This window comes from Nycticebus coucang, chromosome 2 (genome assembly GCF_027406575.1).
Source record: "Nycticebus coucang isolate mNycCou1 chromosome 2, mNycCou1.pri, whole genome shotgun sequence".
NCBI classification, from domain to species: Eukaryota; Metazoa; Chordata; class Mammalia; order Primates; family Lorisidae; genus Nycticebus; species Nycticebus coucang.
Window position 1 is genome coordinate 126978502 of NC_069781.1, and position 72089 is coordinate 127050590.

Genomic DNA, 72089 nt, shown 5'->3' on the forward strand with positions numbered 1-72089 from the left:
GATTATAATGACCTGGTACATGGTGATTCTTCACCATTTACAAAATACTTTCATGTATATACGTATGTGTGTATATTTTCACTGGAAGCTCATAGTAAACCCATAAGATGGGGAAATAGAAAGTTAAGATTCTTTGGTGACAAGTCTCAAATGTTCCAAAATAAACATTTTCTCATGAGCTTAGTTCAAATCGAAATATGCACCCTGGATAATGGCCCCATGAAGGCTTCTCTTCTACGGGGACTTCTCAGAAGATTCTCTTGTCCCAGAAGGAAGAGAGCCTGAGAGGGGAGGTCAGATATTGACTATCATGTTTTATCCTCCAATCAATCTCGTAGAAAAAATAAATACTCCAGAATCTCCCCAGTAAGAAAGGGCCACATCCATTTTCTATTCTTTTTTTTTTTTTTTTAATTTCAGGTTAATGTGAGGATACAACCAACCAGGTCACGATATTTGAATTTGTTAAAGTACCTCTTGTAGGTGTGTCCCACACCCAAAAGATGTGCCATATACCTCTACATTGTGCCCATTAAGTGGGAGCATCCCAAACCTCCCCTGTCCCCCTCTTTTATTCCCTCTCGCCCCATCTCAAATTGAAATCAGTTTTTTTCCTATGTGGGCATGAATTAGATCATCTACTGGCTTCATATTAGTATTAAGTAGATTGGATATTTGCTTTTCCATTCTTGTAATACTTTGTTGAGAAGAACATGATTCAACTCCATCCAAATTAATACAAAAGATGTAAAATATCCACCTTTTTTTTTAAGGCTGAACAGTATTCTATGGTATACATATACCACAGTTGATTAATCCATCCATTCATGGGTTGATGGGCACTTAGGTTGTTTCCACATCTTGGCCATTATAAACTGAGCTGTGATAAACTGTCTAGTACAAATGTCCTTTTGATGAAAGGATTTTTTTTTTTCTTTTCTGCTGGGTAGACACCACCTAATTGTGGGATTGCATGATCAAATGGGAGGTCTAATTTAAGTTTTTTGAGGAGTCTCTATACTTCTTTTCATAGAGGCTGCATTAGTTTACAGTTCCACCAACAGCGTAAAAGGGTTCCCTTCTCTCCACATCTGCACCAGCATCTGCAACTTTGGGACTTTGTGATGTGGGCGAATCTTACTGGGGTTAGCTGATATCTCAGGGTGGTTTTGATATGCATTTCTCTGATAATTATGGATGATGAGCATTTTTTCATGTTTGTTAACCATTCATCTGTCTTCCTCAGAGAAGGTTCTGTTCATGTCTCTTGCCCAGTGATAAATGGGATTGTTTGCTCTTTTTTGTTGATTAATTTGAGTTCTCTATAGTTAAGCTTCTAGACCCAGCATCTGGGAGCCCGAGAACTTCCCTGTAGACTGAATTCTACATGACCCTGGTTTCCGTCACTTGTCTGACCTTCAGTATCGCATGAGCCTCCCTGAATCTGACTCACGTCACACCTGATTGCAACCACTGAACTCTGAGACATTGTCCCCTGAGTAATGCCTGACCTCTGGACTCGGTTTGTCCCTTTGGTCTCCAGATAAATACTGATCTGAAGTTCACTTTGGCCCTACCTTCCCATAGGTCCTCCCAATTTTGTCATCAGGCCAGAAGGAGTGCAGAATAATGGGTTCTGGGGGTATGAAATGTTCTAATGCAGTGTTTCTTGATGTTTTTAATCTCATAGCCTACTTGAACCTATAGTTAAACTTCCTCAACACACTTAAATTATGTTGATCAAAAAAGGTAAAAAGAAAAGAAAAGAAAAAGAAAGAAAAGAATATACCTAACTATGCTTTTAACTTCTTTCAAAAATAATTTAATTAATGATCTTTTTTTCATCTTTTTTTGAGATAGACTCTCACTCTGTCCCCCTGGGTAGAGTGCTCTGGTGTCATCACAGCTCACAATAACCGCAAACTCTTGGGTTTAACTAATCCTCTTGCCTCATCCTCCTGAATAGCTGGGACTACAGGCCCCCACCACAACGCCTGACTAGTTTTCTGTTTTTCATTGAGACAGGGTCTAGCTCTTGCTCAAGTTGGTCTTGAACGCCCTAGCTTGGCCTCCCAGAGTGTTAGGATTACAGGCATGAGCCACTGCACCCAGCCTTAATTAATGATCTTTAAAATTTTTCAAGACACACCTGAGATCCTCTCATGACACCTCAGTGAGCCGCGGTATACTGGTTGAAAATCACAGTTCTAATGGATTGTTAACCTCTCCAGTTCCAATCCAAATTTCAAGCTCTATAAATCCAACATAGAAGAATACAACTTTGTCCCAGAATCTCCTCCTAGGAGTTAATCAGGAGGCAAAAAGCTTAACAAAAAGATATTTCTAACTGTCCCTGTGTTATCAATAAAAATAATTAATTTTCTGCTTTTATTTTGAGAATAATCTTTAAAAGCATTCACATTCAATTAAATGTTGTTCTTCCTAAAATTAAAAAAAATGCCACTTATTATTATTGCCAGGTTATTCTTCTCTGCTGGTGACAAGAAAAAAAAAATAGAAAAGGTATTGAAAACATGAACACAGATGCATTTAGCATGAAGCTAAGGAAGGCTGACCTTCAGCACTGCTGGGCACATGTTTCTCTCAATGTCCTTGGAGGGACCCGGGCAATTTTGTCCCACTACCTTTTTTTCTTCATATTTTAAAAAGCCCTCAAAATCATATGCTCTTTAGGCACCACAAAACCTGGACCCACCTCAGTAAGTAAATTATGGATTCATGCCAAGTAAAGGTCAACTGTTGTTCCAGCAACCTATGTGGACCAAAGCTTTGGAGTAGTTTAAACTGTAAAAAGTGTTAGAGAATGGTCTTGCACATCACAAGGAGAAATAGGCATGCTAAAAGTCAAAACATCTTCGGCATACCAGTCGGTATACTATTAATGCCATGAGTAGCGATCTCATGTTAGCGGACGGTCACCCATCACGTTAAATCAGTGTTGTTAATTTGTATGCTGAGTTTGTCTTTTGGTTTGAATTCCATCTGTCAATTTGTTTTGGATTAGCAGTGGTATGAGAGCCATAAACCCGAGCAGGGCATGCCTACTTTCAAGTTTGTATGTGCTTAAGGAATATTAGAGTATGAAATCATTTAAATTTAGAAAAAGGAGAAGAATGAAGGAAGGGAGGGCAGTAAAAGGGAGAGGAAAGGAGGGAAAGAAGGAAAGGAGAAAGGGAAAGAGGAAGGGAGGAGGAGAGGAAGGAAGGGTGGTGCAGTCAAGACCCCAAGACAACTGACCAGCCTATGAATCTTTCCAATCTGGCCTAATCTTTTGTTTCGATGCTACAGAATGAGATTCTTTCTTAGCAAGAGTACTTTTTATTCAACATCTATTTCTGACCCCACTGTATGTACAGCACCCTGCTTGAGAGATTTGGTTTATTATTTGCTAGTACTACCAAGAGAGGTGGAGGATAAGAACATAATTTCTCCAGGTAAAACATACACTGCTTATCTAAATAAAAACAAGATCCTTCACATAACGTCAAAAATGTTTAGAGCATTTCAGGCAATATGTGGAAGCTGGTAAGGTGCTCAAGATTATGCTTTTTGTTAAGACTAAAATAACGTCTGGATTTTTTTTGCCACAACAGTGCCAGAAAATGTTTCATCCCCATTTTCCAACTGCCACGCTCCTGAACCAACTCCCTCCACAGATTAACTTCAGAGCTACTCTGGGGAAACCAACCAATTTTTGATATTGGGCTAACAAAACATAATTAGGAAGGCAAATTTCTGAGGGGGGAAATCATGTGGACTATTCCCAAGCCAGGTTCTGTGATTTTGCAATATCCATTGTTTGAGTTTTCCACTGCATCTCACTCCTTCACGTGTAATCATGAGGCGCCTATAATTAAATAATCCCAGGTAACTGACAGCAAGATCATCCCCCCGAGAATTGTTTCCTGGGCCTCATGAGAAGTTCAGGTTTTTATATCCACCTCTATTTTGGATGCTTCGTATTCATTCTCTTCTTTACCAGCTTCAAACCTGAGCATATCTAAGAACTCTCCCTTCCTCTGATCTGGGAGAAGAGATTTTGCCTTATATCTACGGCTACATCTGATCTCAACAGCTGAGTTTTGCTTCCTTGACCATTTTGGCCCTGTCTCTCAAAGAATAGGCCCAGAAACGAAAGGACATTTGGCTATAATTGACTCATAGAATATTAGAGAGCAACAGAACCCAAGAGATGATCTTGTCAAACTAGTCCTGAAGAGGCTTGTTAAGAATGAAAGTGTTCTGGGCGGCGCCCGTGGCTCAGTGAGTAGGGCACCGGCCCCATATGCCGAGGGTGGCGGGTTCAAACCCAGCCCCGGCCAAACTGCAACAACAACAAAAAAAATAGCCGGGCGTTGTGGCGGGCTCCTGTAGTCCCAGCTACTCGGGAGGCTGAGGCAAGAGAATCGTGTAAGCCCAAGAGTTAGAGGTTGCTGTGAGCTGTGTGACGCCATACCGAGGGCGGTACAGTGAGACTCTGTCTCTACAAAAAAAAATAAATAAATAAAATAACAACAAAAAAAAAAGAATGAAAGTGTTCTTTAGTCTACTTTAAGAAAAACCATGATTGGTCCTTCATCCCAGAATACTTATTTCTAAATTTGACTTTCCTAACAATTATTGAATCCCTTCTTCATATAAGGCATTACACTAACAAATATATCGTTCAAGGGATGTTTTTTATTCATATGGTGGGTTTTTTCAGAAGGAATATTATTTAATCTTCCAAAAGATACAATCCTGGATTCCCACCTATTTCAACAAGAGGAGAAACATGAAAGGAATTGAAACTCTGTGCTAAAATGGCCTGGGATTTTAAACTCCACTGTACGAAGAACTCTAGGTTTAGATCAGGTCAAAGTATCTACCGTCCTACAAATCACCAGTTTTCACTGGCTGCTATCTACCTGATTTACCTAAGGTTTAAATTCAAAGATGCAAAATTGAGCAGGTTTTATATTTTACACAAAATAGAAGATAAATGACCAACTATCAAGCAGGTTCTGTGCCATTCGACTCTCCCTGGCTGTTTCTATCTCACATGTGTCCGTCTCACTGATCTCTGCCCTGCACCCACAATCCCATTGCAGGACAGAACATAAGTATCCCTGGGATCTTAATAAATTGTAGAACAGAAAGGGGATTTTTTTAAAAAGGAGAAAATACCAATGTGAATTAAAATGCAAATGAGAGTCCCTTATGATTCCTTTCTTAAAGGTACTAATTCACTTAAAATGTAAACTTAGATGTGATCATATGTATGCATACATATATGTGTATGTGTGTGATGTCATTCTTCAAGAAGTTCAAAGAGCTTTCATACATATATGTAAAATTCATATATATATGCACATGTATATGTATGTGTATATATATGCATTTAAAACATTAAATGGCAAGCCAGCAGGGAACAGTATAGGAGTTTGAGTGTAGAAGCTAATAAGCTCATAAAAGCAGAGTCAGAAAAAGAACTAGATCAAATCTATTTCATCCACTTAGAGGCTGTGTAATTTGTTGGGCCAAACCCTCTCATCTTTTGCTTCTCAGAGCACAGTTGTCAACAATAAATGACTTAATAGAAATAAAGCACTGTGTTTGGTACACAGTAGGTACTTAATAAATGGCAGATAGTTTATTATTGCTATTACTATATGGGGGTAAGCGGTTCAGTAACTTAGCACCACCCCAGCTGTCTGCACCATATTGAAGCAGTGGTTTTGGATGGGCAACAGGTGCTCAGTCACTGGGTATGGATCTGTAAGATACTATGCAACTATTTTAAAAATTTTTTCCTAAAGTCTCTGTAAGACCTGTTTTATCACCTGCCCAGCCCAAACTCTTCCTCTACTCCCTCCCATACCCATACTATTCACCATTTAACTGCCTTCTTTTAGCTTCCTGGAGAGACAGCCACAGAGCTAAATATAGCTGTCTTTCCCAACAAGCAACCCTTTAAAGGAGCTAAATTGCCTTGTTTTTTTACTCCCTACCAAAACTTGATCTCAGGCTTTATAAAAGAGAAAAAATAAAGGCCTTCTACAATACAATGTTTAGCAATTGACATGTTGTCCTGAACTCGAGAGGTTTTGTGTATGGGCCCTCCATCCTTGTTTCAGTTACAACCCCTGCAGGGAAATGTGAGTCCTGTACACGAGTTCTTCATTTATTTCTGAGCCAAGATAATTCTAGGATTACCACTTAGAAAATTGGGAGAATAGACTTCTGCACAGTAACCGGCAGACAGTATTGAGAAAAGGGGACATGTAGACTACCTTTTTGGTGACAAGGTTAGGACTATGTATTGTGGTTAAATCCCATTAGCAAGAACATTACACTCATTAAGTGAATACTAGAATGTGAACTGAGAAGCCTGCCGGCCACACCCCATCCCCACCCCCATTTCCTCTGTACCTCTAATGGCATTGCCCCTTCAGTTTGGGGGATTCCTTGCCCAGATCGGCCTCTCTGGAGAAAATCACAGAGTTCTTCCCTGCCAATCGGCTCCGAAGCCTGAACGTGCCACAAAGGACACATACCATTCTCCAAAAATCTCCCAGCGTGCACAGTCCATACGCTGTCTGCCTCTTATTTCTCCGAGTGACCTTTAGGATTCAGAAAGTATTCCTTTGTGTTAAAGCAACCACGAACTATTCTACAATCATCATTCAGAATTTAAAGATTCTATTAATCTGATGTTCTTAATTGTTATTGAGAAGAGGAAACAGGAGTGCCTTTGTTTCCTGAATGACCACAGGCTTCTATAAAGTGGCCCTCAGTGTAGGAGTTTGCATCTCAAGTTGCAGGCAGCTCTGTGTGGAGTGGAACTTTAGTGTAACTAATTCCCAGACATTCAAAAGGGCAGAGAAAGAGCAGAAAGCTGGGCAAACCTGAGGCAAGTCGCCCCAGTCCTAATCCTGACCCTCAGTTCGTCCTAAAGAGAAGTTTAAAACAATGATTAATAAATTGAACGTGCATATCAAGACTAAAGGTGCTAAGTGGGCTAGCAAATAAGGAAATACACACACAGAGAGAAAACATGTAATCAAAAGAGGAAAAAAATCTTGCAAGGACAAGAAAGAAATAAGAATCAATGTAATTCAATAATAGTATTCTGTGTGCCTACTGTGTACATAGCATTGAGAGTCCAGCCACAGAAAAAGAAGATGTAGTTTCTGTTTCCCAAGCATTTACCTTCTACTGGGAAAGAATAAATCAAGTATAGGAATATCTATAGTACAGGCTGAATTAAAAAAAAATAATAATAAAAACATCCTAAGAGGGAAAACACTCATTCAGCTTGGCTGAGAAAGAGCTGCATGGAACCAACACCAGCTCCATGGACAAGGTGGCATTAGAAATGGACCTTAAAAATCTGTAAAAATTCAGCTTAAAAAAGATGATTGAACAAGCACTCTGGTTAAAAAGAAATGAAATGAGCTGGGCGGTGCCTGTGGCTCAGTCGGTACAGCGCCGGCCCCATATAGGGAGGGTGGCGGGTTCAAACCCGGCCCCGCTGAACTGCAACCAAAAAATAGCCGGGCGTTGTGGCGGGCGCCTGTAGTCCCAGCTACTCAGGAGGCTGAGGCAAGAGAATCGCTTAGGCCCAGGAGTTGGAGGTTGCTGTGAGCTGTGTGAGGCCACGGCACTCTACCTAGGGCCATAAAGTGAGACTCTGTCTCTACAAAAAAAAAAAAAAGAAAGAAAGAAAAGAAATGAAATGAGCTAAGACATGGGGGTAGATATAAAAAAAGTTTAAAGAAAAATGAACAATATCTTGATCGTGGGATTTTAGGAGTTTAGGAGAAGAGAAAAGAGAAAGGTTGTGGGTGTCTTTAAAATGAGTAGTTTACAGGGGATGCAGGAGAAACCCAGTTACACAAAGTTTCTGAGCACAGAAATAATGTGATTGAAGATGACCATTATGAAGAATAATACACTCGTTGGCAAAGTTGTGCAGGAATATTTTTGAAGCAGAGACCTCGGTTTTAAAAAGGAGGTCCCTCAGTCACACCTTCATTTGACAGACTGAATTGAATATTTACCATGTGCCAATCCCTGAGCCAATTTATTCTAGCTGGTAGACAGAGCTTATAGCATATGGACTATACGTAAAAGAAAAGAAGCGCAGCACCTACAGGATCTGGCAACTTACGGATATACAAACTAAACAAGCAGAGAAATAAAGTAAGGTGGACTCCGAGCTTGGGGGCCAAGACCAATGGCAGAATGAAGTAGGAGTTGTTATATACAAGAATAGAAAAGTCTGGAAGGAGAAGGCTGGGCAGGTCCACAGGTGGAGACACAGCTGGAGTTAGCGCAGGTGTCGATACACCTTTCACACACACTCTGTTCTGGCTGCCCGGGATGTGGCCAGCAGCTGGAAGAGACTAAGGGGAGATGGCAGAGGGAGGGGAGAAAGGAAAACTAGACCTTGGAGAATGCCCGTCTCAAAAAAGATCCTCAGGGAGCTAGACATGAAGCCAGCTTGGAAGAAGACGTTGATGTTTCTTCCATGTGTTCTAGAAGACAGAAAGGGTTGAAGAGGGAGAAATTTTCATTATTAAACTATCTTTGATGAACATTTCAAAATCCAGAAAAAAAAAAAAATCATCCAGCCAAGTTGGAAATGTTAGAAATCTATCCAGGAGGTTCCACTTCAGCCCATACGGTAGCCCCCTGTCCTGGGGGGATATGTCCCCAGACTCCCATGGCTGCCGGAAACTGTAATTCCAGCCCTTATGTGTACTATGTGTGAGTTTCCTTCTTCAAAATTTTACAGAGAGAAGATTAGTTCTCATCATAGATCTTAGAAACCTCAACATATGATTGTTTTTCACCTTCTCAGGTACAGCTTCTCTTTGGCATGTATGAATTGCCATAGAAACTACTCTCGTGCGTTAGGGCTGTGATTCAGGCAAATAAGGGCTACTTGAACACAAGCACCGGGGACACCATGACAGTCCATCTGATAATCAAGACTGCTCCTAAGTGACTGCAGGCCAGGACAAAGGGAGGATTCATGTCCCAGATGGGACGGCATAAGATTTCATCACTCTGATGGCCTGTGATTTAAAACTTATGAATTGTTTATTTCTGGAATTTTTCATTTAATATATTCAGACCTCACATGACCTCAGGTAGCTGAAACTGAAGAAACAAAACTTCAGATAAGGGTGGTCTACTGTCCTGGGAATCAGCCAGAAGTACAAAGGGTTTGTTTTTTCTTCCCCTCTTTTTCCCTGAGAGGAGCTACCAAAGTATACTAACCTTTATGGAGAAAAGCTGAAGAAATAACTGTCAACAGCAAACAAGGTATTTTCCTTGTCCTTCAGTAACTTACTACTCCAGAACTCCAAGGTCACAAAGTATATGGCTCCATGCCTGTAGCTCAGGGTTAGGGTGCCGGCCACATGTACTGGGGCTGGCAGGTTCGAACCCAGCCCAGGCCTGCTAAACAACAGTGAGAACAACAAAAAAATAGCCGGGCATTGTGGCAGGTGCCTGTAGTCCCAGCTACTTGGGAGGCTGAGGCAAGAGAATCGTTTAAGCCAAGAGTTTGAGGTTGATGTGAGCTGTGACGCCATAGCATTCTACCGAGGGTGACATAGTAAGACTGTCTCAAAAAAAAAGTATCACCAATGTGTCTTCCCCACCAAGTCAGCCAAGTTGGGGTGCTCTCTCTCTCTCTTTTCCCACCCCTCTTTGACACCTAGTGTTGGTAAGCTTTACAACTTCCTGAAGCAAAAGGTTAAAACTGCTTATGCACATAGTGTGTCCGCATGCTACAGGGGGTCCAGAGTGTTCGTTGTCTATTTTAAATTGCACACAAACTTTGTGGCCACCCTGTATCCAGTGTTTGACAAGAACACCCCCACTCTGAGTCTTCCCCTCATGGGAGAGGAACGCAGAGTGCCTGGGCAGAGTGAACACTGCTAAACTGGGTATAAAAAACTGCCTAAGGGAGGCAGGGGAAGTGGTCTGGAATTTACCAAAACAGGCCGGAGTTGAAAAAAACTATAATCCAGGTGCCTCACCTTTTCCTCCACTGGTTTCTCCCCCACCCCACCCCCTCAGGCCCTGACGCCTGGGAGCTTATTTACTGAGTCAATTAACAAAGATAACCTCCCATTGTGCAACCCTCAATAAATCAATTGTGTTAATACTGTCTTGGAATGTCCCCCACTATTGACTTTCATATTGTTTACATTAGCCACTTGAGAAAGCCAGAGGGCTTGTTTTGGCGTTAATGGATTCTGGAGTAGCCGTTAATACGTAGGACTGTCTTTACAAAATCTCTGAGTTTCTCTGAGCTTCACCTGCTATCTGAACTTTGGCAGCGCACGCTCCCCCTTCTCAGAACGCCATGTCTGCGAATACTCAGGAAGGCAAACATTTGTGAGCAGTAATGGAACAGTCACTTAGGACACACCTACTTCTTTGTGATTTGAATAATCTATTCCCACCCACCCCAGACCCCCACTGTCAACCACCCTCAACAATCTGGGGAGTCAAATTAATCTTCAATTATGTGAAAGAATTTCAGGAACGAGCGCAGCTCAAGTTACCAAGTAACTTACTGTTGTGAAAAGATTCATACTGCAAGCAGCGCTAAATGCTAGCGCTTTGAGTGATTTTTTTCCCCCTAACAATGTCAGGGAAATCTTTCCAACCAGTGATAATTTCTACACGGGGAACCTCCAGAACTTTTAAGGCTGACGTCAAAATGAATGTGAAAATAAAAATGAAATCTTTCTACATGTCCTCCAGATACATAAAAGTAGGTTGAATATATAATCATACTGACAAAGTTGGGTTAAATGTTTTGTTTTTGTTATGAGTACTTCCTTCTTGGTGACACCAGAAATACTTAGAGAACAGGTTTTCTCTTAGGAGTCCGTCTCCCGCTCCCAGGCCAAGCACTCACTCTGATGCCCAGGGAAGGAGGGGGAACAAACAGCAGTCCTGGAACTTCTGAAGGTTCAGATTTCAGTGCTGGCTGCAGACCTGGGCAAAGTTCACTGCTCTCTTTTCATGACATGCTACATACTTTTCAAGTTCCCACTTGCTTCTTAGAGAGGAAAAAATGTGGCCTCTGAGTTCAGGTTGCTAAGGACAAGCTGAGCCATTTTAACCATGCATTCCTTTTCTAAAAGATAGGCTGGGTGGTGGTTGTTGTTTCCGCTGTAAATACCAGAAAGTCTTGATCCTCCCTACTCTAAACAAATACTTTGCTACAACTTTGAAGCCATCTTGGGAAACCAAGGATTTCGTTCAGCTTCCTTTTCCTGCCTAAGCTTAGACCAGGAGGAATACTATGTGACTTTGTATCACATCTTCTTATGAGACACTTGGCTGCTTTTCTCTCTTGATAATGATGAGTATTTAAAATGCACATGACTATTAGATAATAAAGGAAGACTCACATTGTTCAGGATTTTCTTCTTTGTCTTCTTCTCTCTTTTTTCTTATTTTGCTTTGACTTCATGATATATATGGCTCCTCAAGTGTGGTTTGAAGACAGTGACAGAAACAGGACTTTGAAAGGAAAAACAGATATCTAATTGGCTTGTCTCCTACAGACCCCTCAGTGACCCTGCACTGAACACCTCTAATGGACATGTGCGATCTTAGAGGCTCCACTGTGATAAACAAGTTTTACACCTTCAACTTGTTTTTGCAGCAGAATTCTTTACTCTCCCCTCAAAAGGATTTTTTTGTAATGAGTAAGTGAGGCATTCGCATAGATATGTTATGCAAAGGGATGAGATGGTTTTCTAATTTTATAGATATAATATTTTGAAAAATGAATTTGGATCAATCTTGAATTTAGTTCTTGTCAGTGTGTCACTTTACATGATACTTGAAAAAGCATTTTTTCAATCTGGAAAGCAAATGGTTGCATTCGAAGCCATAGTTACTAAGTCCAAAACACTCAGAAAGTCAGTTAGAAGGCAATAATCTTTACTCTGAAAATTAATAACTCTCTCGACGTTGTTTATGTGCCATTGTGGAACTTCCTGAGCCGTAAACCATCTCTGGTTGAAGCTAGAAAGTAGTAAGAGTCAATTTAAATCCTTTCATGCTTCAAACAACACATGAGATGATTAAAATGTCTTTATTAAGTGATGGGAAGTAACAAGGATAACCCCCATTTCTATTTTTGTTAAAAGGCGAGGAGCCCCACCTCACCTCCACTTTCACTTCTTTGGAAGCCCTGGGGTCCCCCACCTCCCTTCTTTCCACAACTGGTATTTCTTCCCTTCCATTATTCTTCCTTTGTCCATATTGCCTTTTTTCTTTTTTTAACTTAGATTTTAACATCAATCAAGGTCTGCCTTGATGTTGCCCCTACCGGCTGTTCTTCCTGGAATCATCTGTTCACCTGGATTTCTAAATGTTTAAATATCCATTTAAATACTATAGTTTCACCTTCACTCTTTTTGGAGTTACAGAAAGGCTGAGACCCATGACATTTTTTGAGATTCCTATATATGAAATAATAAAGACATCCCCAAATGGGCTTTAATAAAAAATGGTTTAGGCTTCAACATTTGGTATTCAGTAATGTCGTCTGAATACATTCAGTCTAATAGAAAGTATCATGCCAGTTACTGCGTACCTTTATTTGGAATGATTGTCAGCACTCTTTCTACATTTTAGGCATGAAGGTGAGGTTCATGTTCATCCCTCCCCTCCACTCCACCTCTCTCTGCAAGACAACTGCACTTGAGAGCCTTGTTTTAGAGGAAGAGAAAGATTAATGTTGTATGATACAAAGTGCATGGAACTGGGAGCCTAAGGCTCTATCTTATCTAAGCCATGGTTTCCTCATCTGGAAAATTAAGAGAAATAATCCAAAAGTTTCTTCTAGTGCTACTGTGTAAGGTTATGTTGTGCTTACCACTCCTAGACGCGGGACCATTGCTCTAGCCAACTAACAGAAAAAGATGAAGTAATAAAAAAAAAAAAAAAACACAGTAAAGATAAAAAGTCTTGGGAAAACAAATGTCAGAGACCAATTAAACAAAAACAACAATATAGTATAAGTGTGATGACCAGAGGATGAGGAAGCGCCCATGGGGGTCTGCTGAAGTCAAATCTACCTTAATTCCTCTCTGCTCCCCAGGCAGTAGCCATCGGGGTGGGCCGGGAGCACCAGTCACACTTCACAGACACCCAGACCCAATGGCAGAATGCCTCGAAGCTGTCCACTTACTCAGCATCACCTAATAGGGAAACACAGCTCATAGGAAGAGTCGTGTCCTTGCTTGATGCTTTTAGTTAGACACACTTCCTTTTAAAAAGCAAAGATTCCTATTCTCCTCATTTTCTCATACAGAGAAAAAATATGATGGCATTACAACCAGTCAGCATCTACATACAGCCTTCTAACTAACAAGATACCCTGAGAGGCAAGTCCAAGATCCAAGATCAGGAGAGAGAAAGTAGAAACAAAACAGAGCTGGCCCCAGGTACCCATGGGAGATTGATTACTACCCACATACCAGAATCCCAGACTGCTCACGTCCTTTATATAAAAATAGTGTCGAATTTGCATGTAACCTATGTACATCTTCCTGTGCACTTTAAGTCATCTATAGATTATATACAATACCTAACGCAATGCAAACGTTATGTAAATGGTTGTTGTACTGTATTGGCGTGTATCATTTATATTTTTGATCTGTAGTTGGTTGAATCCACAGATGTGGAACTTAGGGATACAGAGGACTGATTCCGCTCTTTTCTTATCGTGTAGGCTATGCTATGTTAAACTCTTTCTCATCTCAGATTTCATCTCTTTCATCTCAATTTCTTTCATTCTCAGATTTTTGAGTCTTAGAGTCGAAGCATTACACACGAAGTTGAACAGACTGCAGATTGGTAGAACAAGAAAGCAACTAAGCATCTGTTAGTCTAGCCTACTGTGGAAAGAAGGAATTTCTTCCATAAAATTCTCATACATGTCTATCCAGCCTCCCTGACAGAAGAACAAGAACAACCACGACAAGGATGATGATGATAACGATAAACATTTATTTCACACTTACTGCGTCCCAGCCCCTGTGCTAAGTACATTGAGTACGGATTATGAATCTAAATTGTCGTTAGGACTTTATTGACACTAACATATTGAATCTTGAAAATGTCCTCTGGGATGCAGAAAACAGAAAGAACGTAAATAGCTTGCTCAAAGTCACACAGCCTGACAAGAGAAGCTGAAGAATTGAACTAACCAGGCTGGCCCTGGAACCTACCCCAGTTAGCTTACCCTTAAGAGAGGCAGGGGAGAGAGACATGATGGGGAATTAGAGTCTGTGTCAACACCAGTCTTAGGTAAATTAAGAATCTTCAGTTTTCTGGGCAAAAGCTGTCTCCTTTAGTCTTCACACTGACCACTAGCCCTAAACTGAATAGCAATTATTTCTTCTTCAGTGTGACAGTCCTTTTATATCAGAGATTGATAAACTATGGCTTGTGGGCCAAATCTGGGTATGGGCCGTGAGTTAAGAATGGATTTCAAATTTTCAAATGGTTGGGGGGAAAAAATCAAAAGAATAATAATATTTTGTGTATTTTGTGATACTGAAAATCCTATGAAATTCAAATCTGAGAGTCCGTCAATGAAGTTTTATTGCAACACAATCACACTTCATTTGCATACTGTTGATGGCTCCTTTCACTCCACCGCAGGGTTACAATTAAGTCCTTGCAACAGAGTCCATACAACCCAGCAAAGCCTAAAATATTTATTTTTTAAAAAGTCCCATACACACACAAAATAAAATTTTATTATCTTACCCATTGCATAAAATGTTTGCTGACCCCTGCTTTAACTAGTTGAAGGAGGTTCTTATGTCTTTCCCAAATATGCCCCTTTTTCTGGTAAAATATCTCAAGTCCCCCTCTCCTCTCATCGTCTCCTCAACTTGGAAACTCTTCTCTGGCATGTCTTTGGCACCACATGTTCCATCTCTCCTAAAATATACTCAGTGGTGTGTGCACACACTGGAATACTACTCAGGAATAAAAAAGGAGCAAACTGCAGTGGAAACACACAACATAAGAAATCTCCAAACCAGCTGGAACATATTCTTAATAAAGTATCTCAAGAATGGAAGAAAAAGTATCCAGTGTACTCAGCCCTACTATGAAACTAATTTATGGCTTTCACATGAAAGCTATAACCCAGTTACAAACTAAGAATATGGGGAAGGGGGAAAGGGAGGGGAGGGAGGAGGGAGGAGGGTGGAGGGAGGCTGATTGGTGGGATTACACCTGCGGTGCATCTTACAAGGGTACATGTGAAACTTAGTAAATATAGAATGTAAATGTCTTAACACAATAACTAAGAAAATACCAGGAAGGCTATGTTAACCAGTGTGATGAAAATGTGTCAAACGGTCTATAAAACCAGTGTATGTTGCCCCATGATCGCATTAATGTACACAGCTATGATTTAATTAAAAAAAAAAAGAATCTCCAAACCTTCATATTGAATGGGAAAGCCTTACAGATTGTTTTCATTGTAAGATTGTGTGTATATGAAATTCTAAAACAGGGACAACTAATCTATGGGGAAAAAAAATACACGGATCAGTATGAAAGTTCTGAGACAGATTGTGTTATGGTCCATTATTTCACTTCCGAACACAGTAGGCATCATCTTTTCTGATTCACCTGTGCAAGTGCCAACTTGCTTGGCTTGTTGATTTTGCTGGAAGGGCTTCGTCTGTTACCTTCCATGAGGATTTTACATCTCTCAATTTTTGTGTATCTCAAAACTTTTGTAATGACACACACATCAGAACGAAGTTTGTCTGTCAGAATATGGGGCAAGAATTGGCCAGGCTGGGAACAAGGGAACACTCTGAGATGCTAGAAACATTCCAGATCTTGACAGATCTTGTTTGGGTTACATAGTTGTATATATTTGCCAAAGTTCATCAAAAAGTACACTTACAGTTTGTACATTGCACTGTATCAACCTCAAAAATAAATTATAACTAAACATTGGACTCCAGTTAATAATGTATACACTGAAATGTTCAGGGCTAAAGGGAATTAATACAGGCAACTTATTTTGAAATGTGTCAGAAGGTCAAGAGGTTGGATGGTTGGATAGAGAGATGGATGAACAGAAGGATGTGTGAGAAGTGGCACGGTCACGGTGGGTACAGGGATGGTAACTGTCTAATTGTTTCAGCTCCTATGTTTAAAACTTATCCTAGTAAAATATATTTTCAAAATTAAATCTTTATAATAAATGAAAGAAGGGATAAAAGTAATGTTCAATATAAAAGAAAATTCTCTAAATGTAGCCCAAAGGGTCACCATGATTCCCTTCCCTTGGCCATTTCCATGTTAGCTTTTATTTTTCTTTAATGTGACTTACTGGTCTCTGAAGTGTCCTACCTTAAGCTTACCTCTTGTTGGGCCTGGTGGCTCACACCTGGAATCCTAGTACCTCAACTTACCCCATAACTACTAGAACTAGGCATAGATGTATATTCCAGGAGGGAATCTATCTCTAAGACAAGAGGTCAACTTTACTTTCTTTGTTTAAATTTTATTATAAAAAGATGCATAAAATGAAAGCTACGGAAATATCCCCCAATGAGATGCCTCCACCAGAGCCACTGTGGAAAAGTGTAAGTGTCACACGTGAGTTGACACTCTTGTCTCATGAAGGGGTAGAAAGAAGAGGACTGTGGCCGAATCGTCGGCTTTTCTACCCTCTCCGGTGGGTAGTCATGTATTTCTCATACTGAGGCTCGCTATCATTTCACAGATAATATGCCTGCCACCACTGCAAGTAGCAGAGGAGTGTATGTGCATGACAAAAATTTGAAAAAGTTTTCAAAATATGCAGCCTAATCTCTGGATTAACTGTTTCTTTACAGGGTCTCTGCAGTGTATAATCTGCAGGCTGATTCTGTTGCTTTCATGCAATGCCAATATTATTAGTAGCAATAACACAATCACGCTTCAGCTATTTGGAGGTCAATTAGCTGGAAAGTTCTGTGTTCAGAATGGAAGCTAAGAACCAAAAAAGTAAGCAAAAAAAATCCCCAAGGCAGTCAAAGTAGCTATGAAAGCTTCAGGGTGCCAAACTCATATATTTGCTCATAAAAATCAAAATCCTGTGACACTTAGGTAAAATGCAAACAATCCTGTACTTCTTCATACCCAAAGAGAGGTCGCGTTTAGGCAGACATTGAAAGCAGCAAGAATCAGAATAATTTATTAGCCACTATTCAAGACCCCAAAGTACTAAAATTTGGGAGGATGGAAAAGTCCACCATAATGCTACCAAGATAACACTTCACAGGCTGCGTTATGTTCCTAAAATCATAGTTCCACAAGATATTAAAGATGGTCCTTAAAAATAACGAAGAAAAGAAGTTATCATCAGATACGTTTAGAAAATATGGGTCTAACAGTTAATGCTTCAACATTTCCATTGTAATTCTAACAAATTCTAAAAAAAGAAAAAAAATTTTGCCATTTTCTCATTCCACATTTTCCTTTTATTTATTAATGTCACAGATATAATTTTCTTTTGTTCTCATGACAATATCTGTCAATCTGCCTGGCCTAGGTGTGGCTCTGACTTCCCCACACCCATCTTGGACAGGCATCTCCTCTCCTGCCCTGGGAATACTCTCCTTGATTCCCCTTCATTTGTTTTGCACAAGTTCTAGTCAATACCTTCAGTTTGGGGAGACACCTTCCAAACCACCACCACGTTCACTTTCTCTTCCACTTCCCTCGATTTTCACCTCCTTCTTCCTTTTCCCATTTTTTTTTCCTCCAAACTGTATGCTAAGCATTCTCCACCTAGAGCCTCCTTTTAAATCTTCCACTGTTTCTGCTCCAATTCACGGCTTTGCACTTCCTGCTAGCCGAGCCCCTCTCGGGCAGATCTCCTTCACATCGTCTACCCCAACTCCTCTCCTCTTCTGCCAGCTCTAATGCACCAGCAGAGAGCCATCCGCAAATCCGTATTCCCTTCCCATCTGTACAATCCCCATGACTTCATCTTCAACATGCATTTCCCCCAAGCAGCCACCAGCCTGCAGGGGGAAGGGGGTGTTGCTGTCTTGCTTTTCTTGCCATCCTCTGAGGACGGGGTTATGGGCCCCCTTGATGGGGAATGTTTAGCATTTGGTCAACACTGGATTTGGGGCTAGCAGAGTTGTGTTTAATCTTGAACTCTGCCTCTTCTTCAGTGGCTCAGTGGCTTAATTTCTCTGAACCTCAGTTTCCACATCCATAAAGTGGCCATAATAATCTTGGCCCGATTGATCTCACATGGTTAGTTGGAGCCAATGAGGCCATATTTGTGCCAATTGTTCATCACTTTGGGGAGGGGACAGCTTTATGCCTTCACTTGAAAATATTTCATCAGTATTGAAGAGAGAAGAGCTTCATCTTCTTTTATATTCTTAATTTCTTCTGGGTCTGACTGGTACTTGTTATTCCCAACATATCAAAGTCTCCAGTTTGAGCAACACATGGGCTTGGCAGGAGGGAACCTGACAGCAAAGTGGGAAAGGGCATAATCTCCACCCAGCCTCCAACTCTTTGGCTGCAAAGCTGGCCCCATCCCTGGCTCCATCATTGCCACGTGTAGGAAGCTGAAAATGCCTGCTTAACCTTGACATGCTCAGTTTCTTCATCTTTAAAATGGGGGTGACAGGAAGTGTGGACACTATAGAAGGTGATTGGGTTGATTGTATTTGTCAAAGGAGGTGCCGAACAGCCTGCCTGCCTCTGCCTGTCTCTTCTTCTTCTTCCTTTTTTTCTTTTCTTTTTTTTTCTTTGAGACGGAGTCTTACTCTGTGCCCTGGGTTTAGTGCCATGGCATCATAGTTCACAGCAACCTCAAGCTCCTGGGCTCAAGTGATTCTCTTGCCTCGGCCTCCTGAGTAGCTGGGATTACAGGCACCTGCCATGACACCGAGCTAGTTTTTCTAGTAGAGATGGGTTCTCACTCTTGCTCAGGCTGGTCTTAAACTCCTGAGCTCAAGGAGTCCTCCCACCTCGGCCTCCCAGAGTGCTGGGATGACAGGCGGGAGCATCACGCCTCTTCTTTGGCTCCTCCGTTCTCCACTTCCTGCTGTTGCCTCCTGCTCCCACCGCCCCAGTGGTGGTGAAAGCTGGTGCTCTCTGCACAGCCAGTAAAATCTCAGGGGAAAAGTTCAGACTTTGAAGCCTCCGATGGCCTGCTCCTCCTCCGGCTGCTGCTGTCCGGGAGGCCGCTCCTTCCCGCTCTGGATTCTTTGCTGGCGTCCTCCCTATGTTTTCACTGTCGTTCTGATTAGAGAGCATGTCGGCTGGCAGGATAATTTACTGATACATTAATTTGTGTTTTCATCTCTGTGCCTGCCCTCCCCCACACACAAAGGAAGCTGGGCCTTTCTGGGCCCCTGCCTCAGGGGAGGTTTGTTTTAAGAGGCCAAAGCCAAGACACCTGGCTTTTGTTCGCCTAAAGCTCAAGCTCTGGGAGGAGATAATGCCAGCAGGGAGGAAAAGGAGAGAAGCTCAGCCCTTGGAGAGCAGGGAGAGAGGGGAAGAGAGAGAGATTCTGATTAGACAAGGGGAGAGGTGAAGGGCAGAGCACAGGCAGCTGGCAGGGAGGAGCCCAGACCTGGCAGACCCCCTAGGGAAGTGAGGAGGGCTGGCAGGTGAGCCTAGACCAGTGGGCCCTAGGCCCAAGCCAACAGACTCAGCGAGCATCCCCCAAATGTTCCTGGCACCCAGTGCACCGGCATGGGGAGCACATGTGGGCCTGGACAGCAGCAGACGGAGAAGACAGGGACAGCGTCAAACTGTAAATCGTCACATCTAACCTTTGCTACCCACCTGGAACATGCTGAGCATTGTTCTGGGACCTTTACAAATACTAGAACAATCACTCCTCAAGAAACCCTAGATCCTGGAATACTGAGGAGCACACAACTACCGTGCCCAAGATGGCACAGTCGCGACGTGGGGAAGCCATAGAGGTGTTAAAAGAGCCTGTCGATATATTGCAAAATGCAAAATGTGAAGAATGAAAGACTGTATAGGCCAAAACTAAGAAACTGAAAACATAAAGTGCTCTCATGCTCCTGGGGAGGGAAGGCTGCAGCACCGAGACCCCTTCCAGATGGTGGCAGCTCTGTGATTGCCGCTTGGCCGTGTGTTGATAATGGAAATACTGCCCCTCCTCCGATAAAGCAGACGTGCGTGTGTTCTGAGCCTAAGAAGTCCAGCAGAGGTAGCCTGGAAGTACAGCTCCCAGCCACCTTTCAGCTTGGAAGCTTCCTTCCTTCACTCTGTGAACACTTTCTGACCTTGCTACATCTTACTCTCCCCAGCTGCAAGATAGGTATCAAGGATCCTCCAGCCCTGGCTGTAGAACGACTGAGAACCTGGACAGTAATTAGGAGCCATCATCATTATATCATCCTCGTAGCCAGGCCTGCTTAGTCCTGCAGCCTCCAGTGTCTGGGCTGCCTCTACTGAGCATCCCTGCATCTCAGATGCTGTGCTGTGTGTGGAGTCCCGGCCCCTCAAGGCATCCATGGTAAAGTTGGAGGGGGAGACATATGAAGGGATCTTTCAGGGCAATGCAATAAGGGCTACAAACAGAAGAATCACAGTATCTCTTGGATACCCAGGGCAAAGGCCCCTAACCATATTGCAGGTTGGGAATGAGGGCAGGTTGCCTGTGAAGCTCCGCCTCATGGTGGGTAATTAGAGCAAGCCTGGCCATTCCCTCTTTCACCCCTCAGAAGCAGCTCCTGAGCCCAGGCACACTCCCAGTACTTCTCCAGCAGTTAATCTGAGAGTTCTGAGCTATGCATAACTTGCATCATTCTGGGCCACGGACCAAACCAGCAGCGAAGAAGCCAAAAGAGTTCAGGGCTGTTGGCACATTTCATAAACCCAAATTTCCAGCCTTGCCTCGAATAAGATGTGGACAGGAAATTTTCCATGTGATTAAGCTCATTGAGCATGTGACATAAAAAGGAAATGTAAATGTGGGATTCTGATTGGCAAAGTTCAAAAGCCTCTGATTTTGATATCCAGACACAGATCTGCAAGCTATTAAGAAGACTGAACTTCCAGCATCCAGAGGTCGTGAAGAAATGCCTGCCTGGCACATTAGAGGAAGCAAAAAAAAAAGGAAAGAAAGAAAGAAATACAGCACTGAATAGCGGTCTTGGGAAAATAACTTAGTTCCCAGAGCAGAATGTTTATATGAGATGAGATCAAGAAGCAACTCAACTGTTCTACTTCCCTATAATTTCAAGATCCCCTAATAGGTGTTCGGTTTGCAAAGAAAACAATGTGCATGTTGATCTGTTTTCCCTTCTCAGTGCTCTAGACTGACATGAGGTGGCAATAGTGAACTTGACTTTGAATTGCTTTTCAGTTCATATGGATGTAAACTTAGCATAAAACCCATGTTTCCTCAGGAAGTGTGTATCTTGTTGCTAGCACCATGATTGAGTCCGCTTGTCTGTTCTAGGACATGAGAGGATCTAACTTAGTCACAGCACCCCACCTCTAGCTCATGTATCTATTTATTACCAAATTCACTGGGAAAGACAAGCTGAGTTATCATTTAGCCGAGAAAACCTGAGAGGCATTTATATGCCTGAAGTACGGCATAGCCACAGCCACCGATGCAGGCTCGGAGGAAACCCATTACACACTCAGCCTGTGCAAATTCTGGTGACAGGAGCCAAATGGATGGTCCAGGGGACACAAGCACCTCTGCAATGCTTATCTTGTTCCCAGCCCCCATGCCACCCTCAACAATTACAAATACAATCGTTTATGACAGATTGCTCCCTAGCCTTCACCTTAAATTCTATATGATAAATCCAACATGAAGTGACAGTCACAGCGAGTTTTCAGAGCCCTATCTTAAAAAACAAACAACAAAAAAAAGAACTAATTTTACTGAAGTTAGAACTCAATGAACAAGAAAATTTGAATGTACACCTAGGGCATATCTCAAAACTTTAATCTCTGTGAATGCCATAATGGTTATTTATGGCTGGGATGATGTTAATCATTTAAAATATTTCACTGAAGAAGAGCTGTGAGAATTTAAAACTGTATTGTTGGGCAAAGATGATGATATTTCCATGGGTCTTTCTCTCTGCTGGTCTGTTAACGGGGCAAGAAAAAGCAAACAGCTGTTTTGGTTAGCCACCTAACCAGCAGCCAGGCTGGGGACTGTCCTATGGTGAATTTCTAGGAAAGAGCTCTTCTTGCTTTTTTATTATTTGGGGTAAAAATAACGTCTTGGGCCACTATTGTCTGTTTAAATTAGGCAAATGCGATTAAGAAGAGTCAAATGTATACAGGCTCCAATGATGGGTAAAATTAAGGTCACCAGTTGCAAGCCCTAACCCAGCTGCATTGCTTAATCTCAGCTTTAGCCATTAAAATTGTGTGCGATGGAAGTATCTCGCTCGCGTTAGGGTTAATGTAGACTGACTGGGTAACTAGAGATAAGTACTGCAGGCTTGCTCAAATGTACACATCCTTAACACTGACATTTTGAAAAAGTAAAATTGGGTTTCATTCCCCTGGACTAGGTCAGAGTCCTTTCCTTGTCCCCCCGCCCCTCCCCACCCCCGCCTTCTTAATCACAGAAGCAAAAGAACTTTTTTTCCTTGCCAATTGTTTTGGGTTATACTCCCAGGGATCCTTGCATTTGCCATCCTCGCTCATTCCAAAAAAGAAAGTTCTGCTGTCCCCAAAAACAACTGTACTTGTCGTCTTTTTTTATACATATATATAAAGGTTGTATTTGTATTGCTTAATATTATTTTACTTTGTTAAGGAGTTGTTCCAGGTACTCCGTAGCTATAGAGAAAACGTTTTAGCATGTTAAAAGGAAAAAAAAAAAAAAAGGTTGACATTTACAGCCAAGAGCTAGGTACACAACTGCAAAGGTCATCAATGAGTAAACAGATATTAATGGTTAGCCGGATAACTGGTACATAAACAGGTCACATTAATAATTAACACCAGGCAAAACTAGCACTTTCAGCCAAGCTCGGGGAAGTGGATGCCAGATGAAACCCACAAGAGGATGAGAAAAATCCAGTGTTGATTTCTGGTTGTCAAAAGGAGGGAAAATTACTGCTTCATTTTTCCATTTCTCCTATCCTCACCAAAAAATGTTTCGAGGCAGTCGTGATGGAGTAAGTAAGTGGAATGATGAAGGAAAAACTGCTGGGGGACAATGTATTTGATAACTTCTTCTTAGTCTAACATTTATGGTTTCCTTGTTTTCCTTCCTGGCAGTGTGCAAATTTGCTCAGGAAATTTATTTTATTGGTAATCTACAAAGTCTCTGTAAAAGTATTAGCGTCCTCATTAAATTATGACATTTGCACCTCCTGTTAAGACTTCTCAGCTGAGAGGGTAATATTTTGCACCTGCTAATGGGCATTTTCCCAGTTGAGAAAAGTCAAATCTAGCTCTGTAGGCATGACGGCAGAAGGAGAGTGAGTGGGTTCCCCAGAGAATGTGGGGAGCCAGAGAGTGAATGTACCAGAGTCCCACTGAGAGGGCCCCAGAGAGCCACGACATCCCATCTTATGATTTGTGAAAGAAGCCAGATTTTATGTGAAATCTAGAGTTCTGGATTTTAAAGTGTTCACAACTCATCAGAACCCTGGTTGGTCCAACAATGGACATCTCCTGCAGGCCACATTGGGTCAGTTTAAATGTCTTATTTAAATTAAACAAACAAGGAATCCTCAAAAATTTGCCAATGAGGAGGAGAGGCTCAGTGTATCTTTTAAATCTATTAGACAGTTTCCCTGCTCTAAATACACAGTTCTCTAAAGGAGTGTTTTAAAAAGAAAACTAATAAAATAAGACAATAGACTTAATAGGGAACTGGTTTATCAGCTAGGACCCTCCTAGCCTCAGAAGCATGTGAATAAAAGTCAGACGAGATACTTTTTATACATGTGGCCTAACGGTTTACAAATGAGTGAGTAGCACTGCTTTTGAATATAATGCGAAGAAACCAATTTTTAAATAAATGTGTAGCTAGACTTATCAAGCCCACAGGAGATATTGTGACATATCCAACCTGAAAATCAAATTATTTTAGGTTGGTTATACTAATAACAGCCTCTAACCAACTGCTAAGGTGGTCTGTAAACCCAGACTAGCCAAAGGCAGCAAATGAGACGAGTTTGGGAAGACACATCTGAAAAAAATTGGGTCCAAGGCTTCTTTACCAGTTAAATATGCAGTAGACTTTTTCACACCTGAGAACTTGGTTCTCACTGAAGGATGGGTGCTGGTCTAATGGCCTCGTAAGTGGGCAACTCTATGTCTCCACAGCTGTATCCACACCGGTGTTTCTTCTCATGTTGACAATGGAACCTTCCCCATCTCTCTGAGTGTCTCTCCATCATCCTTACTTTTGTTTGTCCCTTATTTATCCTATAACATTTAGCTAAGTTCAAGTGTCTCTTCTTCCAGAAAGCCTGACTAAGTCCTCTCCAGGGCATCAGGGAGCTTCTCCTGGGTATTATCTCAAGCACCTCCACCCAGCTCTGCACTACAACCATGGACGCACATGCCTATCTCCCCACAGGACATCAAATTCCTTACTAAAGAGAGAGGATACTGTTTTCATCTTCAGATCCCCTGCCACCTAGCCCTGTGCTTGGAAAGCAGCACATTAATGTAGACTGAATACGTAAATGAATGAAATGAATGGACCTCTCAGCAATCATGCTTAGAAAAGCAACTCTGATGAGTGAAATATTAATGAATCTGTTACAGCTTTTCTTTTTTTTTGGCTTGGTCTAAGTCTTTGCACATGTTCACTGTAGCCACATTTGTGATTGCAAGTTTTAGTTTGAATAAATCTTGTCAATAACAGTAGCAAAATACCTAATGATTCAGGTCTTCAGCTTTTTCTTCTACAAAAAGGAGAGATGATAATTCCTGCCTTGCCAGGCTAAGGGGCTGGTTGAAAAGACTGTCTGAAATGATATATGTCATTATATATGAGAATGCTGAAGCCCTAATGCAATCAGAGTTCCTTTCTCTGCCCATCTCTACCCATCTGACACTGTGAAAATTCTCTGCCTACTATCTATGAACCAATTTGTATATGAACAAGGACCCTCCCTCTAGTCTCAGGATTCTCAGACCTTGCTCAGCATCCAGCATATTGCAAGTGCTCAGGAAGCGTTCATGATATAATGATGCACATAACCAATAGCATAATAATTTCATTCATTCAAACCATATTAGGAACCATTAACTAGGACAGGATATGTGGGGGGAGGAATGGAAACTATCAAGTTTCCCATTCACCAAGCATTCTATATACCTGATTTTATTCATTATTTCTTTTAACCCTATGAAGTAGCTAACATTGTCCTTGTTTTCGTGGAAGGAATCCAAGTCTTGAAGAGTTGGTTGTCATGCCAAAGACACCCAGTTAATAACTGCAGAGACAGGACTCGAAATCATACAGCACACTGCCTTCCTGTGATGAGACCCTTCCACTCAAGAGAACAGTCTGGGGCACCTCTGACATCAGAGTCGATGTCTTCTAGATGTGAATAACTTCCAGGGCCCACCTAGTCCGACCACCAATGAGGAATCTGAGGTTCAAAGGGAAGTATGTGGACGAGGTCAGCCACTCCATATTAGTGGGGGGGGGGGAAGCCAGAGATAAAAATATATTAGTAAAAAAGACTTTTGCTTATGTTTCATATTCACAAGTTATATGACATTTACATGCCATTTTCATTAAATTTGCATCAAATAGTTCACAAATTTTTTTAATTAATTGCACTTTGTTTCATCTAATGGACTTTTATAAAAACACTAGATATTTTCAGTTCACGCAGAAGTATATCCAACATCACTAAACAAAGTTCCTCTTTCCTCACAAAATAGCCGTGACCCCTTTCTTCGACCATAGGCCAAGACTACTGACTGAAACCCTGGCAGAGAGAGCGTACCTGGACAGAGAAAGCCCTCATAAACAACTATCAAAATAATAATTAAACACTAGGAAAGGGCAAAGGCATTTGCTGTTTTAGAAATCAAATGAAAATAAAGTAAAATATCATAAATCCTCTGTGAAAATTGCTTCAGTCATCTTTAAAAGCCTTCCCAAATTCCAAATGGCTCTGTTATTAGCGATTCTTAATGCATGAGGTAGTCATTTAAGAATAAATCTTTCAGTAATTCAAAACAAGGACTCTTCAGTAAATAGTTGAAATTAAGGGGGGAGTTAGAGTCATCTGGTTTCCATTAGGATGATAAAATAGTTCACTTGAAACCTTTTACAATACGCTTTGTTACCGGGAGGTGTCTGTGCACCTCACTCCATCACCAGCCATTTGACACAACATAAAAAGCTTCAAAAGCCATGTTAGGCCTCTTAATCAAAAACTAATTGTAATAGATATTGGGGAGTGTTAACACGGTGACCGCCAGGTTGTAGCTGTGGTATGGAAGCGGCAGTGAACATTAAACACAACCCCTGGTTGATAGGGCTTATCTCCATTTCGGAGCTAAGTGCTAAGCACTACAGGCCAGTATCTCCTGCTATTGCTTTGTACCACTTTTGGAGTTAATTGCTCCATAAGGCTTCATCTTCTTAATGAAATTTATAACATTGTCAGAGAACTTGGAAAGATACTGCTGCAGTTTAGGAGACATTACAGAAGACAGAGACATAAACAGAAGGAAAAAGAAAATACATACTTGGAAGCTGATGCATCGGCAGAGCCCGTGCAGAGCTCCCCAGGCCCAGAGGAGGCATTTGAAGCACATTAACTCTTTCAAGCCGGTAATGGAGTAGTCATTGAGTGCACTTTAATGGAAAGGTAATAATTGGTATCACAGGGCCAGTGGTAGGCATTCAATAAATACTTCAGGATCAGCCTGACAAGGCTAGAACAGCCAGCAAGCTGGAGTCCTTGTTCTACAACACTGTCACTGGAGTCTTTGCTGTGGCCCCTGTGCCTAATACAGTGTCTAAGATATGGCCAGCACTGAGGAAATGTTTCTGAATGACCGATGAATGAATAAATGATCTTATTGCAATTCAGCACTTTTTCAGAGTACTTTCATATTTGATCTTCACAGCCAGCCTCTGGACCGGTCGCAGGTTTCATTAATGACAGATCCTGGTCTCAAACAGGCACTTTGTAGCTCTCAGTCCTGGGCTTCTTGACTTCAGATAAACCAGAGAGAAACTCTGTACTACTGTTTTCTCAATCTGACTGGAGATGTTAAAAGTTAAAAATAACAGGCAATTTTAGATCAGGGATTGGATCCTGGAACAGAAAAAAAAAAAAAAATAGAAGAAAAACTGATGAGATCTGATGAAGTCTAGAGTTCAGTTAATAGTATTATACTTAACCATAGTTATTTCTCAGACTAAGAGATTAGCATTAGAGCACACTGGGTGAAGTGTGCAGGAATGCCCTTTATCACTTTGAATTTTTCTGCCACTCTACAATTATTTAAAAATAAAAAGGTTTTAGAAGTAACTAATTTACCTTTCTAATTGTTTTTAATCATTATGGGTAGCTGATGGTTGTATATCTTTATAGGGCACGTGTGATGTTTTGGTACAGGTATGCAATATAAATTAATGAAATCAGGGTAATTGGGGTATCCATCACTTAAAGCATTTACCATTTCTTTGTGTTAGAAACATTCCAATTCCACTCTCAGTTATTTTAAAGTATACCCTAACTTATTGTTGATGATAGTCACCTTTGTCGAGCCACCAAATATTGTTCATTCTTTCTAACTGTATTTTGGCACACATTAAGCACCCCACTTCATCCTCCAAGCTACCGCCCAACATTTAGTAACCATCATTCTACTCTCTCTCCATAAGATCAATTATTTTTAATAAAAGTTGTGCCCCCCACGTGTGAGTGAGAACATGTGAGATCTGTCTTTCTGTGTATGGTTTATTTGACTTAACGTAATGTTCTCCAATCCCATCCACGTTATTGCAAAAGGCAAGATTTCAGTCTCTCTGTGGCTATCTAATATTCCATTGGGTTTACATACTGCAATTTCTGTATCCATTCATTTGTTGATGGACATTTAGGTTGATTCCATAGATTTGGCTATTATCCAGAGTGCTGCAATAAACACAGGAGTGCAGACATCTTTTTGATATACTGAATTCCCCTCCCTTGGCTATATTACCTACCAATGGGATTGCTAGGGTCATATGGTAGTTCTGTTTGTAATTTTTTTGAGGAACCTCCATACTGTTCTCCACAGTGGTTGGGCTAACTTACATTCTCACCAATGGTGTACAAAGATTCCCCTTTCTCCAAATCCTCACCAGCATTCATTATTACCTATCTTTTCTGGTAAAAGCCATTTTAACTGGGGTGAGATGACATCTCCTTGTCATTTGGACTTGCATTTCTGTGATGACTAATGATGTTAAGCATTTTTCACAGACCTGTTGGCCATTAGTTTGTCTTCGTTTAAGGTTTGCCTATTCAGATCCATTTCCCATTTTCTAATTAGATTATTTGATTTTTTCCTATTCAGTTGTTTGAGCTCCTTATAAGTTCTAGTTATTTATCCCAGATAGGTAGTTTGCAAACATTTTCTCCCATTTTGTGGTTGTCTCTTTATGGCGTTGATTATTCCCTTTGCTGTGCCAAAACTTCTTAGCTTGATGTGATCCCATTTGCCTAGTTTTGCTTTGGTTTCCTGTGTTTTGGAGATATCACTCCTTTCCCAGACCATTATTGTTTTCTTATCATAGTTTCATAGTTTTGGTTCTTAAATTTAAGTCTTTGCCTCAATTTGATTTGATTTTTGCACACATCAAGAGATAAGGATCTAGTTTCATTCTTCTGCATAAGGATGTCCAGTTTTCCCAGCACCACTTATTGAAAAGATTGTCCTCCTTCCACTGTACGTTTTTGGCATCTTTGTCAAAGATAAATTCACAATAAATGTGTGAATTTACTTTTGGGCTCTGTATTCTTTCCCATTGGTCTACATGTCTGTTTTGATGCCAGTACCATGCTGTTTTGGCCACTAGAGCTCTACGTAGTATAATTTGAAGTCAGTTAATGTGATGCCTCCATTTTTGTTCTTTTTGCTTCAGGATGGCTTTGGTTCTTCTGGGTCTTTGTGGTTCCATATAAGTTTAGGATAATTTTTTTTTTATTTCTGTGAAAAAATGTCATTGATATTTTGATGAGAATTTCATCAAAACTGTAGATTGCTTTGGGTAGTATAGACATTTTAACATTGGTTCTTTCAATCCATGAGCATGGAATCTTTCCATTTTTGTGTGTCCTCTTCAAAATTCTTTCATCAATGTTTCATAGTTTTCATTATAGAGATCTTTTACTTGTTCATTTGGGGTTTTTCTTTGTCTTTTTTTCTTTTTGAGACAGAGTCTAACTCTGTCATCCAGGCTAGAAAGCCATGGCATCAGCCTAGTTCACAGAAACCTCAAGTCTTGGTCTCAAGTGATCCTCCTGCCTCAGCCTCCCAACTAGCTTGAGACTACAGGCACCCACTTTGATGCCCAGCTAATTATTCCATTTTTAGTAGAGGCGGGAGTCTCGCTCTTGCTCAAGCTGATCTTGAACTCGTGTGAGCTCAAGCGATTCACCCGCCTCGGCCTCCCAGAGTTCTAGGATTACAGGCATGAGCCACTGTCCCCAGCCTATCTTTTTACTTCTTTGATTACTTTTATTCCTAGGTATATTATTTTATTTGTAGCTATTATAAATTAGATTACTTTCTTGGTTTCTTTTTCAGATTGCTTACCGCTGGCATATAAAATGCTACTTATTTTTGTATGTTGATTTTGTATACCGCTGTTTAGTAAATGTATCAGTTCTAATAGTTTTGGGGTGGAGTCTTTACATTGCTCTAGATAAAAGATCCTATCATCTGCAAACAAGGATAACTTGATTTCTTCCATTTCTATCTGGATGCCCTTTATTTCTGTTGTTTGTCAGATTGCTCTAGCTAGAACTTCCAGTACTAGGATGAATAACAGTGGTGAAAGTGGACATTATTGTCTTGTTCCAGATCTTAGGGGAAAGGCTATCAGTTTTTCCCCATTCAGTTTGATGCTAGCTGTGGGTCTGTCATATATGGATTTTATTGTGTTGAGTGTAATTTCCTTCCCTACCCACTTTTCTGGGAGTTTTTAACATGAAGGGATGTTGAATCTTATTGAATGCTTTTTGAGATCAATTGAAAGTGTCACATGGTTTTTATCTTTTTTTCTTTTGATATGATGTATCACATTGATTGATTTGCATCTGTTAAATCATCTTTGCATCCCTGAGTTGAATCCTACTTGATCCTGATGAATAATCTTTTTTTTTTAATTTTTTTTTTGTAGAGACAGAGTTTCACTTTATGGCCCTCAGTAGAGTGCCATGGCCTCACACAGCTCACAGCAACCTCCAACTCCTGGGCTTAAGTGATTCTCTTGCCTCAGCCTCCTGAGTAGCTGGGACTACAGGCGCCCGCCACAACACCCAGCTATTTTTTTTTTTTTTTTGGTTGCAGTTCAGCCGGGGCCGGGTTTGAACCCCGCCACCCTCGGTATATGGGGCCGGAGCCTTAGGGACTGAGCCACAGGCACTTTTTAATGTATTGTTGAATTTGGTTTGCTAGTATTTCGTTGAGGATTTTTGCATCTGTGTTCATCAGAGATATCGGCCTATAGTTTTCTGTTTTTCTTGTGCCTTTGTCTTGTTTTTCTATCAGGGTGATATAGATCTTGTGGATTAAGTCACCTCCTCCTTGAGTTTTTGGAATTTCAGAACAATTGGTATTGTTTCTTCTTTGAATGCTTGGCAGTAGAGTCATTGTATCCTGGGCTTGTCTTTGATGGGAGACTATTACTGCTTCTATCTCATTACTTGTTCTTGATTTATTCAGAGTTTGGATTTCTTCCTGATTCAATCTAGGTAGGTTGTAAGTGTTTAGGAATTTATCCATTTTTTTTTCTTGGATTTCCAATTTATTGACATATAGTTGCTCATACGTAATAGGCTATAATGATCCTTTGGATTTCTTCAGTATCAGAAATAATGTAATGTCTCCTTGCACATCCCTGATTTTTTTTGTTTGGGTCTTCTTTCTTTTTTTCTTAGTTAGCCTGGCTAAGGTGTGCCTATTTTGTTTTGTCTTTTTAAAAAAAAATAAGTTCCTATTTTGTTGATTTTATTTTTTTTGCAATTTCATTTTTTTCTGCTCGATTTTTATTATTTTTTGCTTTTAATTTTTGGTTTGTTGGCTTTTGTTTTCTAGTTCCTTAAAGATGCATCATTAGGTTTTTTATTTGAAGCTTTTCTACTTTTTTTGATGCAGGTGATTATTGTTATAAACTTTCCCCTTATTATTGCTCTTTATGTATCCCATAGGTTTTAATATACTGTGTTTTAATTTTCATTGGTTTTAAAAAAATTTTTAATTTCCTTCTTAGCCTCTTCATTGACCCACTGGTCATTCAAATCCTTTGTCAATTTTTAATTAGTATTTTTCTTTTTATTGTTCAGTTTTCAAAATACTTCGTATATTCCGCTACAAGTCCCTTATTGGATATATGAATTGAGAATATTTTGTCCTGTTTTATGAATTGTGTTTTTCGCTTTTTGGATGGTATTTTAAAGCACAATTTATTTTATCTTTAATAAAGTCAAATTTACTTTTTTTTCTCCATCTAGTGCTTTTGCTTTGGGTATCACCTAGGAACCCATTACTTAACTCTGCTTTATGGTATTATAGTTATTATAGCTCTTACATTTAGATCTATGATCCATTTTGAGGGCATTTTTACATATAGCATGAATAAAGACAGGATTTTATCCATGTGGATCACAGCTGTGTTCAGATGCCTGCAATATTATGTGCCATCATACACACTAAATAGCTATTAAAAAATTTAATGAATTATGAATTGGTTTGTTTTCCAAAATGCCCACCTTTCTATTCTCCAAGTTTAACAACATATACACATAAGCAATGTAAAGTTTTATATTATACCACGATTAATAAAAAAGCATTGTGTATGGTTACAATGACTGAGTTATAAGCCTTAAACCTCTTCAGTAGTGGGAACTTCAGACCGCTGTGTTCTTTTTCTTCTGATCCCAAACAATGTAATTAAAAAGGATTCACTGAAATGTAGATGTTTCTACTATTTACCCTGGAATGTTGGCTCTACCCAATAGAACCCAATCTGTAAATACAAGATTAGTGTCTCGAAGGGAAAGATCTCCTTCTATAAAGGAAAAGGAAATCTCCACCTTTTCTTCCCCTTATAGAAGCAGCAGCATTATCAGTAAGACCATAATTACTCTGACTATCACAAGGATTCAAGAGCTACAAATGTGGAAAATCCAATCTGAGACCACATCTTTGAACTCCATAGTGAGCCAGATCATGATGTCCGTTCCTCCACGATCAGTTTACTATATAAATGAGAACACATAAAGTAGTTTTAGATTTAATTAAAGTAATTGACTGAATTGCATTTTGTAGTCCTGATTGTCATTAACATTCTTGACCTCTCTGTCACATAGATATGCCAGAGAATTTTTCCAATGGATATTTATTACGAATATTATCATCAATAAGCACCATCAACATATTAAAATTAATTTTAACTTCTTTATGGAAGACTGAAAGCACAACCAGCTGTTGAAAACCATCCATTCTAAATCATTTTTTATTGATTCAACATGGCTAAACCTCAAGTACAACTAATAGGGAATTTTACGTGTGTGTAGGCAAGTTTACATATCTATATATAATATTTAATGTTGTTTCATATCTAACTCTGGTTACATTAATCATGTAACCATATTTTTGGAGCTCAAGGATTCGTGTGCTATTTTAAGCACTTACTGTGCAGTCCCCAGGCTGGCTGGCTCGTTGCACATCCATGTGGATATGAGGCAACACAGGGACACTTGGTCTTATTTTGACTGCTTGCAAAGAGCTTAATAAAAGGCAGGCTTTGGTGCATCAAAAGAACTTAGTCCGCAGGTGTTCTGAGCTGGGCTAACTTGTATGTAGAACAAACAATTAAGTGCTGGAATTTGAGACTCTAAATTGTATCAGTTGAGCACCTGTTCTGAAGGGAGGAAAACACCTTTCATTACATTACTCAAGCGCATGACAGGCTGTGGGGTGTGTAGAATTACAGCAGCTCCTATTCAGGCTTGCTAGCTGAGATGCTGCTGCTGACGCTGCCAAGACTTCAAGTTGATCATTTTTAGAGAACACCTCCAGCTCTATCTCCATCTTGGTATGCATCTCTGGGCCTCTCTGTATCTCTTATTCTGTGTTCCACTTTACCGAGCACTTACTATAAGGCAGGCATGGGCTAAATGTTTTTAATATGGTGTGGCATCAAATCCCTCCCCCAAACCCTGCAAGGCTTATAAAAGCCAAGTAATGTGCCCAAGGTCATGTAAGTGTAAGTGTCTGGGTCAGGGTTAGAAGCCAGGTGGATGCCAAGAGCACTAGTCTTGACCGTCGTGCCATCTTGTGGGCAGCTTCCGGCCTTGCACAGGTTCCTGGCCTCCTTTCTGGTTTCTCCTTCACGCCTTGGTTCTTCTGCCTTCCTCCAACTATGCTCAATCCCCCTCTCTCCTTTCTCACTCTAAGGAGCTCCCTAAATGATCCCACACACTCCCACCAGGGCCCCACTCACTATCCATCCCCTTCAGCTTTAAAACCTCTCTGTCTCCAGGCAGGTCTCTCTCTGGTACCCCAAATGTGGACATTCAACTTGCTGCTCCCGTTTGCATTTAGAAGGGTTCAGGCAAGCTGCCCCAACATTGCCCTTGCAAAAGGACTTAGTGAGGTGCCTTCCATGGGCAGCTGCTCCTCCTCTGGAGTGGCCAGCACCCCCTGTCACCTGGCCACCTCCCTCTTCCTTTTCTTCACTGGCAGCCTGTTCACACCATCTCTTCTCCACTCTATCTCTTAATTACTCAGCTCTGTCCTCTTTGGTCCACTTCTGCCAACAGTGTGATTCAGCAATATTGGTGTGAAGTTGTCACAACTGGCGAGAGGGTTTCCACTAGCTTCTAGTTGGGGGAGAGACCACAGGGCTGCTTACCACACAGCAGTGCCCAGGACAACCCCACAATAAATAATTAGTCAACCCTGAGCTATTGCTGTAGGCCCAGCCCAGCCCACCCTGTCTACTTCACTCTCTTCCACACCTTCTCCACTCCACACTGCCAGAATCGTCTTTGGAAAACACTAATGTGGTTTTCTTTCAAACCCACTGATGGCTTCCCAATCCCTTTACTGAGAAGATACTTGTTACCTTGGCCAGAACACCTGGCAAGCTCCAAGCCACTCTTGCCCTTTAACTTGGCTTTCTTCTGTTGCCTATTAGGTGATGTGGTCATTTTCCTTTGTAGAGTTCCTGAACCCACATACTTTTCACATTCCCCCTCACATCTTTGCTCAAATGTCATCACACCACAGAGAACTTCCCTGGCTTCTCAACTCTCTATTTCCCATACTCAGCTTAAATTTTCTCACGGCACTTACTACCACTTGGTATGTTCTGCTCCCTTCCTTGTTCAATTTCTGTCTTCTCTCATTCTAATTGAGCTCCATGACAATAAGGGTTCCTGCCTTTTGTTTACTATTGTGTAAGAACTGTACCTAGTACACAGTGGGCACTCAGTAAACATTGAGTGAATAAATACAGATTCTTTTACCTTAATGCATATGTATTTACTATATAAAATGTACAGGGACTCCTGACATTTCACTTTGTTAAACTATCATAGAAGAGACATGGATTCAAGTAAAAACTAACTTACAGCAACTAAAGGGCTACATCTGCCCAGCTGTTGACCTACCACTGACGTCCAGGCCACAGAGACCCGACGGATAAGCCAGCCACAATGCAGATACTGCAGATAGTCTAATCCTCACAGCATCTCTAACGGGTGGGGATGTGTAGTTTATTATCCCTGTTTTACAAGTGAGAAAACTGAGGCTCGGTGAGGTTGGGTAATTTGCCCAAAATCATAAATCTGCTTAGTCGAAATGTGACTGAAATAACTGCTTGTCTTAGTCCAAAGCTCATGTACCTTCAGAACTCTGCCTTTCACCATGAAAATTAGCATCATCAACACCTTCAAGAGAAGAATAAGCTAATTTTATCACTGTAAAGACAATGGCATTATGACATTATGAACATAAATAGTAAAAATAACAACATGAAGTAGTAAATAAATACGAAATAGACCAGCTAAAAGGTTAGGAGGGAAACAATGTCGGTCTGAGTTGGGATAATCAGCATGGGCTTCATGAGAGGAGCAACATCTGATCTGGAGGAGCCTGGAGAGAGAGAGAAGATGATGATTTTTCCCAAAGGGAGAAACAGCATAAAGTAAGCCAGGGCAAGAGAAGTCCAAATGGCACATTTGGGGTTAAATAAACCTGGAAAAGTGACAGATGTAGCTGAGGCGGAGCTTCCAAAACTGTTCAACAAGGTGACCATGGTGGGTATTTCCAGAAAAGGGTTTGGCATTGATCATGCCTGGGAAGGGTTAGATTAAGTATAATTTTGCAGAACTTTTCAGAGCCACCATGTAGATTAACTACAGTCTGAGCCTAAAAAGAGTAAGGGTATATTATACATGGGGTTTGTTCTACCAGTTTATTTATTAGTGCACCCCCCCCCACTTTTTTTTACAGAGCCCTTGTTAACATCTCATTAACTCAGCATTCTGTGGAAGCAATTTGGAGCTGACATGGTGCAGAATTCTGGGGCAACAGTGCAAAGGACAGTAGCCATTCCAGGGAGGCCTAGGTCTCCCTGTTCAGGAGCTCTGGAGCTGTAGCCCCGGAGCTGTAGCCTCAGGGAGTGAGGGTGTCTGGGAGGGTGAGGGTGTCTGGAGTCTGGACCGGGCTATGCCACAACTGATTGTTTGAGAAGATTTGTCTGGCAGGAAAGGCAAGCGTCACAAACAGGGCACATAGTGAGAGCTGCTCTGTAATCGAGGTGTCAGTGCTGAGGGTTCAAACTCAACTGAAAAAAAAAAAAGTCCTCTCTTTGTTCTTTTCCATTTTTCCAGTTCATTGTCATAACAGCTTTCCAGCCCGAGTCAGTTTTCTGAGGTTAGAAAACCCAACCTACATAGAGGCTGGAGGCAGAAACTGAGAATTCAGAAAACTCTATAAGGCTTGAGGAGGAACCCTGGAAGTTAATCTGACTGATTAGATCATTTCCCTACTTAAATATTTCCAGAGGGTCCCCCTTTCTTTTTGAATATTAAAAATAGAATGTTTCTCCTGGTCTAGAAGGGCTGATGCCACCTGGCCAAGGTCCAGCCCCAGCCCACACTTCACACCCTTTGCTTACACTCCCGGGGCTCTGCCTCTGACCATAAACTCCTCAAGGGCAGGGGCCTGTTTTTCATTTGTCTGGGTAACTAGCACTTAGTAGAAGCTCAAGAAATACTTTTGAGTGAATGGAGGGACGGATGTCTTTTCCACAGAAACAGATGTGATGTGTTTTAGCCTGCTTTCTAGCAGATTCCATCAACATCCAGTCCAGTCTCCCAGTATCAAGATTAACACGTTATAAAATAAAACCTTGCAACTATACATGTAGCCCTTTGTGTTTGACTTCATATATCACGTGACTTCTCATGTTTCTGTGAATCAGACCTTCCAGCTGGCTGGGATTCTATTTGTCACTTCTCAGCAGGCAGAAACCCAAAAGCTCCTGGTTTGCTTATCCTTTTTTCCTATACCCAGACCACCCCCAGGGAGGCATCATCTGCCACCCTCCTCACGTAAACCTTCAGCGTCCTCTCTGACCATCCTGACTGCTGATAGCTGTCAAACCATGAAACAGTTAGTCCATTCCTACACTGAACTCTTAACTTAGCCCAAAGTTCAATTTGGATTCAAGTAGAAATGTCAAAGTACATGTCTGTTTCCACCCAATTCTGGAGGTCTTGAGACCTCCTGATGAGTTGCCTGTGTAGGTAATACATGGGTCGTTATGAAAGTTTTGAGACACACAAAAAAATCAAGAAACATAAAACCCACAAAGATAAGCCAAGCGAGTTGACACTTGCAGGCTGAATCAGAAAGGTTCTGTTGACTGTGTTTCTTGGAAGCGAAACAATGGACCAGAAACAAAGTCTGTCTCAGAACTTTCGTAGTGATCCACCTACTTCACCATTGACTATCTAAATTTCAAAGGAACATTCAAGATACTCAAAGCCTTCCATATCTAGCCCAAATGTTTTTTCCTCTCACTTCCCATAATGTCTCTCAACAAATGCAGAGTTCAGCTACTCCCAGTTCTAATGAACCAAACATTATTTTATTTTTACTGCCCTTGGCCATTTCCCCAAACTCTTTTATCACCGTGCTGGGTTGCACTGCTCTCCTGGTCTTCCTCAGGCCAGCCAGTTTGGCATTTCAAATTGAGCGGGGCTTTCAGACACTGATTTACATTTTAAGGTGTGTGTGTGGGTAGAGGGGTTAGTGCCTTTAAACCAGTTTTGTTATTGTCACTCTTGCTAAAACATATTTGTTAAGGAGACCAAGGCACCCTTGGAGTCTCTGACAGAAAGAAAACTCTCCCTTAGGAGTCTAGATAAGCCCAAAGACATGAAATTTTTAAGGTGGATATGATTTTGCAGGTCCTGAAAACCCTTCCCCGCTTTGCATCCTGAGGGTGATCTCCCTGATGATTCAGCCCCAGCCGCACCCAGGAGTCTTCACACCACACCTCTAATAGCTAGAAAAGATTCCTCTGCAACTAACTTTAGGTTAGTGCTAAGGCCAGAAGTGGGAAGAGGTTGTCACCAAACACCTCCAGCCATCTGAGCAGTTCCTAAGCTTGGCTCGTGGTACTTTGTCTTGGGGACTGTCTAAAACGATGACCTTATTTGGCCGCCCTCTGATTTCCCTCTGTCTCTGAGAAACACCCGGAATGTTCTTGGAGACGCCTGGAGGTAAATTAAAAGTTCTACTCATGTATGTATGCCGCCGTCAGCACTCGGTCAACAGCAGCACAGACCTTTGGACATAGCCCAGATAAGTTACGTTTGATCTAGTGACCTAAAGGTGAATTGTAGGTTATACTTAATTACACTCCTGAACCAAGTACACGTCAGTCACAAACCTTCCTATTTCACTCCGAAAACCAAGAAACCCCTTAAGGGAGTCCACTGATTATACTATAGAGGTTTGTATGAACCAACTAGGGTAAATAATTAGACTGTATTTTTAATTAATATTGCAGTGCCTTCTAGCACAATGATGTTTAAGATTATGACGGCACTGGAGGTAAGCAGAGAAACAGTCTTACTCTTGATGAAGCCAGGAAGAACAAAGAGAGTTTTGTTAGATTAACAAAAATACCCCGCAATTTTGGCAATCTTAGGTTCTTCTAGTTTCTAGTGTGTTTAAAGGAAGTTTTCAATTTAGCAAGGGTTTTGTTTGCCAAAGTGAATATTAACCTTTATTACCAAAAATAAATCCAGAGAATATGAAAGGCTGGTAGTGTACATTTCTAGTTGGCATAACTGCAAAACTTTTTAAAAATCATGTGACCTTTATGGGAATAATAACAATTAACACAGATTTCATAATGGGCACCATTTCAATTTTTGTTTCATTAAGCTTCATAAAAATATAGGTTTATGAAAAAGCCAGTTCAATTAAAGTATGAACTTTTCATTATTTTTAACACATCTTACCTATTTTTAATTGATGGAAGTGTTACATATTTTGCCAACTCAAGAGTTTTTCACACATCTTTAATTCAAACCAGCTTGATTTTTGCAATGCAAATAAACAGAACATTATTTGGTATTAACTGGAAATCAAATAACGTGATAGTAAAATTTATTAAAGAGATCACAATGCATACATTATTTCCTAAAGAAATTTATTTTATACATTCAAAAGTCAGTAAGTAATTTTTTTATCTAACTCTGGCTAAACCTCACAATTCCTTAATGAGGAAGATACTAATAGTCTACAAATTATATTTTACAAATGAGAAAATCTAACCTTTAAAAAGTTGTGTAATTTGCCTCAGAGCAAGCAAAATTTCAAAATCCTGACATTCGTCCTCTGGCCACTTGTAATATCTTCTCTAGGCTTAGGATAATAAGCAAATTGAGCAGGTGTTGCGTCTTTTTTATCTTTCCTTTTTTATTTGGTTGCCTTTTCTGACATATTGTTGCTGTGCTAGTATCTCCATGAACATAATTATTGAATAACTTGCATTCAACTTTCCATAAAACACAACTCTCTATACTTTCTATACTTTCATTTCCAAGCAACATTTGATACTAGTTATGATCACCCCCTAAGACACTGCAAGAGAGCAAAGAGTCACCTGAAACAACACGGAAAAACAAAATCCTGTTCCTGTGTGCCCTGAGCTCCAGCCTCGGGTCATCAGTTGTTGGCTATGAGGTGACCAGCTATATCTGTATGGTTTATGAGCAGGCCAATTATAATATGTCCCAAATTAAAATTATTCCTCCAGATTTATGTTCCTCATCTATTATTATTATTGCAAAATAAAGTCTTCGTTTTCTACCCAAACTTATTCTTCAATGTCCATGCTTCCTAACTAGGAATTTGGGCATAATCTTCAAATCTTTTTTCCCCATATACCGTCCCTATGGTTGCAGAGTATCCATTCTACCCTCTATGTATCTGTCCATCCCATCCCCTCCTTTCCATCTTTATGGCCTTAACTCTGACCCTCTTTTTCTTTTGCCCAGATTTTAACACCCTGCATGTGTACCTTGTAAAAGAAGACAGTCTCCTCCAAAAGAGAAAGACAGATTTTTTCAGTGACAGGTATAGTTAATCAGGCAGAGGTTGCCTTGGGTCCAGGTTGTCATCAATGGCATTCCTCCTCCAAGGTGCCCAAGGTTACCTTTCTGAAACAGCAATCACTACTTTCTAAAGACTATTGGCAGCTGCCTCTACCTTAAAGCAACATAACTCAAGCTGAGATCCACAAACCCCTGCATGCACTGTGAAAAGGGAAAGATAAACTCTTGGAAATTTATGATGTGGAATAGCATATTAAAGGCTCTGAGAAGTCCTGCAGGAAAGAACACCAGGTAACTGACCTACCCCAGTGTTTACATTTCATTTAGACCCCAAATCCCCCCTTTTCTCTAGACAATCTCAATTGCTATCTTAAGGAATCCGTATTCTTCTAAGCACAGTGGGAGGAGAAACCCTCCCACCAATAAGTTAACCATGGTGCCAGTGCTTCACGGAGCACCACTTTCCTAAACCAATGACACTGTGTTTATTACTGTTTCCAAGACAATGACATGTTCTTGTTTTGTCCTTGTTGAGCATAAAGTTCCTTCAAAATACGATGCGTTTTCCCCAATTTTTCAATCAGAAGAATTTTCATTAATGACTTCAAGACCAAGCCTCCACTCCACTGCCTGCTCAAAGCCTTCCCCCAGTCACTCCTTTGTGAGCCCCTTGTAACGAGTCCTCTTTCTAATTTTGCAGGCATTTTTTTCTCCTAAGTGCGTCTTTCTTACAAGATTACTAGGCCCTTCATCTTTGTACCTCACACAATTCCCAGCATTTAGTAGATACTCAACCAATACTGATAGAAGGTAGATTTCATTGTATTCTGATTCAATACCACACAGAGTAGGTACAAATGCATATTTATATAAACTTTCTCCAGAGACATAGAAGTGACATTACAGAACATGCAACCTGTGCTCTTGCTGCAGCTGAGATAAAAGAATTGTCCAAAGAGAGATGTCCTTGTGTCCCTGCTCTGTCTTGGAAGGCTGGATTCATCTGACTAGTCCATCCAGTGTTTGTTATTACTCCCTCTGCCCCAGCTTCATGTGTATTCACCTGCTTATGTACCTCTTTAGAAAAAGGCAGTCTTCTCCAAAAAAGGAAGTGAGATATTTAATCAATGAGGTATAGTTAATCAATGAAAGGTATTATTGCATAACAGGCATGGTCTAGACATCCACTGTGCAGAGGTTTACAGTACCCTGTGCCTCCAAGAGATAACGGTACTTCCTTACCACTCACTGGTAGGATAAGGTCCACTGAGAAATAGTCACTAGTTCTACATTGCTCTCAAGATGTTGAATTTCAAAGAGTTGCATCAAATATTTTTTAATGATGAGACAGATCTGTAAATGACTCTGCCAATTTCCAGCTAGCAAGCTACTTTACCTCTTCACACTTCCTTTTCCTCATCAGTAAGTTGAAGATAAATAAGGCAGCATTAGAAAACATTTACCACCTTAGTTGGCACATAGCAGGCAATCAATGAAAGTGCATTGTATTTGGTGCTGATTTCTACTGAATGTTAGTTTACAAAAATAAAGAGAGGAACCACTTACGTAAAATTAATAACCAACTCAAAAATCTGTTACTAAGTCTATTTTGGACGGATCCATTTGTCTCTGCCATTCTCCATTTAAATTAAAATTAACATACGTTCTTTGAAAGCCTTCATGATTCAGAAAAACAGCATTCAGAATTATGCATCTGAGCCACACATTTTAATGCTGACTTCTTCAATTTGTTGCCCAAAGTCTAGCCATTTGAGACCTCAAAACCATTAAGGTAAGGTTTGGACAAGACATGAGCATCAATGATGTGGCTCTGTCATAGGAGACTGAGACATCTGGCTGGAATTGAGTGGGAGGTTGGGACTTTCCATATCATTCCCCTGTTGTTTTGTAAGGGAGTAAAATGTATAAGCCAGTTTAAGCTGGCCAGGCAGGGAGCAATCCACAGCTTCCACTGGGGACTGGACCAAGTTCTGCACAATGCAGGCCCGGACTGCAGTGGGGTAAAGACATCAGCTCTCAGGAATGTGCGTCCCCCTAGCCTTGGAGTTCATGAGGCCATTGGTTCGCTTCACTTACTTTCCCTTCCAGAGATAATCATGATCAATTTGCACGATGATTATGGAAAAAATTAAAATACAATTCCCACAGATCAAGTTAATAAAGGCCTTTGAGACTTAGAGCTTCTGGGAGGAGAAAAGTATATTTTTCTTCAAGATGGGAGAAAAAAAGTATTTGAGATAAACCATCATTTAGTTCAATGAAGCAATGGCAACTTCCTTCCCACCCTGAAACTTTTTTATTTGTAGCTTCTTACACCTCAATTAAACCTCTGAGAATCTCTCACCCCTAAGAACAAGTAAAAAATGTAATACAAATTCAAGGGGAAATAAAAGCAGCAAAGGGGATAAAAATAGTCGAAATGAAGAGAAAAGAATATGAATGTGTAAAATACTCTTGCAGTTGAAAAGCCATGTGCTCCTCCTTCTGCTAAGTGATAGGTGCTACATTTTCTAGATTCATTTCTAGATTCTAGATTCAAAAAATCATTCCTCCTTTGATACGTGACTCCAGCCTAAGAGACAGAGGACTTCAGTGAGTTACCCTTTTACTTGGGGGTGTGGGGGCAAAGGCTTTCCTGAGGATCTTACTGAAGGCCGCTGCTTCCTATCCAGAGAGATTCTTGGTTTTTCTGGTTTTGCTTCTATTAGTTTTGTGTTTTGTTCTTTGTCTTTGTCTTTGTTTTGTTTTGTTTTTTGAAACAGCGTCTCACTCTGTCACCTGGACTGGAGTGCAGTGGCGTCAATATAGCTCACAGCAACCTCAAACTTCTGGGCTCAACAGATCCCCCTGCCTCAGCCTCTTGAGCAGCTGGGACTACAGCCATGTGTCACCATGCTCTGCTAATCTCTCTACTTTTAGTAGACACAGGTTCTTGCTCTAGTTCAGGCTGGTCTCGAACTCCTGACCTCAAATGATCTTCCCACTTCAGGCTCCCAGAGAACTAGGATTACAGGCATGAGCCATCCATTGCGACCAGCCACAACTCCTGTTTTTCATTTAAACTTTTCCTGATTTCCTCTTCTTTTACATAAAATCAGATCCTACTTATTTTCCTTCTAAGGACATTTATACTTTGTGCTCCCTAGAAAAAGCATTTGACCTCTTTGGCAGTTGGTTTGCAAGATTAAACCTTGTGAAAATGGTTTACATCTTACCTCCCCTCTAACAGTGTCCATTGTGTATGTAGAAGTGGCCAGGCCTGCCTCAGTGCCCATAGCTCACTGTGTAAGGTGCCAGCCACCAAGTTCTGGCAGGTTCGAGCCCAGCCCAGGCCTGCTAAACAACAATGACAACTGCAACAAAAAAATAGCCGGGCATTGTGGCAGGTGTCTATAGTACCAGCTAGTTGGGAGGCTGAGGTAAGAGAATCGTGTAAGCCCAAGACTTTGAGGTTGCTGTGAGCTGTAACACCATAGCACTCTACCCAGGGCGACATAGTGAGACTCTGTCTCAAAAAGAAAAAAAAGAAGTGACTAAAGCCCATTATGGCAAGGTGAAAAAATGGGAAGCAAACAAGATCATCATTCTAAAGATTCCTCTTCATAACACTACTGCGAAATGGGGCAAAACTACAATCCCAACACAACAGAAGATGGTATGGTTCTTCCATTTACTAAGAATTTTTGTTCTTAGCATCTAAACCATCTTTAAAAAGTAGGCAAAAGGAAAAATAGTTCAAACCACCCGTATTCTGTAACACAACTAACTTTCCCTGTGCACTTTCCTCAGTTTCTCTATTTTGTCTCCCTTGCCTACTTCTGGAGAATCTCATATGCATAAAGACAAAAATATCCTTCTTTAATCATTTGTGCCACCTCAGTTTCTCCATACTTTTCTCATAACTGTAGTTCTGGTCTGGTCTCTAAACCACAACAACAAAATAAACAAACAAAATTCTCTCTGTCTCTTTTTTTTGTGTGTGTGTGTGTGAGAGAGAGAGACAGAGTCTCACTATGTCACTCTTGGTGGAGTGCCATGGCATCACAGCTCACAGCAACCTCAAACTCTTGGACTTAAGTGATTCTCTTGCCCCAGCCCCGCTCTCCCCGCCGAGTATCTGGGGCTACAAGCGCCCGCCACAACACCCAGCTATTTTTGTTGTTGTTGTTGTTGCAGCTGTCATTGTTGTTTAGCTGGACTGGGCTGGGTTCGAACCTGCCAGCCTCAGCGTATGTGGCCGGCGCCCTATCCGCTGAGCTACAGGCGCCACCCAACAAAACTCTTAATGGCTTACACCCAACAAACCCAGAGGGAATAAAATACAACTGTTTTCCAAGATTGACTCAGAAAAAGGAAGAAATATTTTAAGAGGACAAGAATATACTGTTGTGGTGACTTTGTACATTTTTTTTAGTAATTTATCTATTATGTCTTTCCAATGACTAAATAATCTCTTTGAAAATATATGTCAAGTGAGACTCTGTCTCTACAAAAAAAAAAGAAAATATATGTCATCATTTTACATGTGACAGTGACTATAATAAACTGAGTTTGAAAACATTGAGTGAGTACGTGTTTTGGGCCACTAGGTTGGGTGCTGGAGTTGTGTAGGCAGTGCCCAGGCACGGGCCCAGGTGAAGGGGCAGCTGAAAGCCATCATGTTCTGCCCCCTCCAATCCCAACACCCTGGTGCCCGGCACACCAGCCTCAAGGGAGGGCTGTCATTTTGTTACTGATCTGCTCCCAAGAGGCACAAAGTTCCTGCTAATGCTATCTGACAAAGGAAACCCAGGTACAGGGATGCAGGGAGCTTATAATCTAAGAAGATCATTTTAGTAAAGTGTGATAGCAATTACCCGGGAAACAGTCTTTTGGGGATAAAAAGCCAATAGACTCGCGGTGGGCGCTTCCCCCTTTTATAGTCTCTGCATCTGCTCACCTTTGTAGAGGCTACTTTTTAAACAGTGTCTCTACTTCTTCCTTGATTTAACCGGAATCATAATCCGGGCAGTCCCTGAGTTATAAACATCTGACTGGCCTCCAGCTCACCCTTATGAATGGCGGCTATTATAGGCAGTAGGTATAGGCACCTGTTCCAGCTTACATGCAAGTTCAACTTCAGAACAAACCTACAGAACCTATCTTGTTTGTAACCCGGGGACAGCCTGAAGTACTTACCTCCCAAGGCTGCTGTAGGGAGTGGAAGAGCCACACAAAGTGTGTGTCTCACACACTCAGAGGAGATGAGCTCCTGTCCCCTGCCTTCCCACACCTGCTACAGTCCAAGCCTCAGGATGCTGTCCTGTTCAATCCTCTCAACTCCACGAAGGAGGTCAAGAAGCCTTCTTCCTAGGTAAGACAAATGAGGCTCAGAGAAGTGCACACACCCTGCCCCAGGCTACCCAGCAGCTAAGAAATCCTCACGACCTGGTGTCCTCCCATGATGCTAAGGGAGAAAACTCAGAAGGAAAACTCAGAAGTGGGGACTGGAGCAGGGACCCTGTGTCTTCTCTACTTGTCCCCTCCATACCCGGCACTGCACTCAGCACATAGTACCAGTATTTGTTGAAGTGAGCTCAAGAAAGAAGGTTAGGGAATGAGTATTTCTAAGCAGGCACCTAGGATGAAGCACATAAGATAGTGTGTTTTCTCTCTCTCTCTCTACAACTCCTCTGGTGGCCTGGTCTCCAGCTGCTCTTGTGGAAGCCACCCTGCTCTCCCCACTCCCCCCACCCAGCTTTCTGTCACCCTCCAGGGCTTTTAGGGGCTTTTCTTTCCAAATCTCATGAATTGGCTGGAGCTCAAGCTGCTCATCCAAGTCCCCACTCCCACCTGCCCACTGGCCTGCCTTCAGGTTCAACGCCGTACCTGCACAGAGATGAGAAAACCCTGGGGGAAGCTTCCCATCCATCTTCCTGCTGGTCTTTCATTTCTTTGCCAATAAGGCGATCTGCTTCACGACACCCTTCGATATATTTGACATCTGTCATAAAGCCCAGGTCAGGCATATCTGTCTTCTGTTAAAATAAGCCATTCGACAAAGATGCTCCCTCTGCTGTTAGGGCCTCGCTAGAAATAATTATTGACGTAGTGTCCACCCGTCCAGGCTCTTAATAGGAGCCATAAATTTCTGGTCCTGGTTTCCACACCTCTTCTGAGAGAAGTGAGGTAAAACTTACAGAGCCAGAAGGAAAGCTGAAGGGGAAGCTCCAGTTGAAGTGACGGCTTCAAACAAATACATCCCTTTAACGTCTTTCAAAAGTTAATGACTGTGGCAACACACAGCTGTTTCTTTGTGATGAGGCATGAATTTTCTCATAACACTTCACTGAGATGAGTCTTATGTTCACACAGCGCAGAAGGAAGTTGATGAAAGTTTTCTGTGTGGCGGCATTTCCTCTCTAGATTTAGGGAGGGCTCACCCCCCTAGCAAGGTTCCATGTGGGGCAGAGTTCTGAGCATTCCAAGTCTCTACAAATGCTGTTACTACCAGAGCCAGCACCATTCACTTCTGATTCTCACTGCTGCCTTGAGAGGTGCCCATGGAAGAGGCAGGTCTCCGTTCCCTAAAAACCTACCAGTGACAGTTGGAAAACCTGTCCCAATATTTCTAAGACCACTATTGTGCTCAAAGGTGTTTTAGCCCCTTTCACCTTCGGTCGGGGTGGGGTGGGGGGGTGGTCAAGTAGTTATGGCAAAATATGTAAGGTTTCACCCTGGTTGGAAAACATGGCCATATACACCTCTTCCTGTTGATTAGTTAGGAAGAAAAAGGCTGACTTTTCTAAAGGAAGGAGGATTTCAGAAACACATGTGCTGACTTGGCTATATTTTTGTGGAAGTAAGGAATGAGGACTTCTTTTTGAAGATGTTTGCAAATGTTTCCTTTGGAAATATTTGCCACAGAATTGACATTTCAGCAGTTAAGATGCACCACATTGAACAGAACATGTTAGCTAAAAATGTTTTACAGCTTTTTAGGGGGAAAAGAAACTTACCAGGATAGATAAGCATCAAATATTTTCTAGATTAAGGCCAGCTTGGCCATATGAGCATCCCAGTAACTCTCTGGTAAAGGGATGGGGTGGGAAGACTATGGCTTCCTAAATAAAACATTTAAGAACAGAGATTCGAGCAGACAGGAGGGAAGTCCCCAAATATTGAATGCTGGGCATGGTAAAATAATATTTCTAGCTATAACATGTTTTCCAGGTCCTTCTTTTAACCCAACATTTGAAGAGGTGCCAGACATTTTTGTTTATACATACATAACCTGCTTACCCTCTGTTTACATGAGAAATGGATTGTCTTGTTCAAACTGGAAGAAATTGTTGAATAAAATATAAGTGCTTAAGTGTCTTCTTCAGTATTGGGAAGTCATCTATCATTTGGACTTTGAGTTGGAGCGTTCTAAAGAAGAAACTTTTTCTGTACAGTTATATTGCTAAACTACAAAGAGAGTCTGCTGTTGACAGAGATGCTTTAGCAGAATCTGGATAAGAGATTAACTCCACAAGAGGCAGAGGAAATCATCTATTTCCCTTTGCTCAACCCACTCACCTCGAACCACCCAAAACTGTCAATGGATTTGAAATGAGAGGAAGCAGCTAATTTTATGACCAATAACAACATTGATGGTTAAAGATGTGAGGGTAGGGGTAATTGAACTCATGTTTCTAACTATGAGCAGTTTAGTGGCAAGAATCAAAAAAGGCCTTGCAGTCATTTTATTAAAAAAACACTTGCACGCGGATGTTAATAGCAGCACAATTCACAATGCAAAGTTGTGTTAACAACCCAAGTGCCTGTCAATACATGAATGGATTAATAAATTGTGGTATATGCATTCCATAGAGCACTACTCAGCCACAAAAAAAGATGCTGATTAGGTTAGTATCTTTTATAACAACCTGGATGGAATCGGAGACCATTCTCCTGAGTGAAGTATCACAAGAATGTAGAAACAAACACCACATGTATTCAATACTAAATTGGAACTATTCCATCAATTCTCAAGCACATAGATGGAAGCAAAACCCAAATTAAATTAAGTAGGTGGGAGTGGGTGGAGGGCGGGGTACATTCCCAGCTAACCAATGCAACAGTGCATATATTCCGGGTCAAGGGCACACCTGTAACCTTGACTTAAAACATATGAAAGCAAATTATGTAACCAAAACATGTGTACCCCTATAAAAGTCTGAATCTCTTAAAAAAAAAAAAAAAAGCGCCAGCAATGACAACTGACTGGAAATCACCAACCTTGGACATTCTATACCACAAATTTCCAAAGTGAAGAATGGACCATATTATCTCAAGTGCACGTCCATCTCACCACAAAGTTGGCCTTGTACTTCAAACCAGAGTTTGAGCTAGACGAGCATGTCAGTGCCAAGTAAGACTTCCCAGCTCTGCACGAGATGATGAGGCCTCTATTTCTGAACTCAGCCAAGGGACTGTCATCTATTAGCTGGTGGTGTGTGGCAATACAACCGAGTCCCGTGTAAATGGGTGCTAAACCGTGGGCCACCAGCAGGCATTCCCAGATCTGGAGGAGCCCCTCACGTGGGCTCTCTGTCCCTTTCACGTGTGAAGGACCCCCACAGGATGACTGCAGCAAGTTCCACACCAGGGAGAACAGGAGTCAAGCCAGGAGGGTTGCGCATTCTGCACTGGCAGCCATGGGGTGATTGACATACTGGAGAGTGTTGAGTACTTTTCACATCAAGGCTTCGGCACGTTGCTTACCTTGGAGTTTGGGGAGGGGGCACCTATCTCACTCAGTGTCATGTACTCATGGCAAATGTGCTGTGGAAGAATCAGCCCACTTTGACAGATTTGGACGTGCTACCTGATGCCCACGTTTGGAGGGAATTCGTAGCTCTTTTCATATGACTGAATAGAAGGCAACATACTGTTTCTCCTTGAGAAATGGCTGGCCTCCATTTCATAGGTAAAGAGCTGGTTTCCAGTCTCAAGGACTGCTCTGCTATTTGCTCCCCATCCGCAAAGAACGAAACAATCTCCTGTCTACACAGGATGAATTCTCTTGTTTTAGTATGAGCAAGGCTGATAATTATGTTCACGAACTCATCCTAGAAAACGTGCTACATATTTCATTGCTAACCACCACGAAGGTCACCTTAGAAGTACTCCCGTTGGCCATCTGGTGACCGTAATGATTTTCAGCAATGAGGTGTGCTGCACTTTTTCTAGAATGAGTTTGTGAACTTAATTGTCTGCCCTCATACTGCCTCCCAAGGGCAGTCTCTCAAAGCCTTGGCATGCCTCAGTTCTGTGATCGTGATGTTCTCCTTCTAGTCAGAACAAAAAGCAAATGACGCATGTTTGGGTTTTGAGCTAGCAAAGCCCTTCCCCTTGCCTTGCCGCTGTTTCAACCCTGAGACACACACTTTCCCGGTGCTGTCTTCATCTGCTTAAGCCTACAGCTTATGTTTGTAGGTGGGAAAGACCGGATACTATTATCCCGACAGCTGATGATAATATTTCTACATCCATTGTTACACTGCTTAAGCTTCTTCTTCACTTTTGCAGCGCTTCACCTATCATTTTCTAGAAACCATACTCAACATGCCTTAGGTAAAAGCAAGATTCAATACCACGTTGGTGAGAGATTATCTAGGACGAAGCTGCTGAGCGAGGATCTCAGCCTCACTCACCCTGTCTCTCCATTAATGCACCTTTATCAGCCTCTCCGGGGTAACCTGGGTCACTTGATGTTGTTTCAGAACATCTGGAAAAGAGTCCTGGGGTAGAAGGGTTGTTAGAGCTCTTTGTGCGAAGCCCAGGGGACACAATGAAAACATGGATGTGACACTGGTCTGTAAATACTCAGACTGCTCATTATCGGCTTTTCTGAAAATCAGAGGGGTTTGGCTAGGCTACTGCCTTCACAAACCTGTTATGGCTCCCTCACAAGCTTCAAATCCCTTTTCTGGAATTTTTGGGCAATTGAGAAGCCAGCGGCCACTAAGCTGAATATCCATTTTATAGTCCTCACCAAGGCGAGCTCTGGAGGGCCCAGAGTAAGCAGAGGAACAGCAGGAGCAGAAGGGTGACTGCCAGGGCCTGGGAGAAGGGGGACCAGGCAAGTATTCACCAAAGGATGAGATGTTTCCCTTACGCCCAGTGAATAAATTCTGGGGATCTAACATACAGCACAGTAACACGGTTAATGTTGCTGTATTATGTACTTGAAGTTTGCTAAGACAGTAGATCGTAAATGTTTTGACCACAAGAAAGAAAAAAAAAGTAAAGATGTGACATGATGACTATGTTAATAACTTGATGGTAATTGTCATTTCACAATGTATGTATATATGTATCAAAAACCCAGGTCGTACACCTTAAATACATGATCTTTTTTGACAATTATACCTCAGTTAAGGCGGGACGGGGAAGCAGAGGACAGAGCCAGTGTAAACAAGAGCCTGCAAGCGACCCACAAGTTTCCACACAACAAACCTGACACAGCCGCTGTTTGTAGCTATTTCCAGATCAACCGGCAGACATGACCGCAGATTCACAGCAGCCAGCAAATCGATTGTGCTGCCCTTCTTAAGCCTCTTCATTCATGGGCTGCAATACTCGTTTAATAGGTAGTGACTCAGACTTTTCAGGTTTGAAAAGCCCTTCCTCAAGCAACACGAATCCTAAGCAGAGGAACTTCAGAAGTGACTGAGTCATGTGTCTTACGGTTCTGGGTAGCCTTAAAATATTAATTAAGAAAACAAATGAAAGCTTTTCCTTAAGGGGTGCCTGGAGAGTGAAACTGACTGGCCCCCATGCTTAGCCATATTGCACTTTCCTTCTTGATTAGCCCGGGTGTCAGGCGGTTCCTTCAAATGAAGACAATATGCTTATCGTGATGAGCTGTTTGGCCATCTATCTCCCTTTTGTGATCTGCCTCTCATCGAGCTGAGATGCAGCCATTTCTCCTGCCCGGGGCTGAATAAACACAGAGTAAACCCCATTCTCTAAGGAGGCTCTAATGATTCTCCGCAGAGCGTGTGTCAGCTCGGCACCTGCAGGCTTCGGCTCCTCCATTTCCATCGTAAAATGAAGCATCTGTTTCAGGGAGGTGATATCTTTTTATCATCCAGTGTAGCGTACTGGTCGGAGTGGGACGCAGCTCATTTGGTGCACAAGGCTGCAGTGCCACAGGTAACAAATGGTCCCCTAGGAAGTTTCACTCTCATGAGTGGTGAAAAAGGTACAAGGTTGGGCAACAATTTCTGGTAAAAGTTTCTATAGCTCACATCACTTGGACTTCTGTAATAAAAATAGGCCAGGACATATAAAGGGATTGAAACCAGGCAAACCCTTTTATCATCAATGCATTTATTCATTCATTCAAGAAATATTCATCAAACACCGACTAGCAGCCACACCCCATCCCAGGGACTGGGGCTGAGGGTAAATACCTGGGATTCACAGCCTCTGCCCTGCTGGAAGTCACATGGAGCCAGGCATGGAATAATGAATTTAATTATCTATTGAACTAAGGATTTAATTATCACCATGAGGAGTCTCCCAAATGGGATGGTGCTTTGGGAATTTGTAAGGGGAACCTGCTTTGGGAGATTCAGGGAAGACTCCCTTAGGGAAGGGACACTAAAGCTGAGACCTCAAGGGCAAGGAAAAATCCTGAGCTAATACAGAGATGAAGGATTATTTTTCAGTCAAGGTAAAGACATGTTCAAAGGCTCTGGAGTGGAAGGGTGACACTTGGCCATGTTAGCAATGTGAAAAAGCCAGTGACAAGGAAAATGGCTAAAGATGAGGCTGGCGACCTGGACATGGGTCAAATCGGGCAGGGCCTTTAGGGTTGAATTTTATCCTACAAATGTGGTAGGCACGGGTGTGTATAAGTAGGAAAATGGGAAGGCCATTAGAACCAAAGATCTTTTTACCATTTTTTGACAGGAGCCACATGGCACTCTCCTTGCTAAGCACTGTAGACATTCATAGCTTACAGTTACCAATCATTCTAATGTCCTTTTAACACAGAAGTCTTTAGTCCCACTTGGTAAGCAAGGAAACCAAGGTCTAGAGCATTGGTTCTCAACCTGTGGGTCGTGACCCCTTTGTAACAATGAAAATCCATCCTGCATATCAGATATTTACATTATGATTCATAACAGTAGCAAAATCACAGTTACGAAGTAGCAACGAAAATAACTTTATGGTTGGGGGTCACCACAACATGCGGAACTACATTAAAGGGTCACGGCATTAGGAAGGTGGAGAGCCACTGGTTTACAGGGTGAGTGACAAGCCAGACACACACGGCTACAGTGTGTGGGGCCAGCTCTCTGACCCAGCCCAGACCAGGCCAAGCCCAGGCTCTACACTCTGCACCACACTGTCTCCCCACACAGGGAACAAATAAATAGGGAAAGTTGAAAGTTCACATCATGTGTGCAACATTTTACTTTTCCGGTTGTTTGAAACTTGAGACAATTTCCAATGCGTTGATCGATCATATTAAAGTAATACTAACTCAATTGTATCATAATATTGTAGAATTAAAGATAAAATAGTACAGCAGATTCACTTTTTCTCTTAGAAAGAAATCCTGGCAAGGTCTTAAATTAGCACCGAATGGAAACTAAAAGCCCAAGCTCTAGTTAGACTGATCTGGGTTCAAATTCTAGCTTGTCCAGTTACCGACTGAGTGACCTAGAGCAAGGGGAACATGGATGTTGGCACTCAGTTTTGTCCCTGTAAAATGGGCATCTTCACATCTACTTCAGTTAGTTGTTGTGAGCATTAAATGAAATAGTTATGCAAATCCATTTCCCAAGATTCTGGGACAGTCAGTACACATCAGCCACCATCATCACCACCACCACGGCCTTCGTCATCTCCTCCATCACGATAGTCATGATTGCCATATTGTCACTGTCATTCGTGAACTGAATTGCCAGGTTATGAGACATCAAAAAGCCCTTCTTAGTCCCCTACTGAGAGTTCTTGAGCTATTGCAATGTGTTGCTCATTTTCCTGCTCTCACATCATTGAAAGGAATGTGGACTCATGCCCAGCAGGTAGATGAAGATGGAGTCTGCCTAATAATGCCACCCAGCAACTCCAAAAACACTTAAATAACTGCAAAAAGCAATCTTTGATGAAGAGAGCAGGGCTATGGGGCATTCAAAATGTATCTCCTCCTTTAAATAAATGACTACCCTGTTTCCCTGAAAATAAGACATCCTCCGAAAATAAGACCTACTTACAGGAAAGATAAGACGTCCCCTGAAAATAAGACCTAGCACATCTTTGGGAGCAAAACTTAATATAAGACACTGTCTTATTTTCAGGGAAACAGGGTATATCAAATAGAAGGATGCTGTTTTGCTTTGAAAACTGTGTTTTCTGCCATTAGAGGTTTTTTTGACTTTTTTTTTTTTTTTTTTTGAGACAGAATCTCACTCTGTCCCTCTTGGTAGAACGCAGTGGTGTCATAGCTTACAGCAACCTTAAGCTCTTGCGCTCAAGAAATTCTCTTGCCTCAGCCTCCCAAGTAGCTGGAACTGCAGGCGCCTGCCACAAAGCCCAGCTATTTTTTTTAGAGATGGGGTCTTGCTCTTGCTCAGGCTGATCTCGAACTCATGAGCTCAGGCAATCCACCTGCCTTGGCTTCCCAGAGTGCTGGGATTACAGGTGTGAGCCACCACGCCTGGCCCAGTGTTTCAGACTTTGGAAAAATTATTTGAAGCATCAAATTGATCATTTTGAAACAGTAACAAAGATGTACTTGAAATATGTATATTATATAAATATAACATAGATGTTTTATGTGATGCAAGTTGTCCCCAAAAGGACCGAAAAGATCTAAACTGAGGAAGGTACCTAGACAAGGCTACCTGCTCCCTGGAGGGTCATCTAGATTTCACCACAGTACCTGCCACACCCCTCCTTAAGTTGCTTGTAGCCAAGTTTACATGGCAGAGGCACAAAAATCATTTATGAAATAAAATGATGCTTTCAAGAGCCCCATCCGGTACCCAGGACATATTCCACCTTTGATCAATGGTAGCAATGGCACAATAACAATACTTCAGGGTTGCAAAGGCTTTTTAAAATCATCCAGTTTAAACTTCTCTATTTCACAGATGGTGAAACGATGGTCCCAAGAGGTCATGAACTTTCACAATATTTCAGAGCCACTAAATCCAGGACCTACGTGTAAGAGCATGAAGAGGTTGAGGCAATCTGAGATTCTGAGATAACTAGAAAGATCCGGAATGCGCTGAAAAAGCTGTTCCTGTCTTGTGGGACCATCGTCCATCACACTATCTCCACTGGCATTCCTTTCTTCTTGTGGGTCCCCAGGGTTCCCTGAAGGCGGGGACTGTGCCTCTGTTCCCACCATATTCATTCCCAGCATCAGCACAGTCACCTGGCATGTAGTCTGTGCTCAAGAAAATACTGTTGACCTGGATGGAAATGTCTCGGCACACAGTCCAGTGCCAGGGCATAAGCCAAACTGTGATGACAGTCCCCACAGAACCACGGACAGGACCTCAGCTAAATGTTACGCTCCTAACAATGACTCTGAGAGATAAGAAAGTGACAGTATCTAACAAGGGGCCACCTCAAGACACGAGGTAGTGCTGCTCACTGTATGAGCCTGGTGTGCCACATCCCTGCTCAATACGACCTCCTGCCTATCAGAGAGGTAACGCTGTCTATAGTGAACAAGACCAGATAAAAGTTAAAGATTGTTAAAGTGAAAGAATCCCCTGGTTCAGCAACCCAAGGGCTGAACCAAAAGATTACAGCCAGCTCTTCTATATGCCAAGGCACCCTGCTGCCCGCCTGTGGGCAGGAGACCCATTTCCATTGCTGTCCACTTGGAAGCCTCATTGCCAATCCCACCGAGGTTTGTCCACAGTTGTCGTGAATAAAGATTGATTCTCACTCTGATCACAGAGCCACTGGTGCTGGAGAAGTCCTGCGTCTCTGCAGGAAGGCCTCTGTTAACTGTCACTACCCTTCTCTGTAAATTCAAACACCATTTATCAGCAGGTTTGAAGGGTAATGCTTCTCCTCCTCAACATAGTGTTCAGCTGTGGGCCACAAGAAATGGGTGGGGTAAAAGATGTGGGGGTATCATAAATCACTCACTCCCTGTGAGTCTAAATTTCATCATTTCTAAAATAACAATTGTACAACATGCCCAATCCCCACCCAACCAGATGGGTATTAAGAACGATAAGTCACTGACAGACATCTTCCAGAATGTAAAGTTGATGCAATTCTAAACTGGCGTTTTATTTCTAGAGAGTCTTTCGCTAGGTGTTCCAAGGTTAACAACGTGAATACCACCCCGTGGGCCTGCCCTTCAAGAAGCTTACATTGTAGGAGCGTGGTGAGTTTAAAAAAAAAAGCAGAATAGATCAGACACACCAACACCTACTGTTCTGTTATCAAACATTCTTGTAAAGAAATCTAATATGAGAACACTACAGCACATATTAAACAAGCTTTGGTTGATTGATTTGGAATATTCTTAGACAATTTCACTCAAATCAGTATATAAAGTTGTGCATCTTTAGAAGAGAGAAATAAAGAATATATAAATACAGTCTTTTGTGAGACATTCTATAAATTCAGAATGGGCAATCATTGAAATGGATCAGAAAGCTGTCCTGGGTTATGTATGTGCCTCTTATTTCCTGTACAGATTCACTAGATCAAAAGCCTGGCAGATGGAAGCCATGTATCTTCAGCCCAGGTAAAAGACTTGTGTTCATGAAAAGTTGAGGGATTTTTTTCCCCCTTATCAAAAAACAAGCACAGTTGGTATTTTGCCAAAACTGCTTCCAGTGGATTATATCTACACTTGACTCTGCAGTAAGTGCAAAACCAAAAACCTCTGAAATGTATAAACATAAGTTTCTTTCTTGCTTCAGAGTTCAAGGCAAAGAGCAACTTGCACTGACTCTCAGACATCCTGCAGCTTGACTGTCACAAAGATAAAATATATTTATTGTTGCTGTAGCTCAAAATTCCCATTCTACTACATTTGAGCACTGATTTGAAGTTTGCAAAAATAGCATCAGCGACATTGCCAAGGAGATCCTATAACCTTAACGCAAAGTAAATATGAAAGTAGGAAGGAAATGTAACCTTTTTAAAGTTCTCTCTATGCAAATACCATGCAGAAGTCACTGAGGAGGGAACACTCCCACGCCTCTTCATGGCAAACTTGTTATTTTTGATCTTTCACAGATTCCCTTAAGTTCTTATTCACTTGCTGTGATGGTCTGTGTGTCTAAAGGCATCATCTCTAGGTGATACATTTTTTAAGCATCCCATATAGTCATAACTACAAAAATCACAAAAGAAGATTTTCATAAACCTCTGGGTCTATTTAGCTTTTGAGAACCCAAATAGTCACCCTGCACTTTAGCCATCCTTTAAAACAAGATGTATTAACAATAGTGAAACGTGCTAAAACAAGTAGGGCTACAAATCCCCTGTCATGAGACCACCAAAACGTTTATTTGTGTGAGTTTACAGCCAATATTGTAGGGAGTTTGGACTGAAAAAAGACTGGAGCGCAGCAGGCTTCCAGGAATACGTGAGCAGCCAGAAAGACAGAAGAGGATGCTGTGTGTTTCCCAGGCAGTCTCCAGACTGAGCACAGCGTGGACACGAAGGGGCTACTTTGATAGAAGCTGTGATGAGACTCATGTCCAAACCGGGCTTCCTGCAGGCTGAAGTGATGGCATGTGACGCCCAGACAGACACACTCACCACACCCTCCACCGTAGACCTCACAGCGACTCTCCTCCAGAGCAGCCGTGGAGAACTGCTGAGCCCAGGGGAGCCCGCATAGAGCAATGCAGGGGACTGGGCACTCCCAAGAGGTCTTGCTGGGGTCCCTGGGAGGCTCTCAAAAGCCTAAAGACAGGGCGACCATAAGGTGCATGTGCAATTCTAAATTTTACGGCCACCGTGTATGTGAATCCTATTTTCGAAGTTTACATTTAAAATTTGAGCATCATTTCAGAAATACGTGGCAGTAAGTCACCTACTCACTGATGACAAGAAGGTGAGTAAGGAAGCCCATCGCTGTGGTTCCTTTATGTGCGAATATGCCATCAACATTGACACAGCTTTTCTGTGAATTACCATACAATGTTGTAGCCTATCTTAATACAGCTTCTAAGGGCACCTAATTTACTGATTGAAGCCAATTGCTTAAGCACGAGGAGAATCCAACCTCCCTGTCTTTCAAAAGTGTATTTGATAGTCATAAAACCTAAAAATTACAGCTCATCGTCATGTAACGATTGGTGTCCCTAATGATGAATGTCAGTATGTAAGTCTAGAACTTAGCGTTCACCTTGTGATGTACAGTGAAGAATGTAGCCCTGAGTGCTCTGGAGAGCAAAGCCTCTTCCTGCTGTGTGTGCTAAATGTTTGATGAGTGAGTCCATGCTCCCTGGTGTGGGAGAGGTTGCCTTCCTTGCTTAGAGCATTACTCAGAAGAACATAAGTGGGGAATATATCAGTTGGTCAAAGATACAAGTGAGGAACACTTCTGTAGTTCTTTTTGTTTGTTTTTAATGTTTGAAACATCAAAAGTCACTTAGTAACAGGGTAGCAAAGCAGAGGGGAAAATTTCAGAGCTAAATTATTTCTCCCAGCTTCTGGCAGGAGCTCTGATGAAAAAAAAAAAATCTAAATACCAAAACAAGTTTTGTTTTATATGCTCTTAGGCTTGTTTTTGTTTTGCGATGCAAGCGATTATTAAAATTTATACTTGTAAAATGACATGAATCTTTCCGCTCACATCATCCTTGTCCCTTTAGCAGTTAATAAAGAGATGAATTGGATAAGATATCTTCCAGATCCCAATTTAAAAGATAGAATTAGTACAAATATGGATATATTCTAGAAATGAGTGTAAGAATAAACATGTAGCATCCCGTAAACAATACTATCAAGGATTTCTGCCCTGTTGCTAATTCAAAAGCATTTTCCTGTGCAAAAAACAAACAAACAAAAAAAAACTTTCTATAGATGCATATTTTAGCATCTTGAAAGTATGCCTTTGTGAAAAAATTCCATAAACAAAGAAAACCTTTAGATGTGTCAAATTCAACAATCTGTTTATGTTGATAACATAAAACACACTAAGTCAGGAGGTCCAACTTTAAAAATATTTCAAACAGCCCATGACATAAGAAAACAAGTTTACTTCAGACTTTTCTTTTTGATATCAATAATGTGAAAAGATAAAGAAAGAAACTCTTATCAAAATAATATTTCATCTCCTGTGTTTAGGTCTGCTTACAAGTTTAAGAGTATATCCAAAGTTTTATTAAGCAGTTAAGCTTCTAATCTTGACAAAAGATACTCAGAATCAGGCCATATTTGTGGTTAATTTTTTTTTAACTTTTCTGCAGAAACAAATGTATTTCTCAGTCACTCAGATGTGATACTAGATTCAGTAGATCTTGCAAAATATTATGTAAATGTTTGAAAAAACTGCTCTTATCAACTTGCAAGTAGCAAGCAGTGTAGATTCATTGTATCAAATTGGACTATGTGTATGAAAGTCCTTTGTAAATAGTAACTAAAACACTACATGTATGCAAGGTATTCAAACTAAGGGAAAAGCTTCCTGTGCTATGATGATAGTGATAATAATAGCAACATTAATAACAATTCATACCCTTTACTGAGTGATTTGTATTACATGCCAGCCATCATTCTTAGCACTCTGCATGTATTTGCTTATTTATTGCTCACAAAAACTGGTAGAAGTAGACACTATTATTATTTCCATTTCACAGGTAACAACTGAAATCACAGAGAAGTGAATTACCTAAGGTCACACAGCTCATCAGCTTATGACCATTAAAGGAGCTGTTCATGCCTCTTGCAAATGGAGTCACAGATGAAAGCCTTGGCACATAGTTCATGAATCACTGCCTAGTCTCTACTCTGGTGACCCAGTGTATGGCCATGTTTCTTCTGAATTATTGATGTAAAAGCACACACACACACTTATTCAGATATCCGATGATGAGGCAGGTGTCCCTGAACTAACCCATATATTTGTTCTCTTCATTTAAAAATAATGCAAATGAGTCATGTGATTTTCTATGCAATAGGTCTTTCTGCTATAAAGTCAGCCATGTATTAAATATTTGATAAATTAGTGCATGCTTCTTGGTGTGGCAGTATTTGCCTTCCTTGTTTGGTAAATTTCTCAAAGATAGTTGGTTTATGAGGAACAAAAAGTCAACCCAGTTGATCTATAATTCCTTGACTAGGTTTATACCCGGAAGACCAAAAGTCACAATATAACAAAGACATCTGTACCAGAATGTTTATTGCAGCCCAATTCATAATTGCTGAGTCATGGAAGAAGCCCAAGTGCCCATTGACTCATGAATGGACTAGCAAATTGTGGTACGTGTATACCATGGAATACTATGCAGCCTTAAAGAAAGATGGAGACTTTTCCTCTTTCATGTTTACATGGATGGAGCTGGAACATATTCTTCTTAGCAAATTATCTCAAGAATGGAAGAAAAAGTATCCAATGTACTCAGCCCTACTATGAAGCTAAATTATAGCTTTCACATGAAGACTTTAACCCAACTATAGCACAAGACTGTGGGGAAAGGGCCAAGGAAGGGGAAGGGAGGGGGGAGGTTTTGGAGGAGGGAGGGTAATGGGTGGGGCCACATCTATGGTGCATCTTAGAATGGGTACAGGCGATTGCACTAATGTACACAGCTATGATTTAACAATAAAAAAAAAAAAAGTCAACCCAAACCAGCTAAAACCAAAAGGAGGACTGGATCAGTTCCAGTAAGTGAAGAGCCAAGAGAGTTGGGATTTCAGGTGTGACCAGACCCAGGCATTCAGATAATGTCATCACACCCACCTCACGGCTACTCCTGCTCAGAGCTGCCTTTTTTTTTTTTTTTTCCCTTCATCAGCTTCCTTCATGGTCAGGTTCTCATCACCAGCACTTATTGCTTTATATGTAGCTATTCTAGAAATGAGAGTACTTCTTTCTTTACATCTCCAACCAACGCCCCAGGGAAGCCTTGGATTGGCAGAGCCTGAAATCATATACCGATCCCTGAACCAGTCACTGCCTTCAAGACAGAGACAGAAGACATCTGATTGGCCAACTGAGAAGTAAGAGGAAAAGGAGAAGAATTTATAGAAGAAGATGCGGAAATGTGATGTAAGAGTAGCCTCTCTTAGTCCAGAGATACCATGCTGATTTTTATCTTACATGCTATCTCAAAACATTAGCTTAAAAAAAAAAAAAGCAAGCAAATAATAGATCATTCCATCCTTCTCTTGAGATCATACGCTTCAGTTATGCCTGCCTTATTTCTTGTATTTAAGGAAAATGGACAAAGAGCTCAGAACAAGGCAGTCGATTTAGGAGGGAGTTTGTTCTCTGCTCCATTGTACTTGTCTATAATTATGGTCAGTACCAGGGTGATGCTTAATTGTATCATTCCAACAAATACACAATCATGGTTAAAATCAAAAATTAGCCGAAGCATAGTGCAAAGTGTGCCCCCCTTACTCATTTACAATTTCGTTCTCAGACTCTAAGAAGATGATGGGAGTTTCCCTGTGGTCTTTTCTCACATGGTAACATCCTTCTGCCCTCTTGAACACAAAGGTCTCATTGATTGGAAGAGCAGGGCCAAAGGGTTGGGGATCCAGGAAGTTCTCGACTGGTCTAACAAGAATAAGCACCACACCTTCTGAAAGCTTTGCAGTGACCAAAGCGCAAAATTAGGGTCTGAACTGAGAACTGGGTAAAATTAGGGATGTGCCTTCAGGCAGCTAGAGTCTGGGAGATTGAGAGCTCAGATAACAGCAAATGGATATTTGGGCCATATGTTTCATTCTAGCCTCATGTTTTCCCTAAAAGTTCTTCCTATCAGCAAGCAGAGAGAGAGAGAGAGAGAGAGAGAGAGATCCAATGGAGAGGCATTCCACAGCCATGCAGGTGCCCATCCTCATGCCCAAACTCCAAAGCCTCCACAGCACGATTGTAAACTATACTCTCTCCCTTTCAATGACTTTTTTCTTAAATTTTTCTTTTTCTTTTAGCTCCAGGGGCAGAGCATTAAGTCATACTCCTCAGCTCACAACGCACTATCATTCTAAGTCTGTACTGAGCCTCGTAGGCATTTACATTTTATCTCCTTCTCCCCTCCCATGTCCCCCCCATAAGCAGCACTGTGTTTGATAACACCCTTGAATTGTCAGGTATCCTCCCAAGGCACACAGACTTACCCTGTTCTGCATACATAGATGCCTTTTGTGTCTATGTTTCCATTTCTATAAATGTGTCCACAGGATTTATTCTGCTTTTTTTTTTTTTTTTTTTTGCCTCTAGTGCAATTTTTAAGTTTTGTCTACACTGCTCCAAACCATTGCCTAACACTGGACTCAGTCGGCCTCCCTGATATCTCATTACCCACCCTCCCTCTTCCCCCAGCCCCAGGGTGAACGTCTGAACACTGCAGTCACCGCCATCCTCACTGCCACAGACGACACACACGCTACTCCCAGGAGGGGCACAGCCAGGTCATGAGACTCACGGACTGGTCCCCATCTGGCTTCCCTGTCTCGACAACTCTATGAAACACCCACCTGGGTGATCATATCAAGTTCATATCATGTGAATGAGAGAACCGGAGCTCAAAGAGGTTAAGAACCGAGGCTCATTTCACACAGTGAAGTGTTGAAGTCTGGATTCAAAGTCAAGTTTCTCAGTCCCTCAGGCTCCCGCCCTTCTGCTGAGTCACACTGCCTTCTGCAGGCATCCCACCGTTCAATGGCCCAGGCCACAGGCAGCAAGGAAGCAGTAAGTGACCTTCCTTGTAAGAAATCCAGAAAAAGTATCCCCTCCCTTCACCAGGCCTCCATTCCCCAAGTGGTTTCAGGCCCACTGGGAGATTAGAAGACACTCGGCCACAAGGCCATTACATAATCAGAGGTGAGGCCAGGTACACTTCAGCCTCCTTGCCCTCCTGATACAAGCAGATTAACAGCTGCCATCTGGCAAGCACAGTCTCTTCATGCAAACTGCAAAGCCCCCCACCCCGGTGAATCAGAGGTGTGACCAATACCAGCAGGGCCAATGTGACTATGATGACTCTATTAATGAAGACAAAACCTTGAGATATGCCAAGGGCAGATTAAGAATGGCCTCTTGGTAATAGGATTATCTCTGAATTACTAGCTACAGAGCGAGATGGCCAAGAGACTAATCCTGGAGAAGGCCGGATGCTTTGGGCAAGGGATTGCTAATTCTGGCCTTGGGGGCACTTTCCGCTATACCCAAAAGTAGTGATTCTACTAAATGGAGTAGCCCAGAGGTGGGGCTTCCTCCGTAGGAGAAGTCACTTTCTTTCAGAGCAGATTGAACTTCTTCAAGTTCTCAGGTTCTAAACTCAGAATGGTCTGTAATGAGATGAGCAGGGAGTGTGTTAGTAAAAAACGAGAAACAATCACAGGAATGTGGCAAGAGCTCACGTTTATAGCATGGCTGATGAAATCAGCACATGTGAAAGGACAGGAGGAATGATGCTGAAGGAAGTCTAACAGCGCAGCTCAAGTCATTTTCTCCAGCTTCCTTCCCCTCTCTGTCTTATGCGCAAGTTATTTAGTAAAAGCTCTTCTGTGCTAGTGCTCCCACCCCTCAGTGCATGTAATCTCCGTGGGGTGGACATCGCTGTTTCCATTTTCCAGATGAGAGAGCTAAGGCTTGAAAGCACTGCCTGAGGTCAAACATCTCATCCCTGGTCAAGGTGAGAGGCAACCCCATGTCTGAAGTTAGTGTACCCTTAAGGAAATGCCAAGGACTGGTTTCCCAATTTTAGGAAGCCACACAGAATTCTAGGAGAGTGCCAAGAATTATTTTCAAAACAAATAGAAAGCCAACCCCCAAGGAAGGAGGTTAAAAAAAGTTCATTTTCCTTAAAATGGATGGTTGGGACTTGTCAAGTGGTAGTGGTGGCAGAGGAGCAATGTGATTATCAGTGAATATCTGTCAATAATCTGACAAAGTGTCTTGACTAACTGAAATGCAAAGTCTTTACTTGGCAAATATGGAATGAACTATGAAATCTCTAAGAATCCCATTTGCCCAGCAAATGGAAACACATCTCTTTACAGTTTAGCCATAAGAGGCCGAGGACATGAATTAGTGGCATGGCACATGGTCTAAACGGCATATTGTGTAAAGTTGTCTAAATACTTCTTGGGAAAGCCCACACCTTCTCCTTTGTCTTAAAGTACCTTCCCATGCAGAGCACACAGATGAACAAAACGCCCCGTCTCAGAGTTACGATGTACTGTACCTGTTTCAATCAGATGCATAATTGTGTCATGACTGTTATTGTTTACTTTTCACACTTTCACTAGCAACTTTATTGTTCAGTTAAGTCCCTTTGAAATCCCTTTCTGGAAAAGCAAATGAGATCACATTCTCCCTCCTCCTGGTTTACAGGGTCATTACCACACTTTGGATTCTCAAACAATGGGCTAAACTCCATTGTCATTCTGAAGCCCTCTTTGTTTTGGAAGGCATTCACAAACATAGTCAATTTCTGCTTCTCAGTGGAGAAAATTTTATAGAAGCTACCATAAACGGTGCGGAATTGGAAATGGCTTTAAAAAGCCATATGGAAGGATGAATAATCTCCCTTTTTGTTTCTATTTTTTCTAAATATTCTCTCGTGCTTTGTATTTTTCAATACCTTTTGCACCCAGCTTTGGTCAAAATTGTTATTGGCCATTCGCCAGTTTGAAGTGTCCTACAAAATGAATCTCTTCTTTTGTAAATAAGAAAAAACTTGGTAACTTTGGGAGATATAGCTTTAAAAATACTGTAGTGAAGTTGATAGGTAGCTGGGAGCACTTCTGGGGGGGAGGGGGCGCAAAGGAGCACAGTGAATTTACTGTCTGTTCAGAATGTATATAAAAAACAGTCCAGGTAATATTTTGTGCCTGCCTTCATATCTTCTAGTGGCTGCAGTTTGGGGCATCACAAATACTCTTTCAGGAAAGAATCACATATTCCCTGTGTCAAGATGGCCTTTCATTTTGGGTTAAGCTTTTAAACGACACCAGTACTCAATGGAAATTGGGACAAATTTTTAACCACTGTTTTCTTGGCTGAGGCTTAATGAGGACACCATGATATCCTAGTGAACAAGCTCACCCTCTTTTATCAGCTTCTTTTTCTTACTTTTTCCTTTATGAAGTTAATTTATTCCTCATACAATTTATATGCCAACTCTTCTAATACTAACTCTTACAGAGTAACTTCTGATTGGGTCACTCTACCTTCCCTTTTCCATGTCTTCCTGTGCTTTTCAGGGTTAAATATCTTGAAGTGGCACGTCAAGGACAAATATCACAGTTGTGAGATCATTCTCAACCAATGTCATTGTCAAAATGAACCCAATAATGCCTTGCAGGTCACTGTAGGGCACATGTTCATACATGTAGATACTAATATTTGGGATTTTTAGAGAATTAGAAATGCCAGTGGGAGTTCCCTAAGAGGAAGTTAACTGAAGCTCATACTGGAGAAGAGAAATAGTTCTCTATTTTTGCTGATTAAAAGGAATTACATAAGGGGCGGTGCCTGTGGCTCAAAGGAGTAGGGCGCAGGCCCCTTATCCTGGAGGTGGTGGGTTCAAACCCAGCCTCAGCCAAAAACTGCAAAGAAAAAAAAAAGGAATTATATATATATATACACACACTTGAATCACCATGTGGAATCACCAAAATAACTTTCCCTTCAATACTCTTCTTTCCAATATATGCTTCTTCTTGAATCATTTCTCTTAATATGATATTCAAAATTATGATGATAAAATACAAAAATCTTCATTGAAATGATTGACCGTATAAGGCAGGACTGGATTATGTCAATTAAACACTGTCTCTCTATACTTCCTTTTATGATGTGGGTTCTTTTTTATTGTGACCTCCAAAAATTAGCTGAAATAAGATATACTTTGCCAAGATATCTGATTAGGAAATTATCATTGGATATGAAAAATAGACATCCTGCCTCTCTCTTCTCATGAAAACGCCATCAGTCACATCTCTACTTATCAGGAAAAACAAAACATGAAAAAGCCTCAAATATTTTGAAAATGGCCATCAAAAGTTAGCTCATGCCCAACCTATAATGACAAGAATCAAATCAACCAATGAATAAGATGTAAAACACATCATAAGTCCCCTCCTCATGGACTTTTTAATATCATCGTAAGAAAAATCAATTTAATGTCTACCTAAATTCAGAAGAAAAATAATATGTAGGTGTCATGTGCATATATATTTAGTTATATATGTTATATATATTTAGTTTATATAACATTTTGAATTCCCTTAGACACATTGAGAAGAATAACAGGTAAGAGCTATTTAGAATCCCTATATGAGGTAATGAAAATACTCCATCACATACTTGCTCAAATCAGAGCCAAGTACTGAACAAATGCAATTATGAGGGTCTGTTGGGTAAAAGACATAAAGATTCTTCATTTTCCTAGGTTGTATCTCAAATGGTGTTTCCTCTGATAGCCAGGTTTCATCTGGGGAAAGGCTTCCTTTTAAAGTCTAAAACCTGATGTGACAGAATCGTAGGGTTACACCGTGAATCTAGAGAATACCATTTTAGTGGAAATGGAGACCAATACTTGCTGACGTCCCCACAAACAAATGCCCTATCTTAAAAGATATTAAAATAGCCACCTCCCAGGCTTTACCACCAAGTGAAGGTGTGTGTATACACGTGTGTGCACTGCAGGAACATGTGTGTATGAACACGAGTGTTTCCTCACAAATCAGCTCGGCCACCACACTCCTTCCTCTTTAGGAGATGTCGTGTTTTTGTTTGCATATGTGGCGCTGTATGTATTTCTATAGTTTTGAGCAACCATATTTGATTAAAATGTCAGATTTATCTTTTTCAGAAAGAGAAAAGAAATATGTGTTTCTCTGGAAAGGAAATCAACGTGTCTTTATGATAGATGCAGAGAAAAGCTGGGTACTGTGGCTTTAAGGGATGAAGCAGAAAGAACAGCTCTCACCATTTGGCTGCTGACATCATTGTTGTGAGGCAAAGCTCTCTTTAAGTCTTATAATCCTTGTTTATAGGGTAGACTTGCAGTTACTGACCTAGTAGTTATTACTCCAACTTTTTTTTTTTTTTTTGTAGAGACAGAGTCTCACTTTATGGCCCTCGGTAGAGTGCCGTGGCCTCACACAGCTCACAGCAACCTCCAACTCCTGGGCTTAAGCAATTCTCCTGCCTCAGCCTCCTGAGTAGCTGGGACTACAGGCGCCTGCCACAATGTCCGGCTATTTTTTTGGTTGCAGTTTGGCCGGGGCGGGTTTGAACCCACCGCCCTTGGTATATGGGGCCGGCACCTCAACTGAGCCACAGGCGCTGCCCTACTCCAACTTGTTAAATGAAAAGCCTTGCATCTGAGGTGTCCATAGTTTAATTTGTTTAAATGTCCTTTGCAACATCTTTTAGCGAGAGCTCTCTTCTCTGCTGCCTTTCTGTAGTATGAGAAAAATTACTCTTCTTCCCATAGGAAGGCATCTGACCTCTAAGGCTCCATACTTGTACCAAGAAATCTTCCTTCCCAAGGCAAATAGGAGGAATCCTTGAAAGCAACTTCTAGGCTATGCCAGAGACATATAAAGTAGGAAATATCTTCCAAGAGGAGTGGCAGGCTGATTCAAGATGAACTCAGAGGTTATTCTTACAAAAATATATCTTAAAGTCTCTGCCCTTTGCTTGGAAACTACCTACATCTCCAGAATCCCAAGGAATTCCAGATAGAGCTATGCTGGATAAAGAAAGCATCTGTCCTGGCTTATGAGATTTTTAAGATTCTCCATTGAGAGGTGCAGCAATTGGCAGACAGGCTACTGAGAAAATCAAGTGAATGCAGTGGTCTATGCCTCTGTGGTTACAACCAACCACACCATCTATGAACTCACATATCAGTTATAATTGCTCTATCTTTTGTATCATGAATGGAATCTGTCAAGAAAATATTTGAATTATTTCAATATTCAATATTTCAATATTCAATATTCAATAATATTTGGTTATTTGCAGCTAGTTTCAATAATAATTTTGTCCTATGAATAAGCCCCTTCTCTACTTAACTTCTTTTGAAATGATATGTTGGCTTCTGATCCTCAATCAATGAATGTTTCTAGAAGGCATTCTATTGATAGGAGTGTGTGCTCAGCATAGCAACCCAGGCCTGATTATACTGTTAAATGGCATCGTATGCAAAGCACCCTGGTCAAAGGTCTGGAACACCGTAGGTACTCATCACAGGGTCAGTTCCTATTTTTCACTCCTTTCTTCAGCTTACATCCTACAAATTAAATAAATAAGCACAAACAACTAATGCATTTGCCTAAAGCTTAATGACTCTCCTACACCCCAGTGGCCATCCTCCACCCTTACCCCACTCTTGCAATTGCCAGGCTAGGTAGAAAACAGGGTTTAAGAACTCATTAACCCCATCCCACCCCTCATAGTTAGCTGAAAGCCTTTCCACAATTTATATAAAATTGTAATGATTAAGATACATCCTTACATTCTAATAATAGACCCTTTCTAGAAGTGGAATCTTATATTTTTGATACACTGATGGATTTAATCCACTAATAGTCTGCTTGTAGTAGTTTTCTATTGAAATGGGTCTTCAAATTTTGTACCGTCTTTAGAAGTTGTCTTCACAAAACAATTCCCTGTTGTGGTCAAATACAGTTTATAGAATACAGCAATTGATTTTTTAAGACTATAATGCTCCCTGTAAGGGGTCTAGGTCTGCTGCCATGTTTAAGGAGAGATCATTTACTGTCCATTCTGTTCTATAATAATTGGCCTATTCATATTTCCTGCCTCTGTGTTCTTAAGTTCATTTTCAGAGCTTTTATTTTTACTAGGAAATCATCCATTAAGTCTAGGTTTAAATGTATTTCTATGAAATTATGTATGGTATCTGCCAGTAACTTCTAACATCTTCCCCATAGCTGTAGTTTAGAGACCTCTCACTCTCTGTCTATCTCACACACACATCGGACTTGAAAAGGTTGTATCTGGTTCATCAATATTATCAAAGAATTTAATTATGATTTAATTATGATTTTACTTACCCCTTTTTGTGTTTTCTATATTGTTAGTTTTGGCTTTTCCTGTTTTATTTTGTTACTTGTGAATTTAAGTGGAATGTTTTAGATTTTGTTTGCAACCCTTATTTTTTTTTAACAAAGACAATTTGGGGATATAACTTTTGTCCCAGTACAAATTTGTTTGAATGTCTTATATAGTATGAAGTGTTCTTATTTTTATTACTCTAGATACAAAGTTTGTAACTTTAATTCAGTTTTCCTCTTTGATCCAAGGATTATTTAAGAGTAATTCTTAATTTTAAGAATTTTTGGTAGTTATTATGCTCATATCTAGTTTTATTGGGTTATGATCCGAAATGTAATCTATTAAAAAAAAAACTCTACTTTAAAAATTTTATTTAGTTTTTGTAGCAAGGTCTTTCACAAATGCTGCGTGGACACAAGCTGAGAATTTACCATCCCTGTAGGGTATGTAGATACATCCACACACCCATTAGTATGTGTTTCTGTGGGCATGTGCATTCCAGATTATGACTATCTTATTGAAATCTATAATACTATATCCATATTCACTGTTGTTTTCTTAATCTATCAGACTCTGAAAGTGGTTTATTAAATATATCCACTACACCTGTATTCTTTTATCACAATTCTAGCAGTTTTACATTATGTGAAATTCTGTGGTTATCACATTTCCTTAATGGACTAAGTCTCTGTCATTATACAGTGTCTTTCTTTGACGTTTTTATGAATTCAGACTTACATTCTGTTTAATCTTACTCCCTGGGTGTTTTGTTTTGTTTTGCATTTTTATCATTTGCAGCTGTCTGAGATCTCTTTGCCCAACCCTTGATTTACACTATTTTACTCTGTCATGGGCATGACTTTCGTAAATCACATATAGCTGGATTTTATTTTTCAATCTAATCTAATATTTGGTATGGAATTATACACATTCATATTTCTTACAATAACTGATATACTTAATTCCTCCATTTTACACTTAATTTCTATTTTTTGAATTTTGCTATTGTTTCTTCTTTTACCTATTTTTCTATTTTTTGCTGACCTAATTAATTTCCTCTTTGTTTTTTTATTTCTTCTGATAAATGTGGAGGTACTTCTGTTTGTCAGATGTGTTATCAGCTACCTACCTTTCTAATGATCTACCATTATTAAACAATGATCTCCCTCTTTGTGAAGTTCAATTCCGGGCTCTGCCATCACACACCACAGGCACCCACACCTCTTAACTCCAAAGTTTTCCTCAACATCTCAGCCTTTCTATTCCAATAGTCCATACTCATCAAAGTATTAAAAATTCCCAGTTATGGGTGGAGCTTGTGGCTCAAGGAGTAGGGCGCCAGTCCCATATGCTGGAGGTGGTGGGTTCAAACCCAGCCCCGGCCAAAAAACACACACACACAAAAAAAAAAAAAAAAAAAAAAATTCCCAGTTATATCGTGATCATGAACCATTGTTTTCACTCATTTGTTCATGAGATTTCCCTTATATGCAGTTGCCATTTGGCTAGAGAACTTTCTTTAGTATTTCCATTGGAAAGACTATGTGAGTAGTATACACTCTGAACCCTTTACCTGTCACCACATAATTTTTTAAACCAAATAAATAATATTTTCCTAATTGTATAGATCTTTGACTTCGGATCTTTTCTCACAATAGGTTTTATTTCACCATCTCCAGCCTTTAGTAAACTTTTGTCGATATATGTAATTTTACCATCTTTTAGCTTTCAACAGTTCAGACAAGCATAATGGTAATATAATTCTCCTTTATTTTTAACTAACCTGATTAATCCATTGGGATATGTTATGTGTTTGGGGGATTCGGAAAGGAGTTTTTGCTTTATTTTTACTTTTTGTTTTATTTTGTTTTGCTTTATTTAGTATGTAGTGTCACAGGCCAGGTTCTCCGAGGTGGGGATTACTGGGCAGGAATTTTGTTCAGACATCTCTTGGGAGCAATGTTTAGAAGAAATGAAGAAGAAGGATTGGACAAAGGGAAAGATTGAGCTGCAGGACAGTCTGGTGTTTTTGTTGTGGTTGTTTTGTTTTGTTTTTTGAGATAGAGTCTCACTTTGTTGTGCTGTGGCATCATAGTTCACAGCAACCTCAAACTCCTGAGATCAAGTGAAGCTCTGGCCTGAGCCTCCCAAGTAGCTGGAACTACAGGCTAGTTTTTCTATTTTTAGTGGAGATGGAGGTCTCACTCTGGCTAAGGGTGGTCTCCAACTCCTGAACTCAAGCAATTCTCAGCCTCCCAGAGTATGAGGATTACAGGTATGAGGCACCATGCCCGGCCTGCGCCATGCCCGGCCTGCAGTGCATTCTTTTTTTTTTTTTTTTTGCAGTTTCTGGCCGGGGCTAGAGTTGAACCCACCACCTCCGGCATATGGGGCTGGCACCCTACACCTTTGAGCCACAGGCGCCGCCCATGCAGTGCACTCTTAATAGAAGCCTGTGCTCATCTTACAAGAGTTGAGTTTGAGTTTTCAAACTGAGACAAGGGGATAAGTGCTTTGCAGTTTCACATCAGCTTGTCATTGGGTATGAACTACAGCAAGTAAGGGACTCGAGTGCCCCAGTCCTGGAGAGGGGACTCCAAGCAGAGCTGCCCAGGGACTACTATGCTAAATAGGAACTTAATAAGGATATGTCTCGTTACATATTTTAGTTTGGATTTGTTCTGTTTTGTCTTAATTAATTCTTACTTAGACTCAGCTCTTATAATCAATTAGTACCTCCCTTCAGCTCCCTTTCACTGGAGCATGATAACCACGTCTCCATCTTTTCCCTTTTCTTTCTGGATGGCTCATTGCTTGTTAAATTTCCTGGACATGTGCCCCAAGACATCCTCCTTTTCATTCATGTCTTCTTGTCTTTGTGCAGGTTGTGCTTCCTCGTACTGAACCGCTCCCATCTCTAATTCAATTGCTAGCAGTAGTTGTGCTTTTTGGGGGCTCATGTAATGGCTATTCTAATTCAGAAATCGTGCTCACAGGTCCAGAGTGTATTCCTGGTGCTTCAGTGACATGTCTTTGAGGATACTCAATATTTTCATCTCTCCCTCTCCTCCCTGAGGTTGACCTCACAAATGAGCCATTTGTCTAACTGTTTGGATATCTTTCTCCCAGTTCCTAAATCCCACTAGCTTTGGTTTTCCTTGATGGTTATATATTCTGCTATAACAGTTTGTACAGATCAAGTGTTTGGCTTGGTGGAAGGGGAATGTCAAGACTGAGAGAGAGCAAGGAAGTTACCTGTTAGCGTCTGCTGAGGCTCTGATTGGCTGGACACCCACCTGCCAGACCCAGAAGCTCATCAGCTTGTTCCTGCCTCCCTCCTCAGGGACACCAGGGTCAGCAGAAGCAGATGGTCCTTCCATGGACCACATTGTATTGAAGATATCAGGAGGGTCTTCTTCAGCAGAGAAAAACCTGCTATCTTCTCGGCCTTCCCTTTCTCTGCTTCTTCAGCTCTAGCTCAACCCTCAGAGGTCGCAGAGCCCCCTCCACATAGAATTCACTCTCCCACTGGTGTCTGTGGCACTCCATGGCTTGAAGAGCCTGGAACAGGAGAAAAAATTAGGGGTGAATACTCAGGCACTATCCGCACGGATGGTCCCCACACCCCACCAAGTTTTCCATGAGCTCCTCTGATGAGAGTCCATCTCTTCTTCCCTTTCAGATGGTGAATTTCTTCCTAGCAGGATCACATTCTCTCTGCCTCCACATTTCTCTCTGCAGCTATTACAAATGGCCCTGGGCATAAACAGGTGCTGGCCTTGGCAACAAATCTTGTGCTCTTATTTGGTGTCTTTCATAACCTTCATGGCTGAACATCACAAGAGTTCCATGTGCAAAACTTGCCAGAGTATCTAACTGGGGAAAGGAAGCTCCTGCATGCATATTGACCCCAC

At 41.2% G+C, this 72089-nt stretch overlaps 2 long non-coding RNA genes across 3 annotated transcripts; one reads left to right on the forward strand and one right to left on the reverse strand.

The window, feature by feature from the left end:
• The first annotated feature begins 22920 nt into the window (after nt 1-22920).
• LOC128579722 (uncharacterized) lies at nt 22921-25733 on the forward strand. Its single transcript, XR_008378255.1, has 2 exons — nt 22921-23237; nt 24538-25733. It is a non-coding gene; the product is annotated as an uncharacterized LOC128579722 (long non-coding RNA).
• LOC128579721 (uncharacterized) lies at nt 24845-53793 on the reverse strand. 2 transcript variants are annotated; one of them, XR_008378254.1, is made up of 3 exons: nt 45108-53361; nt 26791-27365; nt 24845-25714 (listed from the first exon to the last, which is right to left on the reverse strand). It is a non-coding gene; the product is annotated as an uncharacterized LOC128579721 (long non-coding RNA). The 2 variants fall into 2 exon arrangements; XR_008378253.1 differs by having other exon boundaries at nt 24845-27365; nt 45108-53793.
• Between the last annotated feature and the right edge of the window lie 18296 nt (nt 53794-72089).